This window comes from Pollicipes pollicipes, unplaced genomic scaffold, assembly GCF_011947565.3.
Source record: "Pollicipes pollicipes isolate AB1234 unplaced genomic scaffold, Ppol_2.1 Scaffold_5724;HRSCAF=6776_pilon_pilon_pilon, whole genome shotgun sequence".
Taxonomy (NCBI): Eukaryota; Metazoa; Arthropoda; class Thecostraca; order Pollicipedomorpha; family Pollicipedidae; genus Pollicipes; species Pollicipes pollicipes.
Window position 1 is genome coordinate 42,100,577 of NW_023596746.1, and position 72,089 is coordinate 42,172,665.

Genomic DNA, 72,089 nt, shown 5'->3' on the forward strand with positions numbered 1-72,089 from the left:
GCGACACCGTCCGATCCGCTAACGGGGTCGCCTGGCAGGCACGGCCCCGTTCCGCGTGACTGCGAAGACGAGGATCGATGAGCCAGACGGCTCGAGACGGGCCGCTGCCGCCGCGCCGTCTAGCGTGGGCGTCGACATTACCGGCGGCGTTAATTTTGGGTTGGGGAGCCGCAGACCCAAACCGTCACGCGGCAGTGGCGGCTGGTTACCTGTCTGTTCCGTGGGCGACAGACCGACATGTGAAGACCACAGGGCAAGGTCAAATTCCAAAAATGTTTCTTTGGAATACCTGACCGCTCCCACAACGTGCCGTGCAAATGATAGCTGAAATCTTGTTGCGTATGTCTCTTTCTGTTTATTGATTTCCATGCTATTTTAAACATCTAAAGGCGGAGTGGAAGGGCTTAGCCCCAATTATGGGCATCATACACATCAGCAAGATCGGTTGCTTGTTCATAATTCGTCTAAGGTCAAAGTTAAATGAATAACCCCGGTGGTGAACGAGCAGTTGGATCGATTTTAGTGCTGTTTTCGACGGTTCAGTCCCGCCGAAAGCGCAACCTGATACTCTTAAACTCTGCCGCCAGCCACGCGGTCATTGGGTTGCATGCGAAACTAGCAAGCGTCTTCCTTCGCCCCGTCACCGCGCCGCTGCGGCAGACCTGAACCCCGCCACCCGCCTGCTCGGGCCGAGCGCCTGGGCACGGGCAACATGTACTTAGGTCCATTTCAAACGATCAGTTGATGTTGCGGATATATCTTGAATCTTGGTGCAGGTATCCTTCATAGTCATATCCATGGCGTATTTTTATCTTTTCAAAATTTTGAGTATGAGACCAAAAAGTGTCGCAAAATTTTGCCAATATTTGTGTTATGTGACGCGTTGATATGGTAAAATGAACTATTGAAACAGCAGACCGACACGACACGTGATTGATAGACTAATTGGCTAATATTTCCCGTTTGCAGGTGTAAAATATGTTTTATTGTTCTACTAATGTGTCAGTTTGTCTTCGGCTATACACTTCTGTGAAAAATGAGCAGGAATGACGTCACTCCGACGTCACTTACCCTTGATTTATGATGTCATCATACTTTTTATTTTGGCGCAAGAGAAAGCACTCATCAACTGACAGGCGCTGAAAATTGCACAGCAATATCTTAAGGCGTTTTTTAATTATTATGAACATTGGACAGGGGGAGTAGCAGATTTGACTCCCGGTCAATACCGAATTAAAAGGAATGTTCCACATTTGAAAACATTAAAGCAAGCATCAGAAATGATGAAATAGGCTCACCGATAACCACAGGTATTCCATTTAGTGGAAAAGACTGCTCAAGTTTCTCTGTCCAGTAAACATGCTTTCGATACGCCATTGTTTGATTACGTCATCGTACCGTGCTAAACAATGATTGAGAACCAATTGACGGCCCCTGCACATGGAAATCGCGCTCATAAACGCCAGCTATGAGCGAATCGACAGTTATATTTTCATTGGCTTTGATCGCCGCATGGTTAATGAAGTGACAGGTTTTGAATGACATTATTATGGCGCCACAGATGCCTGGGCGGTCTTGAAATAGTTCCCCCGAAATGCCCTGTACATCTTGGCGGGCGTGAAGAAGGTCTCTGAACTCTACCGAATGATCTTCAAGATGGCTATTTCAGTTCAAAACCCAATACAAATGTGGAACACCATGTTTGACCGTCGCCCTGATAGATAGGTCGATGCGAGCCCTCCCTCATGCCTTTGAGGATTCCTCTCCGGTGTGTCGTGGAATCGCGCTCAAATTTTCAGCAGCTTATGGCTTCTAGCTTCGTAGAACGGCGTTTTTAAAAAAGTAAAACAGCACGGCGATCTGCGACCGACACGAGCGCCGGGCGCTAGCCAACGATGCCACGAAACGCACGCGGCGGGTCGACATTCTCACGTCAACGGAGCCATATTTCATAAACATATGCTCAAAACACATAAGAATATATACCATCGCACCCAGAATTGAACATGGAACACGACTATTTCGGTTTGTGACGCTAAAATGTATGGTCTCGTAGGTGTGACGTAAACTGAAAAATGGGATTTTGTTGAAATGTTCCCTTTTACTTGGCATAACGGGGCCAACCAATGACCCAGAAACGCAAACTAGCACCAATCGCGTAAGATCTCGTTGGAAGCAGTCCAGTGGTGTTTTTTTCTAAGCTCAGTCTTTATTAGTTTGGAAATACCAGTGGGACCGCATCGACCCCCTCCCCCCGCCAGTCCGCGTTATGAAAAAAGACGAATCAAGGCGAGAGTTAAAAGGAGCACTTCACATTTGTATGGGATTTTTAAATGAAAAAGACATCTTGAAGATCATTCGACGTATGTCAGACCCTGTCCTTCTTTGGACCTAAACCCTTTTAATAAATAAATAAACTCCTCGCGAAGATGTGCAGATTACTTCGGGGGACTATTTCAAGGTCACTCAGACTTTCATGATGCCATAATAACGTCATGTAAATTCCGCCACTTCATTAGCTACGCGGCGATCAAGTTAAATGGAAATATAACTGTCGAGTCGCTCATATCTGGCGTTTGTGAGCACGATTTTCAGATATAGCGACCCCCAATTGGCTCTCAATCAATGTTGTGCAAGATAAGATGACGTAATCAAACAATTACGCGTTGAGGAGCTTATCTTCTAAACAGTGAAAATGTGTTGTCTGTAGCAGTCATTCCCACTTAAAAGTATGTCCTTACTTATAACTGAGCTTATTTCATCATATCTGAAATTTGCTTCAATTTCTTCAACCGTGGAGCATTCCCTCCAGTAAATTGCGGACAAGTGGCTTAACTAACAATCACCACGGGCAACTGCAGACGAAACTCCAGAGACTGCTTACGGGCATGTTGGGCGTCTCGCATAGCCGCCACACATTGAAAACTGCAGATCAGCGCAGGCCATTTGTCTTTCGGCCATTTGCGGGGTCAGCAACTGACCTGTGAAAACGTCATACAAATCGGTGCGGGCGAGTAAACCGGGATTAAAACTATGACATATTGGCAACATTTTAAATTAGTTAAAAGCAGGCCAATGGTAATCCTCAGTTTAAAGAATACCCAGCACGCTCCAGAACCCTCCATATCCCCAAGTTTTGTCCGTCAGTGAACGTGTGCATTGGTTAGTTTGATCCATGTGCGAGGAGCTTTAAGCCTTTAAACGTGCCGTCAGCTGGGCATATTATTATATCCTGTTCTGTGCATCAATAGATTATAGGGGGTTTCAAATGAATCAAAGCAAAAATGAATTGCTCACGGCATTAGGCTTCAATTTTGGTAACTTTGCGTGGTTCCTTGCATGCTAAATAACATGGGTAACGTGATAACCCCCTGGCGCCAGTAACATCGCGTATGAAAGATAGCATCGGTACCGTTGTTGCGAGGTGTTAACGGATATCAATCCATGGCAGGCCCTGATCGGCCCGTCAAATGTGCTAGGTCCGATGGGTCCTGCTTGAGCACTGAGGCTGGTGACGCAGACTACAGCATGGCTCACTTATCACTGGCTGCTGCGGTGGCTTCGATGTGAGGTCTCCCGCTCCCACCGCTCAGCTATCCTTGGCTGCTGCGGTGGCTTCGATGTGAGATCTCCCGCTCCCACAGCTCAGCTATCATTGGCTGCTGCGGTGGCTTCTATGTGAGATCTCCCGCTCCCACAGCTCAGCTATCATTGGCTGCTGCGGTGGCTTCGATGTGAGATCTCCCGCTCCCACAGCTCAACTATCGTTGGCTGCTGCGGTGGCTTCGATGTGGGATCTCCCGCTCCCACCGCCCAGTTATCGTTGGCTGCTGCGGTGGCTTCGATGTGAGATCTCCCGCTCCCACCGCCCAGTTATCATTGGCCGCTGCGGTGACTTCGATGTGAGATCTCCCGCTCCCACCGCTCAGTTATCATTGGCTGCTGCGGTGGCTGCGATGTGAGATCTCCCGCTCCCATCGCTCAGTTATCATTGGCTGCTGCGCTGTCTCCGATGAGGCCGTTCGCTGCGCTGGGTTTTGCGGGGTCGGCCGCCGCACCAGCTCTTGTGGAATCGACCACCGAGGTCTTTCCGATGAAACCTGCCACTGTCGTGCTGCGCTGGACCGCGCTGGCAGGTCTGGTGCTGCGCTGGCTTTGATGTGACCTGGTCTGTCCTCACCGGAGAAGACGCGAGAGGGATGAAAGCGACAGTGACATCTCTCCTTGAGCAACTGGAGTCTCAAATGCCTGAAGGGAGACCAAATATAAACTTAAAGACATTTCTCTTCTAGCGTTATTTAGGTGTAACAGTGTTGATTGAGCTTTATACGAGCTTTCCAGGAGTGTTGGAAGCCCTAAAGCTTGCTATGAGGCGCTTCCTTGTAGGAAATGATGTCACTGTGTAAACATTAACACGCGCCCGGGTGGTCGGCTAGATACCCTTCGTTCGGGTGAGGGTGGGGGGAGGCAATTTGACCCCCTGAGATCTCGGAAACTAAGAAAGCTAAAGACACCAAATTTTAAAGGTGTGTTGACCTGTACGTGAACTCACTTAGGTCAAAGTTTCAGGTTCCAAGGACAAAACAGGTTGGTTCTGACCTTGGTGTGATCTTCATACCTGACCTTAGGTCAATGTAATTGCTCCTTCAGCAGTTGTGTTGCCTAAAAAGCATCTCAGAGATGTATGGTTTCGTCTAACACTCCTAACGTTGTTGGATCAGATTGAAGGATTCCCTAGAAATTGCCTTCGCTGAAACCATGGCCTGACTTTGACCTGCCATAGGTCAGCGACCTTACAAGGTATATCTAAATTTTTGATACCAAACGATCTACTATTTAATTTTCTACGACTACGCAAAATTTGACGCGGCTACGCCACGCCGTTCGGAAACCATTCTGGAAAACCTTCGGGGAGGGTCAATTTGACCCCCACCCGAGCGCATGTTGATGAGCCCAATGGGTCGAGAAAAACGAAACGTGAACTTAGGTATGGAACTTAGGAGCTTAGGTGAACCGGAATGTGCAGTGGTTGGAGGTGGCCCGACTCGTCTCTGAACGGAGATGCTCCCTGCTGAGGTCTGAGCCCTGGGGCGACCCACCCGTCTGAGGAAGTGCTGCTCATCGCTGACTGAGCCCTGGGGCGACCCACCCGTCTGAGAAAGTGCTGCTCATCGCTGACTGACCCTGGTACGGACGCGGCGGCGGGATGGTGCAGCTGTGCAGGCCCGGCGCACCTCAGGCTGATCGTTTGCAGCGGGGTAACACCAGGCGCCGGTGGGATGGTGCAGCTGTGCAGGTTCGGCGCACCTCAGGCTGATCGTTTGCAGCGGGGTAACACCAGGCGCCGGTGGGATGGTGCAGCTGTGCAGGCCCGGTGCACCTCAGGCTGATCGTTTGCAGCGGGGTAACACTCACCCGGCACCGGCGACTGTGCAGCATCACCCCCTCAGCTGTGGGGTGGCGGTGCGTGCGTCGCCGAGTTTGGCGTCGTCAGTTACTGTCGGCGAGATTATTAGTTGAGCCGCTGTCTAAATTATTGCATTTTAATGATCATGAAGCCAAACTTGCGGTTAACCATCCGCCAGTGATGCTAACGGTGTGATTCCGAACGTCATTTACGTTATGACCTGTCACAAGAAATAAATGTCCGGAAATAGGCGCTGTAGACCATTTGCTGTCGGCGCGCCGCAAAACACCAAACAACTGTCACCAACAGCTGCCATGAAATGGCATTGTAATGTTGATAGCTCGCTGCAAAGACACTTACAGATTCTTGGCGAACCTCGCGTTGCTGCCATGCATCGTCTGGTGTACTTGCAATATTTGCCCGCGTCACACACTCGTGAGGATATCAATTGGAATTAGTGGTCGGTTGTGGTTCATTGGCATGGTGTTGTGGAGTTAATCGTAATGTTAGATTAAATGTATCTGTATTATCCAGCTGTAGCAGAAAGCATCTGGAGGTGGCAAGCAGTTGGGTGGGCGGTTGACATTTGCAGTATGTTCTTAAACCTTGTGAAATAGATAAGACTATGGCATCTTTGTGAATCCTTTGATGCCTTACCGTGATAACACGTGGTTATAAAAAATGCGCAACTGCTGGCTGCGGGGCTGGCTCACCACCAGATGGACCCACAGCTGTGGCTAGAGCACACCGTCGCACGCCATAAACGGGACCAGGACCAGCGCTATTCGGAACAGGAGGATTAGCAGAGCGCCTGCCGTGGGGGCGGAGGGCCGGGCGCGCCGGTGGCGGCGGGGACGGTCCGGTCAGGTCACGTCGATCGTTGGGCGCGCCGGCGGCGGCGGGGACGGTCCTGTCAGGTCACGTCGATCGTTGGGCGCGCCGGTGGCGGCGGGGACGGTCCTGTCAGGTCACGTCGATCGTTGGGCGCGCCGGTGGCGGCGGGGACGGTCCTGTCAGGTCACGTCGATCGTTGGGCGCGCCGGTGGCGGCGGGGACGGTCCGGTCATGTCACGTCGATCGTTGGGCGCGCCGGTGGCGGCGGGGACGGTCCGGTCATGTCACGTCGATCGTTGGGCGCGCCGGTGGCGGCGGGGACGGTCCGGTCATGTCACGTCGATCGTTGGGCGCGCCGGTGGCGGCGGGGACGGTCCTGTCAGGTCACGTCGATCGTTGGGCGCGCCGGTGGCGGCGGGGACGGTCCGGTCAGGTCACGTCGATCATTGGTCGGTCATGGCGTCTGCAATACGAACAATGCGCGGGGACGGGGCGGTATGGGCAGACTCGGCCGGTGCTTCACTACCGCTGCTCGGGGGCGGTCGGCGGCTACGCTGGCAGCGAGAGGGGCGCGAGTCGGCTCGGTGTTCTCGAAGCGAGATGCCCGGACTCCGTAAAGGGTGCAACGCTCTGGTGACGGGGCGCAGGACGACGGTCGCGAGCGGGTGATTCACTTCATCGTCGGCTCCCTCCTTGTGTGGCGGGATATTACGCAGCTCGGTTCAATTCTCGAAACAGAGACAGTGCCAAGGGTGCAGTTGATATTTGCTGCCCACAGGCGAACATTGTTTCCTCTCGTGAGGCGTTGCACGAAGCGGCGCTGCCGCCTGGCAGCGGTGATGATTAAGTACTGTCCGGCGGTGTAAGCGCCACATGACGGCGTAGGCCGAGGATGGGCTCGAACAGGCGGTGGGGCTTTCTCTGGGGGGGGGGGGGGGGGGGCGACCTATGCCGGCGTGGCCACCGACGGCACTCGGCCACGCAATGGACCTCTGGTGGCGCTCGGCCGCGGTGTCGGAAACGGTGGCGTCCCCGTCCCCTAGGTGCGGCGCTGCTCAGGCGGCACATGGCTTGTATATGGCTGCGCCCATTGCACGGGTGACACGTGACAGTGCGTGCGCGGCAAGCCTGCTCGTAAGCATGTGGAGCGCGGTGGCGGGCGGAACTTCTGCCCGGCGCCTGATGCGAGGCTACGTGAAAGGGGTTTGGACGGCTGTAATATCTCTGAGCGTCTCCTGCGTCTGCGTCTTCACGGACGAGGGCGCAAGCGGCGCCAGTACCTCTGACGAGTATGCCGGTCAGTCAGTCGGTAGGTCTTCCAGAGGGTCTGTCGGTCAGCCGACCTATAAGTCGACAGCGGGTCGTTTGTTGGCAGTTTTTCTGGTTATGTTTTCTTTGGTCTGATGGACTGGGTGTAAAGAACATGCTAATAACTCGTCAAAAATTACCGTCCACGGTTTCCAAGCATGGAGAGCCTCGGCTGCTGAGCCCGGACAGCGTGGCCAAACTCATGACAGCTGCCCGGCTCCGCGTCGAGCTTGAGGACGCCACCAATGGAAGCGTGCCGCCTCCCGGCGGCATGCAGGGACGCGCGGTAAGCGGCCCACTCCTCTCGAACTGCGCACTTCTGGCACACCGGCAGCTGGCGCGCGGACGCCCACCAGGCTCGGGGCGGTTCAGTCGGTCAGGCAGCAGCAGGCGACGCCCCTGCCAATCACAAGACTCTGGTCGCAGTTCAAAAACATATCCGTCACCGCGAAATTCCCCGCTTTCGTCAGTGCAGTATGCTGCCTCATTTGCCGGTCTACTGTCGAATTCGCACTGTGAGGGAAGTCGCGGTTTGTATTAGAGGCCCGCCGCGCGGTCCAGAAGTCCCACAGAGCAATGGGCATTCGAGGGCCGAGGGTCGCAGCTAGGCGGGATGAAAACGACTCGGTTGAGACAACAGCAGCCAATTACACTAGCTCTCCTGTCGCCCCTCACGTGCTCAGTTCAATAGTTGGAACTGACTTCTTCTCTCATATTGCGTATATCGCACCATAGATTCAAGTAAAACACACGCACACACATACATACACACACACACACACACACACACACACACACACACACACACACACACACACACACACACACACACACACACACACACACACACACACACACACACACACACACACACACACACACACACACACACACACTACACAGCACACAGTATGTGTGCGTTTGAAAGGAACATATCACATTTTATTGGGAGTCCAGTAGACTTAAATAGTACCAAAACAATGCTCTCTCTCAGAAATACAAACGTCACACGCACACTCCCCATCACATCAATATTACTACAAGCCACTGGCACACACCACCAGTAATCGCATACATTCCAAGACCCCGATTCACACTCTTTTGTCAAATAAATGTGATTTCCCACTTTCACAGCTCGCGTGACTATCAAACTGCAGGTTTTCTCGCAATTTCCGTACAGATTTTCAGTCATAATACCTCATTTCACCGTGACCCTCCTTCGAAATAAAGTGCCAACGGGGGTTCATGGTAAATGCGGCTCAAGAGGTACTTCAAGGACACAATTTGTGTGCAATATTAAATTTGGGGTGCAATATGTGTGAAATCTTTCCGTGAAATATATATCTAAAATGACTGCAGATGTTTTCCTAATTTCATAATGCCTTGCTAACCCATAAACCCGCGCAAGGTTCTGTGCTCCGGTACACCAGCCGCTAACCGAGCTGTCTGTAAGAGATACGTCAGTAGAAGAGTGTGTGAAGAACGCCAGCAGGGGAAAAGGCAGATTTGCCGTCGCGTCTTCTTTTTATAACTTTCGGGAGAGTGCTCGTTTTTTTGGGTGCCGTACGTTTTTTGTAGATAGTGGCGTTCTTTTATACAGCATTAACCTGTGGCCTAGAAATAAGGAAAATGACCCGTTCACGACCAGTGCTGCACAACCCGACAGTGTGACATGCTTACGTTCGCGACACGCATTCAACAGCGAAATCTTGCCAACGGTCAATCATCTTCCGCGCATGGTATACGTGAAGCATAATCGCTTTTGCGAATGTACCAGCGATCACTGCTGTTTTGGCCATAAACAGAAAACAGCCTGTGGTATGACCGCGATCGCATGACGTTTCTATGACGTCATTAGTGCCAAGGTAACTTTAAAATGGGCCCTAAATAAACCTTTTCGCACTTTTGCGGGAGTATGACTCAGGAACCAGATCGCTTTGGGTCTTAAAAAAGATATCACCATGAACTGCACCAAGAGGTCATCAAGATGGCTATTACAGTTCCAAACGCCATACAAATGTGGAACATTCACTTTAAGAACGGCAAGGCTGTGAACTGCACCCAAACGTGTTCGGTATGGCTATTTCAGTTCAAAACCCCACACAAATGTGGAAGGCTCCCTTTAAGATATCATTATGACTTTCACACAGCGATTGAAAAATGGCAAACGGACAGGTAAATGGATGGGTAACGCAATGTTTCTACGGGTTGAGCAGGTACGTATGTGGCCATGCTGATGCAGGGCGGGTACGGGTATGGAAACTACCTGCCGGTCGCAAAGCCCTTTATACGACTCCCTGGGCATATTACCATGTCTTCGCACAACCAGCCCTTTTGCAGAGGGCACAATCGCGTGGTGTACTTAGAAAAGGTGGGCGGAATTCTTTAGAAAGCGCCGAATGCTAAGAGCACATTTGCACCACAGCAAAATTCTGTGTCAGCCGTACACTCCCCTGCAGAAGGCAATAAGTATTTCTCGGCCAAGATCGGTGAGGTACTCTGCTGTGCGTCCAATATAGAGCCTTAGGGCGTGTGACGAGCCAGGTCCACGCAGCGATTGGTGTCTGATCCCGAACCTTGGCGGCTCGGCTGGAAACTGGCAACAGTGCTTGTGCGATAGCTCTGCATTTGAACCGGTCTGAGGTGCGACCGCAAACGCATTCCAGGATGTCTGACGTCTAAAAACAGAGCGATAGATGAGTCCATTCCGAAGCTTTTCCATCCTCCAGAAGAATGCAGCAAGATTGAATCTCGGCCTTCAGTCCAGTTCGGCAGTCTTTACTTTGCACCACCGATCCCATCCAACGCGTTTCGGCCACCAATCCATCCACCAATCGACGCACGTTTCATTTTGGAAGAGTGAATGGTATCACAAATCACGTGCGCGTGCCGTGAACGTAATCTTGGTCAGTACATGGAACGGCTTCGGCCAAGAGAACCGCCATCTCTCTCGCTTCTCGTAGCACAAGAAACCGACGCTGCCACACCCGAGTGACTCGGCGCGCTCAAGCCGTCACGTCCGCTTGATACTGCTCAGACCACACAGCTAACCAGCTTGAGACTCCCACCAGACGCCGCATCCCGCGTCGCGATCGCGGCTGCGTCGTGTCCGGTTGCGGCCCTCTGCCGGTCCGGTGGCGCCCACCGACAGTCCGTGACGCCAGCTGGTCGCCGTTGCCAGGCGCTGCCAGGTGTCGCGCACGCGGGCGCGACACGCCTGGTGCGCAGGCGGGCCGCCGCAGGCGCTCACGCCCGCCGTCCTGGTCTGCCTCCGTCGTCCGTTCGTGACATGACAGAGGACGGGGCGCCGCGCCCCGACCAGGGCGAGGCCGGCCCTGCTCTGCGCTAACTGCGGTTGATCGAGGCGAAATATGCCCAAATTTGCGAGGATGAATAAGCTGTGAATTGCGTTGCGAACCTCCAGTTGGCAGGCGTAAGCTGTTGTCATCTGCAGTACGCCTCGGCACCTGCGCTCGCGTCTCAACAAAGCCACCGCCGTCGCACGCCCGAGCGTCCCTGGTGACGGTCATTTTATCGTCTCACACACGCAGGCACTGGTGGTTACATAAAGCTTAGGCAGTTTTCTCAGTCTAAACAATGATGTAGCATATGTTGTCATCGACTTTTCCAGCGGAGCTGTTGTTAACACCAGTCTGTTCTCGTTATTATTGGAATTTCGGGGCGATTTCTCACTAATTGCCGTAGTTTTCCGTGTTCTCCTTGTCGCAACCTGTTTGGGGCTACTTGAAAGGGAATGTTCACCATTTCAAGTTACTAAAGCAAAACATCGGATATGTCGAAATTAACTCACTCAGAACTATTGATATAGTTTGAAATGGAAAAGACAGGTCCAAACAATATATATATATATATATATATATATATATATATATATATATATATATATATATATATATATAGTAAATATGCCCCCCAGCACGTTATTGTTTGATTGCGCCATGAAGCATTTGTACGACGTTAGAGGTGCTATTCAACTGGCCGGGTGAACTTGCCACCCTAGCCCTCGCTTGTTGTCATTTAACCCGCCGAGAGCTGGCAGAGGCGTTGCTGGGTGTGTTTGCTGAACAAATGTGATCTGGCTGGCGTTCTGGCCCCTGCATACTTTTCCGTCAGCTTAAGTTGTTTTCCTGTGATTACACGCTCGGTTATGGGGCTTTTCTTACGTTGTTCGATCACTGTTTAAGTTTAAGTAAGTTTTAAGTCTGCTTTCCGTAATAACTAGAGGGCCGTAGGTCCCAAAAAGGGTAAGGCTGTGTACTGCACTGCGAATTGTTCCTATCCTCGGCTCGTCAACGCCAAACTGGTCCTCCAGCGTTGCGGCACACTGAGGCGGCGTGCAGTGCGCGCGCGCATAAACGAAGCATCGCCACAGAAATCTGACCTCTATTCTCGTTAGTTTGCATTGGACATCGTTGAGCTGCAATTTTTCGAATGCCTTTCGAGGTGGTGGTCGTTAAAGGCGCCGTCTTCACGGCCGGCCATACTCGTCGCACAGCCACCGTCATCGAGTAGTGCTGACTTGGAGAGGTCAGTCTTGTGTGTCCGTCACGTTGTTATGCCGTAACGGAGGCGTGGCGCATAGCTACCAGCTGCGTTTAGCGTAAGAAAGATGCTATCACGCAGTAGCATCTTTCCAACCAGCCACGCATGGGGCGTCGGACAGCCGCGCGGCGAAACAGGCGTCAGCATGGTCAGCATGCGCGATCACCGCTGCGGTGGGGCATGGGAAGTCTGCTGCGGTGTCGGAGGCCACCGCGACTGCTCGTTCCAAGCACGGGCCAGCTCACCTGCGAGCGCTATCGCCGCCCGTGCCGCACCCCCGCGGCAGCGATGAGGCCGCCTGTTGAAGCAGACGGACAAATGTCCCGTGGCATGTTCGCGCCACATCAGGCCTGTGCTAGCGTACGGCAGCAGTTGTGCACTTCTGCTCATAGATTAAGCATCCTAAGTGGCGCGATTTTTGTTGTCGATTTGCGCTGAGTGCGGGCTCTGCCCACATGTGGTGAAAAGTTGATCTCGATGGTAAGCGAAGCGGTGTTCGTCGCTGGCACTGTTGCTATGTTCGCACGATTTAAATCACTTTGCTATTGATGGAAAATAAAAGCCCGCAGCAAGAACTCGCCTGTGAACTTGCCGCCTGATAGAATGTCGGCCGCGCTGGTCCCCTCGGGTGAATGGTGAAGCAAAAGGGTCGACCCTCACTGAAAGGGCAAGTTCAGAGGTGTCTTTCGTCCCTAGAGGGTGATGAGAAGGATGAATATTTCCGAGGCGATTGTAAATGTGACCGGTTTTACCCTTCTGATAGCCGGTCAGCCTCCCTAGTTACCCTCTGGAAAATGGTAAACTAAGCTGGTCAGGTGCCCTGCAGACTAGCAAAAGGTAACAGTTCGTCTGCAGATATAATTTGCAGAGTTCATTCACAAGCTGGTGGTGAATGCAAAAAACCTTCCATTTGGCAGGTTGTGAGAAACTTCTATGTGCCTCTTAAACGCTTATCGTAGTTTTACGCGCTGGCAATTAGTCATTTTCAATGCAGGCTTAATGCCATTGGCATCAGTGGTGTAAGCTTCCGCTGCTTTTGGCAGTCCAGGTTACCTGTACGGCATCCAACGCATCAAAGCTGGTCCCTTGGAACAAAGGAAGAGAGGTTCCGAACTGAAAGAGGCCTTCGAAGAAAAAGTTGCCCGAGTAGCGAGGAAGTGGGTCCCTTGGCTGAAAGGGCACCATGGCTCGATTTGGCTTTCTCTTGGGCGAAAGTTTGGCTACGCCACTGATTGACATGACGCAAATGACTCGTCTTATTACTCCGCTTACAGCTCTCTGCTCTTATATGAGATGCGAAATGTTCTGCGACATCGATGCGCACCACCCGTGCACTTAAGGGCATGGCGTCTATTGTGGAGTTTATTGTAAAATATATCATTTTTGCTACCTTTAATCTTGTTTTTGGGCGTTTTTGAGATCATTGCCAGAGGTTTCAGCCTCGCACTGGATGACTAGGCAAGCTGAAGCGAATACGAAAGATGGTGAATTCCACAGGTTCATGCACCTAATGTCTCTCTTGTCCAAAAAGCAAGTCCTGGTAAGCGACGCAAGCCGGCGTTTGTTCGTGATGCCGCGTGATCATGAGCAGATTGGTGCTCTTGGTGCTCTGGATTGATCTGATCTCTGAATTGGTGCTCTGCGATCTCAAGATGTATTGAAATGCCAACCCATGACGTCAGACACCTCTGAGATAAAGTGCTTTTGATCCGCCAAAAATATGCATTGAAAATTAAGAACGAAACACGGGCATATAAAACAATATGCGGACAGTGTCAAGAACCTATTGTCAGCAAAAGATACCCCGATATCCAACGACAAACCGAATCAGACTGCACAGATCACATCCTGCCGCTGATCACACACAAACTCACGCACGCATGCGCACTAAAACACACCGGCGCATACATTTACACACCTCCTTTAGCCACGAATCCCATCTCCCCTGGTCAACGACCTGAACTCAGGCAGCCACCCTTAGCCATCCCGCCGGCTCCGAGGAGCAAGTAACCCGGAGCAAAACCCCCGCCAAGCGATTCAGAACCCTGAGTCCTATCACGCAAACCACCGGTAAAGGAGCTCTTGCCAAGGCACAACGCTGTTCAGTCGGCGCGCCTGAGACACCTTGCGACGTGAGAGGCATATCAGGCGCGTGGCACGATCTGATATCACATTCGGGCCCAACCTTATCTCCCAGGGTTAGTATCATCGGTCAACGACGAACCATGGGCACATACAGTTGGCAAGCACGCCGCATCCCTGTCCGTAACCAACCCAAGCGACCAGGCTTAATGTCACCGGTCAACGACGAACCATGAGCACATACAGTTGGTAAGCACGCCGCATCCCTGTCCGTAACCAACCCAAGCAACCAGGCGCCCCGTCCGGAGCACCACACCAAATCACAAACATGGCTGCTCTTGGTGCTCGCCAGGGAGGCGGGCATCACCGCTTCTCAGACCATCGCATAAGCAACAAGTAACAAAGTAAAGGGAGCGCCTTTTGTTTAGCATGGCGTGACAACGGGACCGACGAAATAAGCGTAAGGAAATAGACAGGCCAGCGACGCATTGCGACGTAAGCGCGCCTCACGCTGGGCGCAAAACAGGCACCACGGTCCCTTAACGGACTTATAGGGCGTCAGAGCCCTTGTTCCACTTGCCAATCACACCGACGACACACGGACGCGTGGCGATCGAGCACCCCTTCCCCGTTCTCCGGGAGGCGGCCTCTCAGTGTGTACCATTCGCGCCACATTGTTCCGCGCGGCTCGCCGCCTTCGGTACCGACGTCCGCGATTCGGCGCCCTTTGTGCCAGCGTGCGGGCGGAGTCTGCTACAGAGCCACGCGGACTCGGGGCTCTTCGTGGCAAGGGGCGTGGCACAGGACATTTTCAGCTCCATGAGAACCATTCCTTCTGGCGGTCCCAGTGCTTGACCTCCAGGTCGTAGCGGCTGGGGTCTTCCCCGATGTACTGAGACGGTGCCACCACCATACCGCCTGTGGACAGGCCAGCACAGGGGTCAGGATACCTGTCAGTATCGAGGCATGAGATAGCGCAATACTTGCACGTACACCATGCATCAATACAATGACGCACAAATTTCCCTTGCTTTTACCATGACGAGTGGGATGTGAAGAGCTCGAGGTGGTCATTATAGTTGTCCAAGCATCATGTCGCCGCGCGGTACCCCATGATCAATCTCGACTTAGAAACGACACATGGATCGCATTATCGGGTAGCCCGGGTGTAGCATGACTTCGTGGGAGCTGGCTGGAGAGATGTGAAGGGAGAAGCACGAAGACATCCCCCTTGCAACACCACTGTCGGCTTGTGCTTCAACAGGGTATGTGCGGCGTCACAGTGCATGCGCAGCAGCATGCTGGCAGTCAAGGTAAGCCACATGGTAAGCGAACGAGCAATCCGTATTCAAAATTCATCTGTCGATTTGAAGTCAACACTCAAGTCGAGTCTTAGTTGTTCGGATGATATATCTTGCGTGAATGCATGCACTTTCACGCGTTAATGATATATCAATCCCAACAGCTGCTGGATGCTTGAATTCATTAATGAAATACAGTACACACTGCCGTAAATTGCAAGCTTTCAACGTCACATTCAAACAAAACGTAAGGGCAAAAAACAGCTGGAGGAATTCACACGTCTTCTTCAGACCCATGATGATCGCTCCACCTAAACTGGCTTAGTTCCGCAGCTATGCAGGGACTCACCGCACAGATATGAGCCCCAAAATCCGAAGGATCCGACGGAGATGACCGTGTGGTTGCTTAAGGAGAGCATGGCCATGTCGAATGCCACCGGGTCCTTGACGTTCTGTTTATGACCTGTTGGGGATAAAAGCGCAGCGTTAGATTGTGAGGACATGATGAATTCGGCGCTTGACTGCATGTGCGGTGTGGTGTATGCACCCGTCCCAGCGCACATGTGTAGCATACAGTGCTCGATTACCGTTTTATTTGGGCAACCGACGTGCTGCATCGCTTGTGGCAACAGAACGTCACCGGTGCGCGGTTCAGCTGGGATGGCGTGCACGATTGCACGTAAACGCAGTGTTCTGGAACTGATTTTTCCACGTGTTGTCACCATGTGTTTATGAAATATCATGACAGCCGAAAACACCCGCGGTCTTGTGGATAAAACAAAGAAACATCCGGGTAAAAGCACATACTTACAAACGTTTACTGATGTTGGAAACAAAAGCCATTACAAAAGATTTAGCTTGTCAGCTTATGACTATATTTCCATGCTTCCACGTGATAACAAGTAGTGAGTTGTGAAGAGGACCAATGAGTCTCACACTAATACACACTCTAGTGAACAGTTTCTAACACACACTCCAATGAGCAGTTTCTATCAAATCAGCTATAGTATGAGAAGTTAAAGAAAACTTAGCCTCTAGGCCTTTAAAAATGCTGGATTGTGACTTTAATGAGCGGTTCCTTTTGGCTTCCTTCATGAATTTACGAAGCATCGTTGCTCAGTAAACAAAGACAACTGGAATCGCAAAATCAGAAAAATGCGGTAGTGATGAGAGCGCGAACCTGAGTGTGCTCCCCACCTGCAGAGACATGCAGTCTGCCTACTTATCTATTATAGCAGCCAGAGACCCCACGCGGGGCCCAAAAGTTCAAAAGTGAACACCTCACACTTCCAAAAATCTGATGGGAATGTTAACCTGATATGTTTTAATCGTTCCCACGCCCTTACAATAGTAATGGATGCAGCATGACGATTCACAGTCGACGCGCCCAAAAACTTCAAATCATCAGCACATCCCACCCTCTTACACAATGTGCTTTCCCCACACCAGATATTGAACACGATCGCTGCAGTTTCCAGTAGCTTCGGTCCAGTCGCCCCATCCGGTAAATTATCATAGCGAAATCTGAACGTCCCTAACATTGCCATCAACATTTTCCTAACCGTAAGCAAGGTTTGTAGGCAAGACAGTAGTAATAGCCTTATTCCTCGGAGAAAAATAGGGAGAGTTGGGATATAGATACGTTGATAATTTGGCAACAGATCCTTATCGAAACGTATGGGATTTTTTTCTCCGAGGAATAAAGCTATTACTATCGCCTCATCTTCGTGAATAATGTGCCTCGCAATTGCACTAACAGATTACGTAATTTTGAAAGCAAGGTTCCATAAACTGTCCGGTCAATGGTCTCTCACTGTCCATCAAAACCGCGAGGCTGGTTGCGCAGTACTCTTTCTGGAGTAGACAAAACACACCACGTTTTTGTATGCCATATATCTGGAGCATTCTTTATCAGCCGTAAGTCTTGTACTCTGCAGTAGCATATTTTTAATACATAGTAGTATATTCAATTTGGTGGAAGTTAAATATATGAACTTTTCAGAACACCAATGCAGAAAACGAATGAACTGCAGCATAAACATCAATGCAATATGCGAACCTGCCAAAAGCCATCAGGGAGTGTCTGGTTTAAAAACCTACGATATCATGTACATATTCTCAGAATTGTCGCCTGAATGGCACCTAACCATGAATGACATTTGTAGTTTATATGAACACGAATGATAGACTCGCTGTTAAGAGCGTATTTCGTGGGTGAAAACGCCCCGCTTATACCTCCGTATTTTCTGACCACTCATCGTCGTGACATGCCGTGTTTGTTGTAACTTTTATGCGGCGACAACAGGTGCATTTGACATAAATATTGCAAGTGATATGACGCAAAATATTTGTTGCCTTCATCGTCACTTCCTGCGTCAAAAATCCCAGTTATGTATTCGATAAAGTATGTGCGCCGTCTCAAAAATAGTTGCAGGCACGTTCTCTATATATATTGCATTTCCGACTCTTTCAATTGCATAAGCCAGTTGAGCAACTGTGTAATGTTCTTAAACACCGTGAGATGGCACGCCGAGAATGACGTTGTAATTTCCTTGGCGTGATGCTCTCCAGCAGTCATCGGTATAAAGTATTTTCCGACGGTTAGATCAGGACTCAGCAGCCAAAAGCTTTTGCAAGGCAAAGCAGGGGAACGCTGAATATAATCTTACCAGAAAAAACATCTTATTAGAACACAATATGATCAGAAAAGTAATTATCAAACATGGGAAAGCAGCAAATGAATCAACGGGTTGCAGACAACCATAAAATGGAGTCATTTACGGGCACAAAGGTCAGCCATTTGGTCTGGAAAAACTAAACATATTCAGTGATCAGTGATTTAACACATCACGAAGCGAATTCGCCAAAAGCAGCGCCACCATTATGCGCAGGGACGTAGACCAGGGACCAGGAATGGACGGAGAATGTAGACCGGAGGAGTCACTACCCTGAGCATCTGCATGCGGTCAAGCCTTCTCGGTCCTGTCTTCAGGCTCAACATGCGAACGGCCAATGACGTATGTAAGGAAGGTTGATGGCGCTATGCGACCAGGGTGGTCGACATGCCCTCGAGTCCAGATCATTATCATCATCAAGTAAGGAAGGTCACACACAGTGGTCCTCCTCACTGCTCCATGGACAGAATATGCGGCTCTTTAACTTCGGATACAATGGATAGGTGAACTATCGACTAGATGTACGCAGGATAACCCGGCAGGGAGGGGGCCTTAACACAAACGTTTTTAATGGCCGAAAACTTGAGTACAAGATTCGTTCCGTGTCCGTAAAGAACATCGCACGTCCTTGATATGCTCATTTCATTGTGCTGACTCTTATTTTCTGGCGTAATCATTCATTAGCACACAGATTAACGCACAGAATACATTTTATAAGATAAAGCACGTGTCCCGGGGCCACTATGTACGGATGTCCTTGCTATCATGAGCCATCCGGTAATGCTGCACAAAACTGCCTTGTCTCCTGCCCTGAGCTACCATTATGTTGCGGTTCACGACATAACAAAACGTGCCACCACTTCAAACACCCGGCGCCCTCGAAGGAAACGATGCATATTTTTGGAGTAGAAATTTTATGTTTGGTGCTCGAATCGCAACAGTACGTTGACTGTCAAAACAAGTCTGCGACTTTCGGGAAACAAACCTGTCACTGCAAACGACGCACCATTGAGATCACAAACGTGGATGACGCTAAGCTGGACCACGGCTAGAGTCTGCAGTGCGTGATTTTTTGTAAAGAATCGGATCGCTCGTGGGAAGCGGCAATCTTCCACATATCCCATCGGGCACTTCGTCCGTTTTGTTCAACCACAGCGACAATCGCTTGTTGAGACGACTGTTACTGACAGAGCCCAGCGGTGCTTCGCAGCGGCGTAGCGGTGGCTTTACACAACAATGCGCTCGCGGGTGACGCAGCAGACTGGGACCGAACCGTCCCGCGTGCGGGTGCTTTGTCAGCGGTCGGCCGGCCTGGTGGCGACGCCGAGAAGAGGGTCGGGCTCGGCTGGCCCTTTGACCGAGCCTTGACCCTTGACCTGCGGCCCTCGTGACCGGCGCCCGGGGGCAGGAGGTCCAATCCACAATGTTCAGCGCAGGCGAAAAGTGGGTCACATTTACGCGCGATTTGTGGCGCCGCGGACATAATGGCCGAGTGATTCGCACCTGGGAATTCCACTGGGGAAAGGGGGGGGGGGGGAGGGCGCTTCTAAGGACAGTGCAGTTGCTGGCGCTCCATGAAACGAGGCTGACGATGTGCGTCGTGTTTCCTTATTTAAAGCAGATTTATGACACCTACCGAGTTACGTGTGCAGCGGTCAGTCATGGCACAGACACTGGTGGGCCTTGCAATCGGCGGTAACAGCTTACCTTACGAAAGCAATGTCTTTTAACAGGCAATCTATGCGTCAAACAAGCGGCTTCCGACAAGACAAGCTTATTTTGGGCGATGTATTTTGAAGACTGCAGAGCAGAGTAGTTTTTTACATGTGGCGCCGCAGTCTTGGTAAACACATAAGTCATTCCAAAGCGAGGTGCCGCAACACAATTTCAGCAGCATGGCTTGCGCACCGATCTGCAGCAGCCTTCTTGCTGGGAATTGGCCACCGCACCTGGCACGGCGCTGGGACAGACCGGGCCGGCCACTCACTGGTGTAGTAGACGTCGCCGAACTTGTTGACCACACTTCGGACCGCGAAGCTCGGCTCGTCCGTGGCCACCACGAACACGGCGTTCTTGTACATGGCCCGGTAGTAGGCAAGCGCCGTGGCGAAGTACTGCGTAGACGGCAGGTTGCGGTGGTAGTTGTTCTGACGGTGGGGGGAGGACAGGGTCACGGAAGACAACGCTGGTGCTTGTGCCGCTCCACAGCTGACGCTCCTGCCTCCGTGCTAGTTCACGGCGTCATTGCCAACGGGAGCTGCCGAGGCTGAGACCGTGGCCGCGGGCGTGGGGTGGGGCAATGCCTGGATTCCGATCATTCATCCTCGCTAGAATAAAAAGCGCACGCTGCTCTATGAAAAGGGAGGAGAAAAAACAGGGGCAAGATAATCTAATTAAGTATTCACAAACTGGCAACTCTGAGAAATCAGCACAAGGGCACTGCGCTGATATTACTGGTTGCTCCACGGGTTGACTGTGGATTGGGGGCGAACGAGATAGCTGATTGACGCAAGATATCCCCCGGCCATTCAGCGTCGGCTCTCAACGATGGTGAAGCGGCCATTGACCAGGCCGGGTCACATCTCGTTGGCTCACCACAAAATCCACGTTTTGGTCGGTGCCTCGCACGTGTACGCCGATGATAACGGGATCTATCCGGCGCCCAGACACCTTGCGGAAATAAGCGTGCACCTGCCGACGAAACAGGCCGGCCGTCACGATCGCGGCGGCCGGACATAACACTCAGTGGGTCACGGGACGCTGCGCGTCACACTTTTATGCTCGCACTTCTTCAGCCGATGTAAGGCCAGCAGCGTGGCAAATCTGCAGTTTTGGGGTTCTAATGCGAAGAAGAATGCATGAAATGCACACGTCGCGCCACTCTCGTGTGCTTAATCTGCCGGCCTCCCGGACGGAAACTGAATACGAATCTGCATCCAGAATGGTGTCACCACCAACATGCTTGATGTTCAAAGCTGGTGCGCCCTGATCGGATCACCACAAGCGCCGACCACCGAAACGCTACCCTCATTCTGGGTGGGATCCTCCGCACGTCGCTCGGCACTAAAACAGCCAAGCACTGGACATCATGCTGGGGCACTTACTGAGTCCTGTATGGCCTGATCAAAGATGAATTCTTCAGCTGACAACCTGGGCAGATATGACGAGAATACGGGAAAGCCATTTTCCGGCGGCCAGTCTGAAAATGGTGAATTAACAGTCTCAAATATATCCGTGAGTATATGAGACTGCTGAACTGAAGCAATGTAAAAAGTATGCAGAGAAGCAAAGGCAGTCCATCCAGAGGCATAACCACATCAAGAGGACACATTACATGCCAAAGAAATGACTAATGAGATACGGGAAAAAGCAGCGAAGGAAAAGCCTGTTCATTACAGGATCGCGAATACGAATGTGCGCCGCAGATAAGCGCTTCAGTTAAGAGGGTCGGTCGAAGGAGTTTGAACATCAGTGGATTTTGCTTGCGATTGTTCTTATTTTAACTTGGTTCAACGCTATCCCCTTAGATTTTGTCCAGAGATGGTGACGCCAAATCAGACCCGCCTGGTCGACGCACCACTGCCCTCAGCTTACCAGCTACGACGATGCAGTGTTCGGACGGCTTGTTGGGGAAGCACGGATACCGCTTGCCGATGGTCTCCGGACAGGGCAGCAGTACCTCGAGGTTGCGGTACCAGGTGAAGTGCCACTTGGCCTGCTTGTATTCGCCTGGCGCACGAGACGGTTGGCGTGAACGAAGGAGCCGCCTCGAGACGGTGACGTCAGGTGAGTGACGACATGATTTATGAATGTATGCACGTGTGTGTGCGCACATTGTCTTGACAAAATATAGTACTGTGTTGTCGGGATGGCACTGTTTGTTTGGTTTGGTAACAATTACATGTGATTCCGTGACGGGAATCCTATTGATCGACATCGATTTTTCACGCATGATTAACGCATCACCTGTGGGGTACAATATCGCGACTTTGGATTTCTTAAAATAACGGCAAAAGTCTCATGAACAGAATCATAATGAACAACAAATACAGTCCAATCAATTGTCTTACTTGGAGGTGACTTGATGCTGAGTTTAGGGAAGTACTTGTTGAGATTGTTGGCCTGCTCGCTGGTCGTGTACACGCTTATCTTGTATTTCTCTCTTAAAGCGTACAGCATACTGTACTTGATCATAAGATTCCCCAGTCTAGAACTTCCAAACATGAGAAGGTGTACCTTACATTTTGAATTTTCCTCGAGATTCTGTGAAAAATATGATTTTCCATCAGCATCCATTAGCAAACACAACAGGTATTCTGGCTAGACTGTTCAAACGATATAGCAGCTTTGTCAACACAGTTGAAGATCAGTAGGCCATAATTGCTATGCTGTCAGGGTCAGCAGTTCACATGCTGCACAGTCGAGATGGGATTTCCAAAATAAAACGATGAGAAGCATGACTGTCACGTCTGACGCGCTTGAACTCCGTCTCAAGTGCTGACGAGGCCCTGGGGAACGCCTCGCAGAACGGGACGGCGAGTGGGCTTGCCCTGGAACCGGAAACGCCCTGACCCAGCTGAACGCTCATTGATGACTTTTGCCTGCCGGCTTGCTGTCCGGTGGCGTACATCTTGGAAGTCTGTGTATGCACCTTGGAAGTCGTTACGCGGAGGCTTGTTGTCTGGTTGTATACGCCTATTGGAAGGCGTGTCGGAAACCCGCCCTGTTTTAATTATTCTTTTGAATAGGGCAATGAACAATTTACGGCCACACCACCGGAAAGGCGTTAAAACAAGCAGACTGAACAAAAGCAAAAACAAAACGAAACAAAACAAACAAGACTTTTTTGGTGCTGCTAGTACACTATCAAGACATTTCAAAAACCCCCCAAAAACAACAAAAAAACGCCTATCCTGAAATCCTTTGTTCATAAAATGACGATCCTTGTCACGCACACAATTACCAAGTTTAAAGTAAATATAGTTAGTTGTTGCCGACTTAAAGCTATTAAAAGGTCAGCATTCCTATATAACTTTCAATGACCGACAGATCCTGATCTTATCTAGACATGGAATGACCGGGTACTAATTAATGAGCTCTTCCGCTGCAAGCCGGATAACAATACTTTGAACGCATGTGTCGCAATGCTAAGTTTAGTTGTTTCAACGGGTTGACCTTAAACATTTCAACCTTGGAACAGGTCAGGGGTTTCGAACGGAGCTTAAGTGTTTTCCGTTCTAATCATTGGTCCCAGGCAGGTCGGGTCCGACAGGCCATACGGTACTGACTTAGCACGCGCCCGGGCGGCCGGTTGGACACCCTTCGCTTGGGTGGGGCGTCAATTTGACCTCGCCGAGATATCGGGAACTAAGAGAGCTAGGCATACCAAATTTACAGGTTGTATTGACCTGTACGTTAACTCACTTAGGTCTAAGTTGCAAGTTCCTAGGCTATAATCTTTGGGTCAAATAAGGTCAAACAAGGTCAAATTTCAAGTTAGTCTCCAAAAAGCCCCCAGAACCTAGATAACTGCTTCTAAGCAAAAGGCCACATGCTCAGTTAAGGTCAGCGACCTACTTCGACCTTCTGAAGGTCATGGTGATCAAAATCATAGAAGACTGCTCTGAGTTTTGCATTTGAATGAGCGACAAATATAACGCTAGGCAGTATGTTTCTAAAAACAAAATGTTAACCTGCGTCATTTCAGGTCAATGACCTATTCTGACCTCTAAGAAGTCCATGGTTGAGGTATAGTGCAGTTCCTGCAATCAACAAATTCGAAATGAGCACCAGAAACTACCCCATACAGCAAGCCCTACAGCGATAAAACAGGTTGGTTTTGACCTTGGTCTGGCATTTATACCTGACCTTAGGTAGCCTTTATTCGCTCATTCAATATCTGTGTTGTGTAAGAAAGCGTCTCAGAGTTGTATGACTTCGTCTAACACTCCGTTGTTGCATCAAATTTAGCGATTCCCTAGATATTGACTTCGCTGAAACCATGGCTTCACTTTGACATGCCATAGGTCAGCGACCTTACAAGACGCATCCAAATTGTTGATGCCAAACAATTTGCTTTTCAATTACCTACAGCTATGCAACATTCGGCGCGGCTACGCCGCATTATTCGAAAACCATTCCGGAAAAACTCGGGTGGGGGGTCAAGTTGACCCCCGACCCCCATCCAAGGGAGTGTCAAGTACACCGATTACCGTCGAAAGACTCCGAACAACCTCTTTTTTAAATTTAGCACGTGTGACATGATATGGTTTAATCTTGTCAGGGTAGACACTTCAACGGTCTGCTACCAGTTGTTTCCCGGCACACAGAAAATATCCTTGAATATGTAATCGCGACTTTCGCTGGCAGTAATTCGGAAAACGTATGCCGTCAACATAATACGGTGGACACTGGTTCTTTTCACGACAGTCTTGCTGGACAGGAACATAATTTGGTACCAAATCTGGAGTGCACAGAACCTATGACAATCAGCAGCGAAAGTCCACGGAAGGTTACGTCTATTAAAACAACCGTTACACTTTACTCCAGAAGCGTTCTTAATACGGCGTCATGCACTTAATCATTATTAGTATTAATTTTGCGCTGCTTTGTGATTCCGTCGCCCTGGACCAAATCTGAAAAAAATGAATAAAAAATGGCTAAAAATTAGATGATGAAACAAAAATGCTTACGCACAAAACATATTGACTATTATGGCAGGTCTGATGACAAACGGTGATTTCTTTCCTATTACCCTAGCTGTCACGCATTTCTGATTTGGTGCTGAATTAGGCATTTGTCTAGCAGCGTTAGCGTTAAAAGGGCTTTTACCTACTGATGGATAGTTTCTCATCAATGCACAAGACCTGTCGACAACACAATATGTCCTGTGGGCTTCAGCGACTGACGGCACCCGCCAAGCAGTCGAGCCGGCATGATTCGTTCCGAACAAATCGATTCCGATGGACCGATGAAATTGAAGCTCCAACCCAGCGTCTGGGACCATTCGGAGCGTAACAAATCGATGTCGGCTTTTGTGTCGTCGCCGCAGACCACTCAGTGAACTATGGCGGCCCGTTAGACAATCCAAGTAACTGCGCCAGGATGCCATTATACTGAATAAAACACATCTGAGGTTGTTAACTTAACCTGTGGAGTTTTCACGCTCCTGGTCGCAGATCGCTGGCACTGTTCATTCACTCCCCTGCATTTATGACACGATTTGTTATAACAAAAGCGGTGGAGTGGATGATCAGCACAGCAATTAACTAATAGATTCTGAGACACCTAAACATCTAAACATGCAAAGCAGGACTAATTCTACTAATGCGGTTTTTTTGCTTTTGTCCAGTGTGGAGCAAAGTTGGTAAGTTAGACAAATGCTCTGAAATTAGGACTAATGACCGTGAAAACATACACTTGGTTCGGCAGGGAGAAAAACGTGTTGGTAAGGTAAGCGCACATCTGATGGAAAATGACCTTCTCAAACACCCCAGAAAGACAAGAGAGAAAGAGACTTAACTAGACTACACTGGACTACACTAGGCAAGACTGACAAGCAGAGGAAACCAAATGGCCCCTTGCGTTTTTAGATAGCCACAAAAAGAGCCTGCTTCCACAAGATGAAAAATCCAGTCGCAAATATTTTCTGAAAAGCTTAAAAGTGGTTCAAAAATATAGACCGGTCAGTTTGAGAATTTCACGGAATCTGGTCCAGGAGAGAAGACTTTTTTCATCGCGATGATTCAGTACGGTTGGTAGAAGGGGGGGGGGGGGGGGGCGCATAGGCTGTCGTATGCCTTTCATGTTGGTCTTGTCGGACCCGCGAAGAAATTGCTCAGAATTATAGCCTTATTCCCGTGAGCTGTCAATGGTGAGCTGTTAACGGTGAGCTGTCAATGGTGAGCTGTTCCGCGCGATGGCATGGCTTGGCATTGTTGAGATGGAATGATTGAGTGCTTTCCCGAAAAGTCCCTAATATCTGATAAAAGTATTTGTTGAAAATAATATTTGATTAATATTTTGTCAAGACCACACTTCTTTACATTACGTGAATGGGCGTGTTTGAGTCGTTGGCTTGCGTGCGTAGTTGGATTGCTCCGTCGCCTCCGACGGTCCTAGTCGGCGTCAGCGTCGCGCCCTTTGGCTGTGTGGACACGTCCCTAGTCGGCGTCAGCGTCGCGCCTTTTGGCTGTGTGGACACGTCCCTAGTCGGCGTCAGCGTCGCGCCCTTTGGCTGTGTGGACACGTCCCTAGTCGGCGTCAGTGTCGCGCCTTTTGGCTGTGTGGACACGTCCCTAGTCGGCGTCAGCAGCGCGACTTTTGGCTGTGTGGACACGTCCCTAGTCGGCGTCAGCGTCGCGCCTTTTGGCCGTGTGGACACGTCCCTAGTCGGCGTCAACGTCGCGCCTTTTGGCTGTGTGGACACGTCGGTCTCGGTTGCGAATGCGTGTCGATAGGTCTGTTGTCACTCGAGGCTTGTCAGCGTCTTTAACTATGAATAAGACGAAAGGGAATGGATGATCTGGCTCCTGATAGCAGGGCATCGGGGAACCTGTTAGTGGTTGCGTTCAGTTCGCGATCAAGTGTTCCCCCTCCCCCTACCCCACCCCCTATCAGAGGTGCAGTTAGCTTGTTAGCGTTCCGTTTACTGTATTTCCATAGGCCCAAACTTGCTTGTCATACGTATAACTTGAAAAGGGATTTTTTGCCTCGCGAAGATGGGTATATGGATTAACTTAGAAACAACGGGCTAGAAGATCAATGGCAAACGCATTTGAAAAACACTTTCGGTTATCAAGGGAATGGACATTACCATGAGGTATCTAAGGTTATTCCACTAAAATTCAGAATCCGTCCTGTGGGACGTTCGATTAGCTGTGACGTGTGAAGTAAAATTACGCCATCTTGTAGTCTAACTTTGAAGGGTAGAAAACAATGCGAGTAAAATCTGAGTATTTTACAGCTTCAGACTAAAGTAAGCACCACACGAAGTCAGCGAAAAACAGGTCTTCCTTTTCGTTCGTCATTTTTCAATCGCCAGATGTTTGCTCCATGAGCGGTTGGGACGACCTGTGAACAGGGTGTCTCAGTTGTCTGCAGCCCATCACCTCCGTCAGAACAGCTGTGGCTGTATGTGGAGCTAACACTAGCTATAGCTGATCCGTATTCCATCCCACAAAAGATGTCTTGGTCATCAGTCATTGAATGTCTCAGCAACAACCAGCTGGTTTACCCCCGGGCCCAAACCATCCTCAATTTTGGCTCTATACCGCGTTCGATTCTGTGCCCAACAAGGACGCACTCCCTTCTCTAGGCCGGGCTCGTTATCAGCCTCAGACTAGGTTCGCTTCGGGTCCCAAACTGTGCTTACTCCCGATCCCAGACAGGGCCCCTTCCCGATCTAAGACTGGACACACCGCCGGCCCTAGACTGGACTCACTCACGACCCGAGACTGAATTCCCTTCCCGGTAACAGACTGGAATCCCTCCCAACTTTAGCCTAGACTCACTCCCGGTCCTTGACTGAATCTACCGCCGGCTATAGACTGGAATCACCCCGACCCAGAGCGAACTCGCTCCCGGTTCCAATCTGGACTCAGTCTGGACCTCAGATCGCACCCATCCCCGGCCTCGGAAGCGGTTTGTTCCTGGCCCCAGGCTGGGCTCACCCCCGTCCCCGGACTGGACAACGCCGTGTCCAGACAGCGAAATTCGAGACCAGTGATGAAGTTCATGACCGTCGGGCCATGCCACCCAACCAAACTCACCTTCCCAACATCGTGTCTCGCACAGTATGGCGCAGTTGTGACCGGGAATGAGTCCGATCTGTGGCAAAGTCACAGATTGGCCACCAAACGTGCTCGGCTCGCCGTCTCCGTGACGCCTCCCCTCCTCCTTTCCTCCTCCCGCTTACCGCCGCCAACAGCGCCTCATCGTCGTCCTCGTCGTCTGTGCACTCCAGCAGCACGTCGTCGTCATCGTCGGTAAAGGGGGCGAGTGGCAGGTACTGGTCCCAGGCGTTTCCGGTTCCTGCGCTGCGAACTGCAACAGCAGCAAATGGTGCGTGTCATGACCGGACGCTGTTGGACAGGCAGCGTATCATGAGAACACCATGCTTGTGCGACTTTGCAAACGTGTTAGAAATCCAACATCGTAGGCCGTACCTCTGGCGGGATTGTTTACGGCAGTATACGGCAGTATACGTTTGAGTAGGATTGTTTACGGTACGGAAAATTAAAACTATCGAAATGCATACCTTCATGAGCGGGTGTTAAAAATCCCCTCGCCTGACAGAAGCGTTAACGGGGCAGCGAGATTCCACGTCACGAGACAGGTGTCGAGCAATAGCTAGGCGCCGTCAGCGCGGCAGCAGTGTTGGTAGGTCGGCCGCAGCGCGACTGGCGAACGGTGGCCCGGGTGGACACCAGTGTCGCCCACCGGGACACCGCCCAGCGACGGATGCCTGCTGCAGGGGACAGCGGCGGCTAATGACGGCGTGCTCTGCGCGGGACGGGGTGCCCCGTAGTCACTAGCCACTCGTGACTCGTGACGAACGTGACGTGTGATCCGATCACGTGACTACCGCTGAACGCTGACTGCGATGCTGCTGTAAGCTTCAGAGAGTGGGCCAAAAATCAGGAGCTGAATCGCTATGACTTGCAATAGAGCTGTGCAATCCTTTGGATAATGATCACTCCTGGTTCCGAAAATCAAGCCCAGTTTGTGGATGTCGTGGGGCAACGTCGAAAAAGGGCCAACGTTGACAGCACAAAAAACGGGACGTGTTCTGCACTTTGTCTTTACCTGACATCTTCTACTTGTAAATAATCCGGTTACGTACCTACATAACGGCAAGCAGGATCTATGGTAACTACTACCATGTGAAGTGATTTCACCCCAGTGGTTTTCGAATCGGACAAACATGCCGACCATTTCTGATCAGTAGGGCCAGTTATTTATCACGCGTCCGTTCAACGAACGCTTTTAGTAATATATTGCATGTACGAGCAGCATGTCACCGTAATTTCCAATTTAATGGAAAAAGCACGCAAACCAGAAGAATATCATTACTAGTATAACGAATTAATGTAAAACAACAGAGCTATAAGACTTTTCCGCAATACATCGGCCGTGCGTGTAGAGGCCATATATTTCGGTCATTCGAAAGACTCTGCCACACCCATCAAGCGTGCCCATATTTATAGGTCAGAGGCTGGTTATGCATCGACATTCACGGCAGCTTTCTGAACAGTCATGTCGGGTATTCAGGACGATGCACGATTTGCTTAACTGGGATTCTCTTCGATGACCTGCAGTACTAACCCTTTCAACTAGGCCAATTGCGTCGATAAGCAGCACCGAAGCTGCCTACTCACCACATAATCAATTAACTCCATAAATTGATTTCAATAGAGTTGATGCAAATGAAGTCAAAGGAGGTCATTGCATTTTACATCATTGTCTCATTATCCAACCATGATTAGGCTGGGCATGTCCGCGATAACTCAGGATGATTACAAATACAAAATATGCATGCATAGACGCGGCCATGTCTCGAATAACACCTTGATCTCCTCGCTGTCCTCCATATCCTGCCGCGTTTCCGTGCCGCTCGCTGGCACGGAAACGCCAGCGAGCGGCACGGAAGGCGTTGCATGTGCAGAACCTCTCAAGTGGATATTCTTGCTGACGCCTCGCCTGCTTTGGCCTCTGCTTGTCACGAGCTGCGTATCCTCCGAGTCATCGACCAATTGCCCATGGTGTATGACGCAGCAGTTTTGCGAGGCCTGTTCGTGGCTAAAGTCGGCGGTCAGCCAAGCTTGCGAGGATCAGGTGCGCTGCTTATCCACTACTTCGCCAGCTCACGCCACGATCGTGGCTCGCGGCCTGCACACGCGGACCGCTACCGGCAGCGGCGCCGTGACCAGCTCGGCGGGCGTCACGTTAGCAAGCGCGAGGATGGAAACAGAGCGTGGTGGGTCCCCCCGGCCTTTGGCCACGCCGGTAGTAAGATGGAGATATAATCCAGGATTTTAGATCCGCAGTCGTAACAGGGCTCTTAAACTCACGGGCAAAGTCAATCCAGCATGCGTCGTTGCTGCTGGCTCAGGTTTTGTTACATGCTGGCAACTGGAAACCTTTTGCAGAGCACCAGACTGCTTGTTTACGAGTCAACGCTATCCGTAGCAGGCTTAAGAGTAACGCACGTACGATGGTGCGTGTTCCATTCAGCGCTATCCGTAACAGGTTTGAGAGTAACGCACGTACGATGGCACGTACGTGCTCCATTCTATTTCCATATATCCCACTCTTATTTCTCCTTTTTGTCATTTAAGCTGTCACCAAAAGGCTGAAAAACTTGGGCCTACGAAAATCATATTTTGCTATTTTTCCTAGGATTGGCGAGAGATCTATCACCACAGGCTTTTCCGGATATCCAGATTTCTTAAACACAAAAACTCCAGGTCACTGAGCTGTCGTCGGTGTTACGTCTTGCCTTCGGCCGTAACACTGCGGACAAAGACGCGCCAATGATTTAAGGACAACTACGGCGTACTCGCTCCTCAGTACGCTCATGCAAAAGCCCACATTTGACAATGTAGTGAGACGCATAGTACTACGTTGTATTACGATTTTGTCCGTCCCGGTGGCTCCGTTGGTTAGAGCATACAACTTCCCACCCACCCACCGGTGGCGGGGCTGGTTCGAGTCGCTTCAGGCGCTCGCCAATTGCCCTTGACTAACATGGCCTGCGGCTGGTGGGAGCGGTCGTGCGGAGGGTCAGTTGACGTCTAAGGGCAGGACGGATCGTGCCGAGCACTGCGGCACGTTCGGCTTTCGCCACCAAAGTCTGCCGTTGACAAGGACTTGCGCAATCAGGCTGTTATGCTGTTCTGCTGAACAGCATAACAGCAGGCTGCTGCCAATTGACAATGAACTTGGAACTCGATTCGATGGAATATTCCGCATCAGTCATCCGGGGCTTCCTGCACGCGTGGCGGCGACTGCTGAAATTTCAAGGGGCAAAATCATAAGTTTGCCCCACTTTTCAGATCGCATGGGAGTGGCCGCCCTCCGATTGCCCCGCTAGTGTCGCTGCCCCTGTCAGGGACTCAAACCCGGTATGACGGGACACAAGTCCTCGATCTTATACCCAAGAGCACGAGATTGACAACCTGCTTTTGAAACGGCCTCTGATCCAAATGTAAGTCGCTAAGTGCATTTGCAAGGAACCTTACACACACACACACACACACACACACACACACACACACACACACACACACACACACACACACACACACACACACACACACACACACACATATATATATATATATATATATATATATATATATATATATATATATATATATATATTATATATTGCATGAAAGCCGGCTCACAGGCCAATATATATATATATATATATATATATATATATATGTATATTTATATTTGCATGAAAGCCGGCTCACAGGCCAATGATGTTTGACATTTTTAACGCATGCGATGTATGCTTGAACGCAGCAGACAACGCATGCGATGTATGTTTAGGTACAGCAGATAATCTTTCCGGAACACCGGGGGAGGAATGAAATTCGTCAGCTTGGTCAATTTAGTGATGGAACCGGAGTTTTTCTGCGCGAACTTGGTGACGTGGCTGTTCAGGGGCCTGTCCACCCCGATCTGAGGCCGGTGGTGTAACCTCTGTGCGGCGTTACTACTGATGTGCCGCGCTGCACGCCATGCGTGGGTATATAAGGACGAACACTTGCCCCGATGGAAGCAGTATGTATTCAGGCTTGTTGGATGGGCCAAGGGGTTGCGGATAGTGTAATGGTTAAGCCGCGTATCTGGGACTCCAGAGATGCGTGACTGGATTCCCCGCGGCGCCCGCCCTGTCTAGCAGGGTGACAGGCACGCTACGCCATACAGCCTCAGCAGCTGAGTGCGTCGTCAAGCCCCAGTGGCGACGGCCACGATGGGTAAGGGAAGAATGACGCCTCATTTTCCTGGACCGAGGGTGCTCAAGTCAGGCTATGCGATTGCGCCATGATTTCACCCAGAGAAAGTCATGTCATTTTGTACTCGAGCCTCTGGGACCATGAGAAGTAATTTTCAGCATGATGGGGAAATTGAGATATTGTTACTTGTAAGGTCATTTTGACAGTTAATGTAATCTTGAAAAAGTCAGGGACTTGCTGGTATCGCATCGCATTATAAGCCAAAATGGTGATTCAACCCAAACCTCAGATGGCCTTAAGTGTCCCAACCACAATAAGAGCTAGAATGCATTCATTTTGGTAACAAATAACAAAATGTCCCGACACGACACGACACTTGGTAGACTTCATAGGAAATGAGTGTACACTTATACAAAACATTAAAAATTGTATTCATTGTCGGCTCCGTGCCTCGTTCCACCGCTGACTTCAAACGCATGACTTTGTGCCATGCCTTCCAAGCGGCGAGCGACTGGGCCAGGCGACACACCAGCACCGGCCAGATGGCGTTTTGTGAAACCAGTCCTCAGATCCATCATCGGCTGACGGCGGGTGACAAAGAGAGCCCGCCCTGGAAATTACGCTTGGCTACAGCCGTCACGTGAAATTGATGCGCTGCTCGTGGACCAGACGGCTGCCAACACTCCCGTTAAGCCGAGCCCGGCAGGCATCGCCAGCGCTATGCTGAGGCCCTGATGATGCTATTGTGGCTGTGGGTCCCCGGGGTCAGAAGTACGGGCCCCTGATTCCCAGCAACGCCACGTCCGAGGTGTGCTGTGAACGTTTTAAACGTCGAAAAATATTAATCACCGTGCCCTGAAGGTGGAACTTTCAGCGCTATTAACTTTAGGGACATCAAAAAACGACTCAGTTAAGCGGCGTTGAAAATCACGTCTCCACTTATTCTCTATCTCTTGCTCTGAACGGCATTTTTATCCCCTGAAACATTGAAACCAGCTGGTCGACGCTACTCTTCCAGTTTCATGTTCTAACCCAGCGTCATGTGACTTAACACTGACTTTAAAATTGGAAACGATTTCGTTTTTAAAGCCCGGAGAATGCCGATGCACAAACAACCCCAGGTGAACCAACTTCGTACAAAACCTGTTTGAAGGAAAACACACGGCTGGAGAAGTTCGGCTTGGTGCGACGCCTCGGCGCGTTTCCCGGCGCCGTCGTGTCGGAAAGCGTCTCTGTCCGTCTCAGCGAGCGCGGTCCTCTAGCGGTCCTTATGGAGTACCGGTCGAGCCTCCGGCTGCCGCACTGTGCCGGCGCACCCGGAGCCGCCGCCGGTCGGGCGTCGACCGAACCACGCGGCGGTGCCGGCGCACCCGGAGCCGCCACCGGTCGGGCGTCGACCGAACCACGCGGCGGTGCCGGCGCACCCGGAGCCGCCACCGGTCGGGCGTCGACCGAACCACGCGGCGGTGCCGGCGCACCCGGAGCCGCCACCGGTCAGGTACCGACCGAACCACGCGGTGGCCTGACCTGTTCCGCAATGGCGGCCGTAGCCTGGGTCGCAGAACACGCGCGCCGTGTCAGCGGCTAGGAAAACTGGAATCCGTGGCGATGCAGCCGGGGCGATTGCAAGTGTTTGATGTAGTCGCACTTGACTCGCCACGATTTACATGTCAATCGATTCGCATGTCACCGAGACGATTGCGTGTGTGCTGGCGACAGCACGAGGCAATATGGACTGCTGCGACCGGCGCTCATATGGCCGTCACACCACGCTGGGGTCATCGTCAGTCCTCATCCAGAAATGTACGAATCCGACGCAATCTAAAACACTCAATTTCTAGCGTCCTTCGGAATTGATTGGATTGTCCACGCAAGTCCACCCCGGTGCAGCATTTTACGCTGTAATCTATCGCCTGGCAACTGCAAGCCAGCTCCACGCTTCACACCATTTCAAGATCCCTTTTCCGTCTCGGAAACAACCAGTCTCACCTAGCTCTTACCTAAAGGCGACCAACAGGTTGTGCTTTTGTGCTATCGTATATCGGCTGCAACATACACGGTTTGACGGTTGTCTCCAAAGTCTACATGCCGTGGTATTTTTTATGTCATTGGGACATCAGATTTTCCCGACTACATCAATGCTTGCGAGCGGCTGAGGCACGGCGAAGCCATGATAAACCTGTGAAACTCCGAGGTGCTTCACGGGCTAGGCCGTCATTGCCATTTCTGTGACGTAAATTAATTGTAAGCTTCTGATGTTCCATCTTTTCGAGCCTTTCGTGCTTGGCAACATTATCCGATCCGGTCTGTATCGCTTCTCACTTGCACCAGACTTATGCAGAAAATAAAATGTACCAAATGGCAATTTAACTTACAAGGCTCGGCGGTTGCGGTTCAGGGAACCACAATACGAGGGCGCTGCTGCAAATTAAGTACACGCGTTTTGATGTCCCAGAGCATTGTGGATGGCAGCAGGCGGCGGCTGCTTGCCATGGTCGCCGAGGACGCCGCTTGTCTCCTGCAGGTCTGGTGTAAGGTGTAAGGTGTAAGGTCAAGGTGTAAACGGGGCAGCGGGAAGACAATCTGAAGGCACTCTTCAGCAGCCGCTGCGGGGCGGCCCGAGTGAGCACGGAGTGCTCGGTTGGGCGGCTCAAGCACTGCTGGTGCCGCGCTCTGAAGCGGTCAGAGTGTCGCCACAGCTGTGTTCCACCACTGCATTCGTAGTGGTCCTGCTCCATAACAGCGGGGAGGGAAGCACAGGTCACAAGCACCCGAAAAAGCACGCGAAAAAGCACTCTAAGCACTCGAGAACCACCGCTGCTCCGAAACCAGACAGGCTAGATACGCCTTGTTAGCGTCAAAAACACGCCCAATGGATGCCTCATAAGCCACTGAAAATTTAGACGCAATTGTGAGACATGCCGGAGAGGTATCCTCAAAAACCTTGGGGGGAGGGCCGCATCAACTATCTCCCCCCCCCCCCCCGTATCAGGGCGAGGGTTAACCACAAGCACACGCTTGAAGCCTCGCTACATAAGTTGTACCCAGTAGGTTCTGATATATCCGACGGGCGCGTCAGTCATGCATTCATTTAGGGCGAAATCCAACTTTCTACTTGTTCCGTAAATGATTTTAATTCACGCACGATGTGCTTCATATCTTTTTTTAATCGGAACCGTCGCAACTCACTAGGACACAATCAAGCATCAGCTTGACAAGGCTTGGATTATTTTATGGTGTATGCAACCTCTGTGGTTGCCCGCGTCACCATTGCTGACGGCAGCTGAAATAACTTCAGCCTATGCCGTCGACACAAATATTCGCAAACTGCCCTTTTTAAGTAGCTTTAACGCACTGATGATGGGAATGGGTGGAGGTGGTGAGTTAAGTGACCTTTTGGCGTACGATTGCGCGACGCAGTTTCAAAAGAATATACGTTCAGCTTTTGCTTCACGAAACTGCTACTGGCGTGTCAGAAACCTTAAATTTTGCGGTCGTAAGTGTGCATGCACTCACAAATTCGTGACGACGTAAAACACACAATCATTGCGCAAAATTGGACCGTATCCGCACCATCAAAGGTATGCACTGCCGACAGTAAAACTGCCGGCAGTGTGCAGTAAAAGAGATTAGCATGTAAACTGACGTTTGCGAATATGAAGTACAAAAAGGTTTGCAGCCAGCTGAATGTGTCCTTTCTGACACGCCCGTCCGACAACATAGTCACCGGGCCGGTCGGCTGCAGCGTGCTGCAAGCGCCGAAGGTTCGACACACACAAACGCGCGGATGCGTTCCCATCCGATTCCGGTGTCTGCATCAGGAGGCATTCGGAGCCTCTCGTGGTGCCCTCGGCATACTAAATCTCAAGCCAGAGCACGGTAACGTCACACCCGAGCATGATGTCAGCGGCGCGAACAATCTGCATGTCAGGCTCGAAACGATTCAACAGGTTGACACTACAACCTGGAGACGCGGCGTCCTAAAGCCTGAGTCGCGGTGAGAATGCATCGCGACGACCGAGTTTTCCGCGCGATATCGCCTCGAAACTGCCACTCCATCCACTCTCCTTCGCTCTCCCATGGGTTTTCTCCACGGCCTCCTGCGAACGGTGTCATGTTACCACGCCCGGCGCCGTGCATAGCTTGCGTGCGCCGTGGCCCCGTGCTCGTCGCTGATTGGCAGTGCAGCGCGGAGTGGGCGGAGCGATTGCAGCAGGCAGACGGCTAGAGCCGCTCTCGACCGGTCGGGGGCATACGCGACGTCCCGTGCCGATTGGGGCGCAGTGCGGACCGTCCGCCGCCGCCCACGTCCGGAGCGGACGCGCGACACCCGCGCGCGCGGGCCGCGCGGCGTCTCTGTGCCAGGGCCGGCACGACGCCGCGCGGCGCGCCGGCGGTCCCAGGCCTATTTTCGGCAGCCGGGGCGGAGCGCAGCCCTCGTGCCGGCCGTGGGACGCGGGCCGCGTTCGGCGCGATCGGACGGCCTCCGCCGGGTCAGGGACCGCCGAGCTCTAACGGTCGAACGCAGCACTCCAGCGCCGCCGGCCACCGGCTGTCCTTCACGGAACGTGACCGTGTGGCGCGTGAGACCCGACCCCAGACAAGTTTTTGGCCGGGACGCGCCGTCCACGGCAGCGGTGAACGAACGCCGCGGCTGCTGCTCGTGAGGTCCGCGCACAAAAAGATGCGGCCCGGTCGACCCACGCTGACGGACGCCTGGAGAGCGCGCGTGCGGGCATCGCGTGCCAGCGAGGTGGCGTATTCTTCAAGCGAAAGCACCTGCGTGTTCCAAACGCACAGCCACAAACAGACGTGCCGTGACGAAGGCCGGCTGTAGCGCGCCTTTGGCTACGAAGCTTTTTTCCCAAGTGTACTGGAGGGTATTTGCAGGCCAAAAAACTGTTTCCCAGTTAAATGCGGAAATGATGTTTGAGCTCAACGTAACAGATGCCACACGTTCTTTTGATTCCTGGATCAGCAGTCGCCAAGCGGCGTCTTTCTCCTCGGCAATGAAGAAGCTACAAAGCGTCGAGTCAGCATTGATTAACTGGTGGAAGGAATGTAATGGTATTGTTCCGCAAAACCAGATGGCGTTTTACCCTGGGTCGATGAGAATATCATACCCCGAATGCTGGTTTCTCCTTGAGTTCAGGCCAAGTGTTCGCTGTTCGGAGAAAAGCGAAATACGTGGCATTTTCCCCCGTGTTGACAGGACGCCTCATGCACGCGGGGTATATGGGTGGGGTGAGCCTCCTTGCTCGGCTGGGAGAGCTGGTCTGCAAGTTAGAGGGGAGGAATGCTTCAGTGACTCTAGCTGATTACGATTATTCAACCTTAAAGGCTACTGGTAATTGCAAATGTGGCGCCATGGGCCTCCCGGGCGTGGCGGGGGAAGTTTAGAGGGAGTGGTCCACATTTGTATGGAGGTTTGAACTGAAATAACCATCTTGAAAATCATTTGGCGTAGCTTACAGCCCAGCCCTTCTTAAAGTTTAAACCACTCTAGTTTCTGGCCTATACGCCCGTGAAGATGCGCAGACTTCTTTGAGGAGACTTTTAATGTCACCAGGTATCTCTAACGCTATAATATTGTCTTCAAATCCGGCCATTCCACTCGCCACGCGGTTCAAGGCCAAGAAAAACAGAATTGTCGAATCGTCCATCCCTGGCGTTCGTGAGGACCATTTCCAAATATAATGACCGTCAAACGGCTCCCAATCAATGTCGTGCAAGATTCAACGACGTAGTCAAACAATGACGCAATGAAGAGCATGTTTGCTAAACAGAGAAGTTAGGTTGTCTAGAGCAGTATTTTCCATTTAAATTTATAGGAATAGCTACAGCTGAGCTTATTTCATCATATCTGGCGCTTGCTTCACTATCTTCAAATGTGGAACGTTCCCTGTAAGAGCAGTGCATATGTGGAACGTTCCCTGTAAGAGCAGTGTAAATGTGGCGCTCGTTGGGACTGAAACGGAACTTTCCGTCCCAGCCTCATTTATTATCGGCTCCTGGCAGGAAAGTAAACGTCGTGCCACCAGCAAGCGAAATAAAAAATCCAACACGAACATGATGACATAATACCGATAATTAATACAAAAATAAAGTAGCTGAGTTTTCACAACACGGCCGAAAATGGCACAGACGACCATCTTAAAGCGATTCACCCCGGTAATGCGGCGAACATTAACGACTGGTTGCTTCTCCTTCGGGCAGATGGGCGTCGGATAGCTACACGCAAGCCGGCTTTTTGCGCGGCCGCTGACGCAGCCAGCGAAGGCACGACCCACCTGGCCGCGTTTGGTCACTTAGTCAGCGCAGGCTCAGCACAGGATCCGCAGCCGGGATATGAGGCGTGCCTGCAGCCCTCGGGCCCGACTCAGCCATGTCGACGATGCGAACGTGGAGGTGCAATGCGCTGCTGTGGCCTTAATAGCATCGCCAGGATGTTTTATGAGTCCGAAACTGTCCCGCTGAATGAATGATTTTCAGCATACCAGGAGGTAGTGGTTACACGGCATCATTGTATTCAACAACGATTACATTGGCAACATGCAAACTTTCGGGCTGCGCGCATCCTCAGGAGGAAGAGCTCTCTTGGGGGCTTTCAAGGATGATCGCTCTCGAGGGTGAGCGCGGCTCAAAATATCGGGTACCGCCAATACAATGGCCGTTCAACACTGTAGCGTTATTCAACCACTATCTCCTGGTATATTAAGGTCGTTAACTCAGCAAAAGAACTTTGAGTTCATAATACCAAAAAGCCGGGAGCTGACGGTCTTTCTTTCGCATACCGTCAGTTTGTACCTGCTCGTAAATCGTGATCGACGCGCGTATCGCCGCCAGGGAGCATGTAACGCATTCGGTATGAACGCGAAGGACAGGGCGGAGGGCCAGGGACACGTTTTCAAGCACTGGGGAGATTGGACGACATGGCCAAATGATACTACATTCTCACCGCTCGCACGGCTTCTCCGGATGCACCTAGAACATGCACTGTGGCGACAGCGCGCCGCACCATTGTTAAGCCGTTCAGCTGATTCCTGAATGTCACAGGGCTGGTACACAGCCTCATACTTAAATAGAGTGGTGTTTTAAAGCAACTTTACGAAGGCGCAATCCGTAAACAGACGCATCCAAGACAGCGAGCATTTCCGGTTTCAGCTCTCAAACCACCGCGTCTGTCCTGAAGACAGGTCCGCCTGCATGAACGCCGGAAGTCTCGTGGTAGATACGCATCGTTAACAAGTGACGCTGTCAGGCTTTGGGCGCGCCGCGCCGGAGCCTGAGCCGTCCTGTCTCGGTCTCGCGCCGTCGCTGAGTCGCGCGCGTCCGAACGGTCGGCGCTGAGCTCCCGCACCGTCACGCGACGCGCCCAGCGCCCGCCTCTCCAACCGCCTTTTGTTCATACTGCGACGAGCGCGGAAGGCGTGCTTTGTCAGCGGCTGGGCCCGTCACATCCGCTGCCCACGACCGTGGTCTGCCGGCCCGGCGTCCGGCGCCCGGCCCGGCGCGGCGCGGCCACCGCAGCACGACAGCGCGCCGGCGGATCGCCGCGCCGACCTGCCTCAACGGCAGGCCGGTTGAGGCCCCGACGGCAAGCGTATCTCAAATGGTCGAATCGAATATTTAAACGTCGGCGAAAACGGTCAGCCTGGGAAAACCGCACCGAGACATTTTCAGCCAAATCTCCAGCATATTGGCAGTCACCGCGGCGACTTTCACCCGGGTTTCGAAATCGTAAGCGCGATATTTAGAACTGCGAGCGTGATCACAGCTGTTGTAGAACGCTATCCATGGGCACCGGTGCTGTCTAGCCCCGGGAAATAATTCAGGAGTTCTGGAATCCTGAGCGTGCGATCAGGGCAATCAAGGGTTGTGCCTAGCCAACGTTGAATTAACAAACGCAAATTGAACATACGCAGTGATAATATGAATTGTGTTCTCGAACAAACGTGAAGGTACACACGCACTTGTGTTCTCGGTGACCCGTACCTTTCTCGGCGCCACCTGGGTTGTCACGGACTTCAGGCAATATCGCCATAGCTGGTCACTGCCTTGCAGTGTTCCGAGCATTTCCCAGAGGGCTGGATGAAGGCAAGGGCGGATCCAAGATTTCGTCAAAGGGGGGGGGGGGGGCGGGACACACAACATTGTGGCCCCCTCCCCCAAAATGCCCGTATTTATCGGCCATTGTATTTTGATCTGATATATGCCATTCTTTGTACGTGAGCCCATCTTACTGCGCACAGCTGTATAACACTTGGGGTGCTACGCATGCAAATACATAGAGCTCGTATTTTTCGCCAGATCATGTGAATTTGATTAATTTAAAACTAGGCATTTCTGAGAAAACATGGCAAAATGCACTCAAGTTGGACGTTAATTGTGATAAAAACCAAACACGAACATGATTCCTAGCTTACTCACGGTCAGTCAGCTAGTCGATGTGGTCAGCTGGTGGTTGATGACCAATGCAGAGCCTTTGCTTTGGGTGTTATAAAGGAGTATATCATATCTTATCATTCAAAATGTATTACCGCGCGCCCGGGTGGCTGGTTGGATACCCTTCGCTCGGGTGGGGGGCAATTTAACTCGCTGAGATCTCAGGAACTAAGCAAACTAGAGACACCAAACTCACGGAGTGTATTGGCATGTACATGAACTCACTTTAAAACGAAGTTTGACATTCTTAGGTCTTCATCTTTGGGCCAAATAAGGTCAAACGAGGTCAAATTCCAGGTTGGTCTTCAAAGCATCCCCAGAACCTAGATACCTGTTCTAAGCAAAAGGGTCATGCACTCATTTAGGATCAGTAGCCTTGTTTGACCTTTTGAATGTTACGGTGACCAAAACTATAAAGACTGTCTTGAGTTATACATTTGAATAAGCAGCAAAGATTACGCAAGGCAGTATGCTCCTAAAATCACAGTTCGACCTGGCTAATTTTAGGACAGTAACCTATTCTGGTCTCTAAAAAGTCCATGGAATGTATATTAAGCGGTTCCTGTTATCATTAAATCGGAAATGGGGATCAGAACCTACCCCACATAGCAAGCCTTAAAGAAAAAAAAACAGGCGGGCTTTCAGCTTGGTCTGACTTTATACCTGACCGCGGATCAATGGAACCTCTTCATTCAACTGCTGTGTTGCCTAAGAAAATATTACAGAGATGTATGGCTTCGTCGAACACTCCGTTGTTGCATCAGGTTGAGCGATTTTGTTATTCAATTGTCTAAAGCTATGCAAAATTTGGCGCGGCTACGCCACGTCGTTCAGAAATTATTCCGAAAGCCTTCGGGAGGGAGATCAATCTGACCCCTCACCCGAGCCCTCACAGTGTTAAGAACGTTATACAAAAGCAAAAAAAGTGTCACAAAATTCAAAAACCAACGGAAATGGCATACGCGATGTTGGCGACACCTAAAATGATGTTCCACAATTGCGCGTAAAAATTTATCGGCGCATATCCGACTGCTGTTCTAAGGTTGAGGCATCAAGGGTAATCGTCATCCTGTGCTCTCGGACTCGTACACGTGAAGTGATTGGCACCCGACCAGGCGAAGCGAAACACACGAGCTGGTGAGACCCCCTGGCAAGCACACTTGAGGCTTTCGGCACCAGAACAGGAACCTTCCGACTTCATTCGAAGAGCTGGCGACCAATACGGAGGGCCCCAAGCGAACAAGAGTGCCCGGTCGATCAGGCGGTAGGTCCGCAGCGGTGGTGGTATAATGGCTAGTGCTCAACTCGGGGCCTGTCGATCTGGGCCTCCAGGGGGCCTGTCGATCTGGGCCTCCAGCTCCGACCGCGCTAGCACCGCATCCCACGTGTCGTCTAGTGAAGACGTCCGTCTTGAAGCGTCTGTGGCGGTCAGCGAGACGTAAAGCCACAATCATCGTTACCAAGATTTAGACCCCGTCACGGGCTAGGCCCTCCTGTGTTTTGGGAACCCAAGACCGATAGCAACGGCACTGAGTTATCGACGGTGCCGTGGTAGGCCAACAAAGAGGCTCCCGTCAGCAGTGTACGGTCCTCAGAGCAAGCGAGAAGAACCTTGGACCACTGTGGTGGGTCCCTAAACGATCGGGAGTACACCGGCAGGCTAACACAAAGGGACCGTCCAGAGCACAGGACCCGCTGAGCAAAGGGAATAACCAAAGACATGTGTACATGAATTAATGCCCCTGTGCGATCAAGAGTGTCCCTTGTGAGTTCAAGGCTCAGAGTTCTCTTACGGGTTTCCCTTGAATTGGGAGCTGTCAACATTTAGTCCAGTACATAATAAAAGAAACCATTAATTTGGTAAGCAGGGGGCACGTGTGCTCGAGGGCTACTGTATGCGCACGCCCCTGCTTTCTTCTCCCAGTTGGGGGCTGGGGCGCTATCCGCGACCGAGGAGGAAACTACACCTCTTCAGTTTGGGATAGCGATGTTTGCGACCATTTTTCTTAGATGTAATGGAGGGTGTATTTCGCCCGAGGGCGAATGCTAAACGCCATCTGAGGGGACCAACGCCGGTTGGGGGCAAAAGGTCAAATGGCATCCCAATAAGAGTGATTTTGTCGAAGTGCTCCAGAATCGTTGGCAACCGTTGGTACTACCGTTGGTACTACCGTTGGTAAACACTATTCTGCTTTCTTCGAAATCAAGGCTCCATAGAACTCTTATTCTTGCGATCCTTTGACCACGTTGGGGTCAGGGCCAGGTTGTCCCCTTTCTCCAGACTCCGACCTTAATTTCATCTCGCAGATTGCCAGCTACGAAACACCACGCCAAACACGAGAATCTCGCTCCAGAGTCAAACGGCTGGGATTACAGCGATATCGATAATCATTTTTAGACACATTTCTGTTCACAAATCTCTCCTAAGTACTGGCCATTTTCGGCGCCCCGTGACGACGCAGTTTTACCATTTGAGCTACGCCTTAGGCGTAGCTCAAATGCTGTGGCACGAACGTCCAGAGCGCGGAGCGAGGACGGTCAGAAACTAAAGCAGTGTTGGTGGGGGGGGGGGAACGGGATGCCGGTTGCGGGGTGCGGCGAGCGGGCAGCGGAGGGAAGAGCGGAGGCCCCAGGCCGAACCCACCTCTCCTGACGAGCGAGCGGTGGCGGTCGCCGGACGGCTCCAGCGGCAGCACGAGCAGCAGGATGAGGAAGGCACCGACCAGGCACAGGGCCGGACTGCGCAGCGCCAGATGCAGTCGCCGTCGCATGTAGCGGCACACGTCGTTGACGCGCAGGTCGCCGAAGGCCAGCAGGACGGCGCGTAGCTGGATGGCGGCCATGGCAGACGCGGTCGGCACCAGACTGGCGGCCCGCGCCGCGCCGCGCCGCGCCGCCGCTAGGGAAGGCCGTGACCGGCGACGCGTCGGCGCCCGCCATTGGCTGGTGCCGACGCGCTGCCGGCGGGAGAGGACAGCCGGACAGGATATCGACACCGGCAGGGCAGGGCAGCCGGACAGGACAGGACATCCAAACCGGACAGGACATGGCGGCATGACTCTTTAATTGAACGAATAGAACCACATTGGCTGCGAGTGACAAGTGACACGGCTGCTGGGGCCTTTGTGTGCTGTTGTATGGGGAACTTACAGAGAGTGTTCCACATTTTTGTGGGGTTTTGAACTGAAAGAGCCATCTCGAGGATAATTTGGCGCAGTTTACAGTGTGTCCTTCTTAACACTCCAACCCATCTAGTTTCTGAACTACACGCCGGCCAAGATGCGTATATTATTTTGTCCAGACTATTTCAAGGTCACCAAGGCATCAATGACAGCTTAATAACTTCATTTGAATCCTGTCATTGCCTTAACTGTGCGGCAATGAAGGCCAAGACAAATATGATTGTCGAGTCGTTCATATGCCAGAGCTCAGGAGTCGCCCCGTCGCGCCCACTGGTAGGCAGTCGGCGATCGGGTGCTGGCCCTGGCTGTGCCGCAACGAGATAGCGGGATGGGCCTCATGAACTACCCGCGGGCTGTGGCCCATAAGTTCATCCTTTGACAGGAAGAGTGCTGTGAGCCGGTCCGGACAGCTGCTTGCTCTCGACGTGGCCTGAACCAAGTGCCGTTCCTTCGACGTGGCCTGAACCAGTGCTGTTCTTGCTCCAGCTTGTCTGCAGTTGGACAGCTCACCATGATAAATGAATGCACGATGTGTCTCTCAGCGAGCTGAGTTTCATTTCGTTCCGTTTTTCGAGGCTTTGAACCAGATTTCAGTATCTTAAAGAAAAAGAAGGAGACTTCGTCAGTAACTTTATGGCCTGGCCTAGCTAGAAGGATCTCGGAATCATCAAATGCGATAAACTGATCCTCGACTTTAAGGGTCTTTGCGCTGCAACAAATATAGTGTTTGTAGGCTGGAAAACGTGTCGTATAGTTCAAGATACTGAAAAAAGTAGGAAGGAATGTTTTTCAAGAAATAAATTTGTGGTTTTAATTTTGACTAAGTTTTGGTATAGGCGGCAAGAATGCACTTTTTTGAAACACTCTGTAGAGTATTGCGCAATAAGCTACGCAAAACTTTTGAACAGTAGTTTCTGATAATTTTTACTGCTGGCAGATGCCTCCCCAGTGACCCAGAATGTCTACCCGCTGGTGAAATTGCGTCTCTCCAGTGGAAACAAGGCTGAAACGTATTACTCATTTTAGGACGCTAGGTAGACTTACTTCGCAAATGTTACAAACTAGTCGAGCGCGAAAGATTTTGCACGAGTAGAAAGCTGTTTTAGATGTAGCCTGCCATTACGGCAAGGACATTCACATCTCTCAAACATGTACAATGTGAATTAAGAGCGTGCAAGGTCCCCCATTCCTACCCCCTGTCCCCCCGGTGGCTGAGCTTGCCTGCCAAGAAAAGCTTCTTAAATACCCTGACCCTGCCCTTCCCCTCACTTCTTGAAACGTACATACGCCCATCACTGGGGAACAGCGAAAGAGAGAGATAAAAAGTGGGGTGGTGACCAGCAAGTTCAGCTAATGGCACACGAAAACAACACGCCGTGGGCATAACAATGACTTTTGCTGTCACTTACAAGCATGTTTAGTCCCAGGTTACCTTGTGCGGGAATCAGATTCAGCAGAGGCAGCCAAAGTCACTGTGGCAATTCCGTTGAGCAGGACAACTTTTCTTTTATTGCGCTGTGATTTTTTGCATTCGTGACTTCCCAGCGGGGTTTTGTCGCACGCCCAGCTGGCGATTTTGATCTCTAAAGCCCAGTTTACACAGGCGTTGGCGCGGGCAGGGGGCAAAGGAACACGTGCCGACTCTAACGCTCCGAAGGGCCCCCGGGGCCAATCGAAGCCTACGATTAAGGGCCTCATTTGATAGCGTGAAGGGCTCGAGAGTCCGGCCGGAACTTATATTCAGGAACACCAGCCCACAGGGTCAGTTACTCCCGTACCCAACAGAGGGCCCTGCGCACTGCTCAGGGTCCCCTAATTCGATAAGGGTCTATATGTCGGTCAGGCACCACCAGTAACGCACAGCCAGTTCCGCGGCGGCATGGGCCCGATGCTTGAGTTGCTGTCCCCATGCTTCCTATACGAAACCCTGCAATGTCAATTACATCGAAGATTTTACGGAATTACGTTCCATGTAGTAAGGAGATCCAAACTAGCTTGGCTGCTTCATGTGTAACTTTGGGCATTTCCTACGATTGAAGGTGACGGCCGTCGCCATCTTGAATCTTCGTCCGGTTGCAAAGCTTTTCCAGATGCGTTAGAGGGTCTTGCGACACGGCCATCGAGAAATTTCCTATTGCAGGGAGTCCATTTCGGTAGTTATCTTACATGCATAGGGCGGAATTTGAGGTCGAATCGATGGTCAAAGGTCGAAGAAGGTCACGAATAGCGAAAACATGTCCATGTATCGATGCAGGTCATTCGCTGTCTTCTCACTCATTGTAGAGACCTATCACAGCAGCTGCGCGTTTTATGTACCATAACTATAAGGATGTGCTACATGCACGACACATGTTCTATAGAAGACGCTTTCCCTCGATTGTGCACGTTTAGCCGAGTTTCCATCGTCATACTTCCTGTATGAGACTCTGCAATGCCAACTACCGCTGACGTTTGACGGAAATCTTCCATGCAACAAGTTTTAGGTAGCCAGGAGAGCCAAATTAACTTGTTTACCAATTGTGCATCTTTGCGCAATTCTTAGAATTTAAGATGGCGGCAGCTGCCATCTTGAATGCTGGTCCAGTTCCAAAATTTCCTCTCGACGACTGAGAGGGTCGGTTGATACCGTTTTTGAGGAATTTTCTATAGCAAGGAGTCCATTTCTGCAGTTATCTTCCAATGCGTGGAATCAATATCAAGGTTAAAGTCAATATCAAGGTCAAATCGTAAGATACTGATCAAACTTGATTATGTATTCCAAATATGTTCTCAATTGGTCGATATGTGCCGTTTTTGTCTTCTCGTACTTATTGTAAGGGCACAACCCGCAGCATTTGGGTGTGTTATGGATGATACTAATATGAATAACACAATATATACGCGACACATGCTTATAGCAAACCTTAATTTGTGCACAGGCATGTTCATTGAAGTGCTACAGCGTCTGTTCAGACACTAATCGTTGCAAAGCGACACGAGGTAAGTGGTACACAACTTTCCCAGGGAGTGATACCCTCGCTTACAAATTATGATATTGTAGCTACATGTTGAGGGGCAGAAACAATCCAAACAAGAAAATCTTTGCGGTTGCGTAGTGCGATTTCCAGACAGTTGCTGAAGTCTCGTTATAGTGATTTTGATTTCAAGTGAGACTGCTGTCTGGAAGAAGTGTAAGCCGAAGAGCAGCCAGACCGGCGCAGTTGGGCACAGGTCTAACGATGTAAAACCGTAAATAACCATAGCCCAATAACATTCGAGCAGCAGTTGGAGAGCCTGTGGGACTGCCTGGAGACAAATTGCAGAGCCTGCATGCAAATTTTGTTAACACAGTTTTACGTGAATCCATGATAATACAGCACTATGTTTTCATATTTATTAAATGAAAGACAATGTTGTAAAGCTGTAACATGGCACCTTATACCAAGCATGCGCATTAATGAGCTGCGCCAATCTGTTCCTGCTATCTAAATAAATTGCCAATATAATACATGCAATTCATTAATTACATGCTGTAATACCTCAATAGATTCAAAATGTTGGCGAGATCATAATGAAGTAGTAAATTGCCTTTGAACACCCCTGCAGCATGGGTGCTAATGTTTCTTTCAGTTTGCCGACATCACTACTTTGCATGAGCGTAGAAACAGGGGGGGGGGGGGTAGGGGGCCATGGCCCCTGTACTTTCAAAGTGGGGGGCCAGCGATGTTAACTGCCCCCTCCCACTTTTCAGATTAAGGTTGCATTTGGCTTACTTTTGCACTACATTAAACATGCATGCCGATTTACCTAGTTCGCTAGCCATTTCCCTCAAGATACGTCACCTTTTTCGTTTGCACATTGGCCATCGCTTAATGTTATAGCCTCAAGGTCGCCGCCACACGGGCTGGAGACTGCAACGCCGGGCGTCAAGGCTGTTGTTGCTATGACTTGGGAGCGCGCATGTTCAAGACCATATTACGTAGTTTTCTTATCAGTAATCAGTTCTGACAGGGTCTTGAGTATGTTAAGATGAGCATGGGCTAGCGATGGTAACACAAATTAGGAACCCAATTTCATTTGCAATCTACGGTCAGGGAGAACTCAATATCTCTGAAGAACACAGACAAACACGAAGCTGGAATCTATGTGACAGTTATTGGACTACCTGCGGTGATCAGGGATGTTGTTGCATCAATGAGGATTTATGTGCTGATCCGGGGCTAACTGTGTGAGTCAGAAGGTCTCCTGTGCCAGGGATGGGAATAATGTGATATGATATATCCTTCTAATGGCCTCCAGATCGACCAGGAGATCCCGCCCCGTGTCACCAGAATGATATCCAGAAGACACTCGTGATGGGACGGATGACCCTTTAGCCCTTGACCGGAAACTCTAATGTACCGCCGGCGTTCTACTCAAGAGGCCCCTTGTCCAAAAGGAAATAAGGGGTTTTATTATTGTTGAGTAGAGTGGGGGTCTCATTATTGTTGAATAGGGTGGGTCGAAATGAGCCCAAAGAAAACGAGCAGCGTCATGCTATGCTTGCCTGAGGACGCTCATTTTTTCCAGAATGTGTTACTGAAACAAATTACATCAAAAGACTTGAACATGCCCGCCCGAAACCTCGAGAGCAAGGACAAGGATGGTCTGGGTTGCTACTTCCGTAAAACCGAAAGTTTCCGCCACTGCAAGTACTGCCAGACGGCGGGCGTCGTGTAAATCTGTCTCCTGGATAGATAAGTAGCTGCAAAAACGCAAAAATAGAGATTCTACCTCCAATCTTCCAATTCAACCATCAGATTCCAGCCCCACCTCGCGGTGCTTTAAGGCCAATCCGTTCTTTTCATCAGTCTAAAAATTGCACACGTGAAATATGCTCTCAGACTGCCCTCTAAATGCAGGATCTGAAGTTTTGAAGCGTTCAAGGATACTTTTTCAGAATCGTCGTCATTATCGTCCACCCGTTGGCCACAACGCAGTATTAGCTACTAGGCCGATGTCGCGCGGCCTACGGAGACTGCAACGCCCGGAGTCGAGGCTTGTGTTTCTGAAATTTTCGGGTGCGCATGATCAAAACTGCCCCACATAACTTGTGTTACTAGTCGATTTAAGTTGTAAAGATAATAATTTCAGAAGCGTCATCATTTTCGTCCACCGGTGGGCCACGGCTAAGAGTTAGCTACTGGGTTAACGCTTCGCAGATAATGGAGACTGCAACGCCTGGTGTCGGGTTTTTGTTGCTAAGATTTGCGGGTGCGCATGTTAAAAAACACTTTTAATAAATTGCATCACTAATCGATTCTGACCGAATGGTGAATATTTTCACACAAACATGGCTTGGGCACGTTCATACATATTGTTGACTACTCGATCTGCAGTCAAATTTTCATCTTCAAATTTGGATCAAACATATCGATCTACAATCTACCTTCGCGATGTCGTCAATGTCTGTAGAACCCTGATAAAACTTCTTACAAAGGTTCTGAATTATATCGGTTTAGAAAAAGTCAAATAACCATTGTAAATTAAGAGCGCCGGAGATTTATTCCATGCGGTAGTTCAACGCCTGATTTCTGCAGTTTTTTTTTTACTTCAAAGTACAAACAAAATTGAGCTCACGGTAGCCGTTCGTTTCTGTTCTAGTTACGAGGTAAAAGGGCAATAAAACGCAAAAAACCGTCTCACCTGTTGACGATAAACTGTACTCGGGGATCTTGGGGGGGGGGGGGGGGGGGATCACCATAAGATGGGCTTTTGTCCACCTTGTGTCCACCCCTGGCAAGGCCCTGGCTACGCCTCTGCCTACACACAATAGCAGATCAAGTCGTATGTATTGCATGGTGGGCAATGAAGTGTCCGTTGGGCCAATGCATGCCTGAGGCAGACAGCTTCCCGGAGGCTCAGTGGTGTGGCGTAAGGGAAGGTAATTCGGAAAAAGACACTGTTACAGGTGTCCAACACATGTTTCATACACCATGCAGTAGTAACGCTGGTCCAAAAGCATGCAACAAAGCACCCATACGATCAGTTCGCAGTCATTCATGCGGGACACATCCGGGCCGGGCAGAAGCCACCGACGGCGGATAAGAAGCAGCAGCAGCAGCAGCAGAAGCAGCAGGGCCCAGATACGGAACATATGGCAGATGGGTCTTATTATGTGGCTTGGTTCTTAACAGAGAATATCCAGCCTTATACCCATTTCACACTGTTTCTGGCAGTTTCAAGCTCCCGAATTTGTTTGTGCCTTAAATGCTGCTACAAGTCCTATCTCTTCAAAAGCAGTCCGTGAAAGGAAGCCGCATGAAAAATCCGTCGCACTGTGAGCCATCGATCCACTTTCAAAATTCTCACGAGCCTATACCCAGGTCGTATTTTGGCATCTACACTGCGGAGGCAGTTGCTTCCTTAATGACCCAAAATTCTTACCCGCTTGTGGAATTTCGCCTCCCCAGGAAACACGATGTTAAAATGGACGAATAATCATGGGAAGCTGGATAGCCTTATTCGCCAACTGGCATATGAGTCGAATAGACAAGATTGTGCACTTGTGAGAAACAGCTCTAGAAGCATATTTAGCATGGCAGCCACGACATGTGAATACAGAGCGATAACAACCTCCATCCCTAACCCGCCGGTCATCGGGCTCACTTTCCAGAAAAAGTTTCTGAAGTACACCCTGAGCTTGACCCCTCCCCCACTTTTTGAAACGTTCCTACGCCTATGACCGCGACACAAGCTGAATAGAATTATGACATTCGGTGGCCAGCTAAATATTCCGGTTTTGATCTTAAGCATTACCATGATGAGCAGCGACATGTAGATATCCTCAGCCTTAACTAAGTAACAAGACTAGTGGATAGCCGGTGAACATGTGTATCACGCGGCCAAAACAACTGTTTAGTGGGAGTGTTTCACATTTTTGAGATATTGTATAAGTGGAAAAACGGCTTCAGACAGCACAATTCCCTATTTAGTAATGTATTTAGTGATTGGTAGCGCGCTCCTCAATGCATCTCGGTTTGATTACGTCATCGTAGCCTGCACCACACTGATTGAGAGCCAATTGACGGCCGTTATATCCGGCAATCGCGCTCACAAACACCAGACGTCAGCGCATCGGCAAAATATTGTTGGGCTTTGATGGCCGCATGACTTATGAAATGGCAGAATTTGAATAACTTTACAATGACGCTATGAATACCAAGGTGACTTTGAAATGGTGCCCCCGGTGGACCTTCCCCATTTTTGCGGGCGTGTAGCTCAGAAACTAGAGGGGCTTAGGTCTTAGGAAGGGTAAGATTATGAACAGTACTAAAAGATCTTCAAGATGGCGATTTTAGTTCAAACTCTATCTAATTGTAAAACATTCCCCGTAGCACACACTCAGAGGAGAGTCAATTTGATTCCCTTTCTGGAATGATTTGCCAGCGGCGCGGCGCAACTTGGCATTTCTAAACAACTGCACAGGGGTTTTTTTAAATAACAAAAATTAGATGCACCTTCTAGGGTCGGTGAGCTAGAGTAGGTCAAAGTCAAGCCATGTATTCAGCGAGGGCAATTTCTAGGGAATCGTTCAATCTGATGAAGTAACGGAGTGCTAGACGAAATCGCACATCTCTGAGATAGTTTCTCAGCTAACGCAACAAATGAATTCACAAATTACCTTGGCCTATAAAGAGGTACAAACGCCAGACACAGGTTAAGGCTAACTTTTTTCTTTTTTGAGACGTCCTTAGGCTAGTTTCTGGTTCTCCTCTCGAATTTATTAAAAAAAGAAACCGCATGGTGAATTTTTCAAAGGTTAGTGAAGGTAATCTCGTAGCTTTTTGGTCGCCTTGATCTTTTACAGGTAAAACAAGGTCGCTGGTCTTAAATGAATACCATCGGCCCCTGTTTGGAACAGGCATTAAGGTTTACGGAGGTTGTATGAAGACGTCTAGGAACAAGTTGGACATCAAACTGGAGTTTGACGTTGTTTGACCTTATTTGACCTCGGGGTCAAGCCCAAGGAACTTAAAATTCTGACTCCAGTGAGTTCACCTACAGGCCATTCAAGCCTGTGATTCTAATGTCTTCAACTATCTTCATCTCCGAGATCTTAGGGGGTCAAATTGAGCCCCACCCGAGTGAAGAGTATTCAATCGGCCACCCGGACGCGTGTTTAAGGGAGCGTTCCAATTTTATGTGAGGTTTTAAACCGAAATGGTCATCTTGAGGACCTTTTCATGCAGTTCACGGCCATGCTCTTTTTAAGACCCAAAACTCTCGGATTTCTGAGTTACACGCTGCAAGACTGGAAAGACGTTGATTGGGAGGCCATTTCTCTTGTCTCCTTGGCATTGATGTAGCCATAGAAACGTCTTACGATAGCCATCATGAATGGGTGGGGTGTGGTGGGTGTGATAGGTGTGATCACTGGTGGTGCATACCAGTGGCTTGTATTAATCTTGATATGATGGGGAGTGGCATGCGAGGTTCGTACTTCTGAGATAACTTTTTTTGGTATTCTCTAAGTCCAGTGACTCCAAATAAAATGTGATATTCAGTGCCTCCCTCTAGTTTTGTTTGCGCTTGAACATGGCTAGGTAGTGACGCCAGCAAACCGATGGAAACAATAACATTTCCTATGTTGCTCGGGTATACAAAAGGCAATTTGCACTTCATTATGATCTTGCCAACATTTTGAGCCTATTGGGATATTACAGCATGTAATTAAACCATGGCATGTAATTACATTAGCAATGCATTTCGGCAGCAAGGGCAGGTCCGTGCGGCTCATTAATGCACATGCTTGGTATAAGCTCGCGTGACACAGCTGTGCAAAATTGTCTTTCCCTAAAGAGCTTTGAAAATGTAGTGTTGTATTTTTATGGATGCGCACACTGCTGTCTTAACAATGTGGTATGCAGACACGCATTGCTTGCGAGTCATCAATGTGATAGTCACTGCAACTTGTGAGGCCCCGGGTGCTGGGAAAGGTGGAAAAGTATTGCTGTTGCATTCTTGGATAGCACTTACCAATATTTTCATCATGAGCCTTGTATGCACTGGCAGCTTCGTCACTTCCTTGCATTTCGCCCATTTTACCATAACTACATGAGCTTGCCATGTCTCCAGGCTTGTGCAAGGTCAGCAGGTTTGCAGTGCTATTGCAATATATGCAATAATTTCTTGTTGTAGTTGTGCTACTACTTATGTAAACAGTACTATTGAGTGAAGCGGCCTGAAGGCTGCAGCATGTTGCTTGGCTGTGAAAGCAAAATACATGTCTGGATCTTTGTCACCTACGTTTTGTGGATTCCCAAAACAGGCTGAGCACGTGATGTCACTTTTTGGTTGTGTGCTTTGCTGAAAGTGATTTGTATATTGTATCATGTGTTTTTGGCCAGTCATATGTCAGCTGCGGAGTTAATACAAGAATGCACGCTTGACGAATCTTCTCATGATGGAATTTAATATAAAAGCAGCAGGGATTGCAGTGCAAAAGCTGCATCACTGATCATTATGCCACGCCACAGCACAGCACTGAGGAAGTGCCACAATGATCCCTGTTGACCAATGCCATTACAGAATGTACCGCAATGGTTGACCGCTCTATATCAAACCTATGAGATAGCAGTTATAATTTATGAATGATTGGTGCTAATCGACTTAACGTTGCCAGAAGGCTATCACCAGCGAGAATGTCACTGCACCACAATGGTTATATCAGGATTACCTAGCGATTGCATAAATAATCCTGAGTAAGAAAAACGTTCTTGATAGCTCAAGCTTACCATCTTTACCATAGAAATAGGAATGTTATCAATTCTTATATTAAATATTTATTTAATAACTATTAAATACATAATTCTTGTTAATTTTTGCAGGTGATGGCATTTCCAGTTACAGAAAAAAGGAAGTAACTACCATGCATGTCACAAGATGTCAATGCCATGACGACACCATGCTGTCAGGACTAGAGCAGAACGTCAAGACTACAGCAAAGACAGGACTGCGTTAGATAGCCTTGATGGCACTGCAGGCAAAGATAAGTCGACAATACAGTATTGACATCCTCTATAGTCCTTGGCGAATTTTCATAAGAGATTCATGACACTGGATGACAGTTTTCATAGCACATAGTGCTTTGATATTAAAAGAGAATGAGGACCCTGAAATCTTGAGGACCTTTTGATGAGTTCATGGCCATGCCCTTTTTAAGATTGAAAGCTCTCTGGTTCCTGAATTATACGTCCGCAAAAGTGGCAAAAGGCTTATTTAGGGACTATTTCAAAGCCACCTCCGCAATGATGATGTTATAGAAACGTCATACGATCACGATAATCACGCACCTTGTGCGCATCAGCAGCTTCACCACTTGCTTGTATTTCGCTGATCTAACCATAACTGCAGACACTTGGCACGTTTCCAGAGTTGTGCAAGGTCAGCAGGTTTGCAGTGTCATTTTACATGTAACATTTTATTGTTATACCTGAATGAAGCAGCCTGATGGCTATAGCACGTTGCATGGCTGCAGAAGCAGAAGGCGTCTTTGCACCTTTGTCACCCAAGTTTTGTGGATTTCCAAAACGGACTGAGGAAGTGTATCACTTATTGATTGTGTGCTTGCTGAAAGTGATTTATATATTGTATCATGTGTTTTTGGTCAGTCATATGTCAGATGCCGAGTTAATACAAGAATGCATGCTTGACTAATCTTTTCAGGATGGAACTTATTGTGAAAGCATCAGAAAGTGTTGTACAAAACCATACCATTGCTCATTATGTCATGCCACGGCACAGCACTGAGGTAGTGCCACGATGACACTGTTGATCCGTGTCATTACACAATGTGTCACATTTGTTGACTACTCTATGTGACGCCTATGAGATAACAGCTCATAATTTATGAATGGCTGGTAACAACTGATTTAACAACGCCAAGGGCTACCAACAGTGAGAATGCTGTTGCACCACAACGGTTATATCAGGGTTTACTAGTAATTGCCTAAATAATCCGAGGCAAAAAAAAAAACACATTTTTGGTACCTCAGCCTTACCATCTTTACCATAGAAATAATAATGTTTTGGCAGTCAGTTCATAGCAATGGTACGGATTTATTTATTTTTGCATGCAACTGCATTTCAAGTTAAAAATAATAAGGAATGTAACTACTGAACGCATCACATCGTATCAACGTCAGCATTACAGCACTGCAGGCAAGCATAAGTCGGCAGCACAGTATTGACATCCCCAATAGTCCTTGGCAGTTTTAGGTACGGGATTCACGACAGTCTTCACAGCATATCGTGCTTTGATGTTAATCATCTTCCTTAAAAGCTGGCGATCCCTACGAATGTCAAGCCTTGCGTATGTCAAAAAGCTTGCGTATGTCAACCAGCCCGCCAAACGTTCTCTTACGGCCAGTACCAAGACAAAGAATCCACAAACAAGCTATTCGCTAATCCACCGCCCACCACAGCGCCCACGACGGGAATGGCTTGTTGGCGTCAGCTTTCCTGCGTTTCAAGGTATTCTTTAGGTCTGGGCGCCAGATGCTGCCAGGTATTGCTGTCGTCACAAAGCCATTCCATGACGCCATCAAACAATGACGTAGTGAGGCGCTTTTTTGCAAACTTTGAAATTTTGCTACGTAGGGTTGTTTCTGAAGCATGAAAACTTACCAATAGTTACAAGTAAGTTTTTCCCGTGATATATGATGTATACCTTAATATTTTCAAATGTGGAACATTCACTTTAATAGTCTGTCATAAAACCTGGCGATCGCTACGTTGCGTATGTCAGAAAGTTCACCAAACCGTTTCACCCGACCAGTACCAAGGCAAACAATCTGCAAACAAACCACTCACTAATTCGCCACCCGTCATAGCACACGCGACGAGAATGGCTTGTTGGTGTCAACGCTTTTGCGCGTTTCGAGGCATTCTTTAGGTTTTCGAGGTGTTCGAGGTGTTCGAGGTGTTCTTTTGGCTGCCAGATGCTGCCAGGCAATGCCGTTGTTACAAAACGATTTCATGACGCCATTGAACGATGACGTAATGAGGCGCATTTTCACAAACTTTGAGTTTGCTACTTGGCTTCGTCTTTAAGCCTTGAAAGCTTACCAATAGTTACAAGTAAGCCTTTCCCATAATATCTGATGCTTATCTCAATATCTTCAAACATGAAATATTCCCTTAAAAGCACCACAAACTGGCATCGATAGTTCAATGATGCGTTAGACACTGTACCTATTAACGTCTTCGGTGTCTGCCAGCCTGATTGCGGTGTGTAGATCGTGCTAATGGGACTCAGTCCAGTCTTCCCTGTTGTAAGCATGGACATAACATGAATTCGAGATTAACAATAATATAAGAAATAAATAAAGCTATGGTTCCCTGCTTCCACAGATAACGTCCTCATTCCGACCAGAGGTCACGAGACCGTCGAGGTCATAGCAACTGATGATTTTAGGCAACCTTAAAGCATGAAGTTGGACAACATGTAAAACGCCACGCAAAAATTTAGCCGTCGAGCTGCTTAAGCCCGACCGGTATCTCAGACTGTTACTTCAATAAACCCAATCGCAATTTCAATTGTCAGTTCCGAGCACCGAGCCACAGCCGTCCCGCACGCACACGCAACCCGGTCCACATCCCGACAGATAATGTATTTTCAAACCCGGCGCGCATCCAACGTTGCCTCGGGCGTCAGTGCTACCAAAGAAAGTGGCGGCATTCACCACGGAGACTACGAAAATCCCCTGCGCGGTGAGCAACTGCTCAAAACAGCGCAGCTTTTATTACATACTCCCCACTCGAAATTACTCTAATTTCGAAAACCTTACAACATTATACAAAGGAAACAAAACAGTGGCAATACAACGGAATAGTTATGCTTGTCTAGTTACATCGTGCAGAGCCAGGAACCTCGACAACAAAGCATCACACACTAGAGGAACCATAAGACCCTTCATATCCTCCGCGCTTCACTCCGGTGATGCCTCCAAGCGGTACAGCTTACTAAGTGGGCGTCGAGTGCGCCTGCCATGCAAGAACATCACAGCTGCCCGAGAGTGTCAGTCGGGACCTCGCAGCAGTGAAACGACACGCGCCAACGGCCACCGACCTCGTGGCCCCCCGCCACGTACCAGCACCACCTCATTCGGGCTGGGCAGACGGCAGGGCCGCCCGTCGGGGAGCTGCTCCAGCTCCGTAGCGCCTGTAGATACTCAGACCTCCAGCGCCTGATCAAGTGGTCACACACCCTCTTCCGATGCCTCCAGGCTCTATTGACAGGCGTTTCACTTAGCTTCGGACACAGAACGCCATCTATGGTGGTAACACCAAAGAGCAGATGTGCAGGAGTAAGCAAATTTTCACCATCTCCCTGGGTGAGAGGCCTGAGGTTGAGGTAAAAGCCGAGCTCATACAAAATAGCAGACAGCTCATCATAGCTCAGATGAGACTGATGCAGGGTTACTCGCAAAGCTGTCTTGGTAACACCAACTAATCGTTCCCAAAATCCTCCCCAACATGGGGCAGCCTCGGTGATGAAACGCCAGAACACAGACGGCGGAAGATCGCCCAGCAAGGCGTGAAATGTGGGAGCATTTCAAGATGATGGTAGGAGTGCCACGCAGAGCGAAGAACCGTCTCAGAGCAATGATTAGATCATTGACAGCCTGACAATGGACCAGTTCAAGGTGGATGGCGCGTGATGTTGCACACGTGATGAGCAAAGCCCACACTTTCTTCGAAGCACCGTCCACGTACAGCGGTCCGAAGTAGTCCACGCCTACTTTGGTAAATGGACGGCACGGCTCAGTCCTGAAACTTGGCAGGGTACCCTCTGGGGACCGATACGGTAGTCCTCTATACCGACGACATCGGCGACAGGTTTCGACGACCCGTCGGACAGTCCGTCTACGTACCAGGTACTCGGCTGAGAGAAGAGACAGCGTGACACGCGTGCTTTGATGGAAGCATCGTCTATGCGCGTCGTCCACAACCAGAGTGGTGATGTGTGCCAGGTCTGGTAGGATTGTCAACGGACGCTCGCCTGTGCGCAGCGTTGTTACCAGGATGCCCTCGTTGTTAAGCTGGGGTCGGAGTCGGGCGAGTTGCGAACCCGCGGGCAGCAGCTCCCGAGAACGCACCGCATCGATCTCATCTGGGTACGCTCGGTTCTGTGCATCACTGATCCAGAAGTGCAGACCTTTCCTCTTCTGTTCTTGCGTCAGTGGTCCTGATAGTCGCTCAGACTTCGGTCTGCGGCTGTTGGCAATGAATTGGTGCACACACGCTACTTCGTTTGCCGCCTGGGCAAGGTTAGAGCATGCCGTCACATCGAACAGGTGACACTCCCCACGATGTGTGGACTGCATTACAGTGCGGACAGGCCTCTTCAGCTCCAACTCTACCTCCGGAGTGGGACTGAGACGATCAGGGGTAAGTGACCGGGGTAAAGGAACGCCAGATGTCGAGTCACGTTGAAGGAATGCTGGGCCTCCCCGCCACAGGTCACATTTCTCCAGCGTGCAGAGTGACATACCCCTAGTGCCCAGGTCAGCTGGGTTGTCTGCTCCTCTGACATGTCGCCATTGTTCAAGACAGGACAGTTGCTGATTAGAGGTCACCCTGTTCTGCACAAACACCTCCAACGTTTTCTTGCTCTGTAGCCAGTACAGCACGTCCATGGAATCTGTCCAATAGATGATGTATGTCTCCTTCAGGTGGAGAGCCTGCTTGACAAAATCCATGAGTCGACAGCCGAGCACAGCTGCCATCAGCTCGAGCCTAGGTATGGCAAGGGCGGGGTCGATAGGAGCCAGTCGGACCTTTGCCATCAGAAGACGTGATTTCTTCCCTCTACAACGTATACGACACAGCAGCACGCTCTCCTCGACGCATCGCAGAACACGTGGAATGTTAGATCACCCGTGGAGCTCAGAGCAGCGCGAGGAAATCTCACGAATCGGTTCGCCGTGTCGCGACGCCATATTCTCACTTCCTCCTGAAGTGCCTGTGGAAGACTGGCGTCCCACTCGGCTGTCTTTGTCTCCTTCCAGGTTCTCTGAAACAAAACTTCGTCGACGACGAGCCATGGTGATAACAAGTCTAAAGGGTTGAACGGCTTCGACACCGCCGCTAACAGCTGTCGTTTGGTGGCTGGGCAGTCCGTGATGGGCACGCAGACTGCGAGGCTGTCTGTGCTGGTACGCCACAGCAATCCTAGCACTTGTGCATTGGGTGAACTGTCACCAGAGGTTCGCAGCTCGCGGAGGTTCATGCCTGCTTCTGAGAAGATGTCTGCCGTCTTCTTCACGTTCTGATCAGCCTCTGCTCTGGTGGCGAAGGTGGTACAGACATCATCCATGTACAGGCCAGCTTCCAACTTTTCACAAAGCTCTGGTTCTGAGGCGCGGTATTTCGCCAGGTGAGTGGAGGTCGTCTGTAACAGCATGTATGGGGAGCACGACAACCCGAATGGCACACGTTTAAACCTGAAACATTGGTTAGCCCAGATGAACTGTATATACTTTCGATCCTCTTCGATGACAGACACCTGGTGGAAAGCGGACTTTATGTCGGCTTGTGTGGCTACATCGTGTCAACGAAAGTTCAGCACCGCAGCAGGTAGGCGTCGCAGCAGATTAACACCAGGGTCTAGGTACTCATTCAGACTCTTGACTGAAGCATCCTTGGCAGATCCATCATACACGACTCTCAACTTGCCGTTTCGCCATATTCCTCTGTGGGGTAGATAAAAGCCGGCCGTACCTTCTTTTGAAGAGGTCTCGATGACAGAGCTCTGCAGCAGACTGTCGATGTGAGAGCCATATTCCGAATGTTGAGCTGGATCTAGTCTGCTTTCCATGCGCCTGGTGCGGATAGACGTAGCATGGTGGTTATTGACAAGGCGCTCATCGGAGGCCCACAACAGGCCCATCTCGTACCGGTGGTCCTCCTCGTTCCATGTCGGCCTAGAGCTTGAGGTCTCCTTCAACACAGGGTCAGTGAGCCCGACTGAGTTCAAAGTCCACATCTGTTAGACATTTTCCATCTGGCGACATTATCAGTAGGCATAGCGGACAGGCTGCGGGTTGACGGTGTCGCCCTCTTGTCCGTGAATGACATGGCCAAACACGGTCTCTATGGCCCGGAGATTCGCCGCCAGCGAGATCTGGTTCCACAGCAAGACACTGTAGAGTTGGTTCGCTCCAATCAGCACATCCACAAGACCAACTGCGAAGTTGTCCGCCAGCAGCAGGCGCGGTTCAAAGAGCACTGAAGGTGGCCGAGCGGGGGTGGGTTGAGAGCACAGACGATCAGTCTTCCAAAATTCGAACTCATGAGGGTCTCCGCCATGACGACTCTTGAGTAGCATTTGCACTTTCTGGTACTCACGTAGCTCCTCACCTCTTTCTTGAAATCCCATGCAGGCAAACGTCTCCGTCCCAACCACGGGTAGCCCGAGCAGTTTCGCCACTGATGATCTGACGTAAGACGCATCAGACCCACCATCCAGCGGGACCCTCAGCATACAGGATCCTCTTGTTCCAGACGCCTCCACCAGAGCCGTTTGCACAAAGCAAGGGTTATCACATGCGGTCACGTTATTGCATTGTCTAAAGCCAGAGGCGAAGTTTGGCTGACTGCCAGGTGGGCTGACTAGCTGTTCTGGCCGAGCTGGGTCTAAGCATAAAGCAGGCGAAGCATGCTGTAGAGGCTCAGCACGGGCATCAGCAGAGGCAGCAAAAGCAGCATAGGGGGGGGGGGGGGGCTCAACTCCAGCAGGTACACATAAGCAAGTGCTGCCTGGTGAGATGCAGCTGCAGAGCGACCACCAATGTCTGGTAATGGTTGCTGCCATGATGCCGCAGAGCTGTGATGCAGGCTGGAATGATGGGGTCCTCCGCATGCGGGACAATTCATGCTGTTGCATGCCCGGACGTGGTGGGGGCCAAGACATTTAAAGCACGCTCCAGCTCTCTTCACAGTCTCCCATCTCTCCCGCACAGCTTGCCTCTTATACACGCTGCACGCTAAGAGTCCATGTTTCCTGGCATGGCAGGCAGCGCAAGTCTAGTTTTCACGCAATCTGACACTACGTTCTAGCTGGATGCTCTGGCTAGCAGACAGGCATCTTTCTTGGTGCGACAGAAGGCCACTTACTGTTGTCGGACCAACTGGTCTGGTTTGGTAACATGCTGTCCCAGATGACTTCTGCCCAGCCCTGGATGCTTGCTCATGAACAGCCATCTCCTTTTGCAGGAAGTCGAGAAAGTCATCCATGCTGCTTCCCGTCTCCAGTCTTAGCCACTGACATCTCCAGGTCTCTGGAATCTTATCTAGGATCATGGGAACTAGCAGCTGTTCGAACATGTCCGAGGTTACACTCACACATTATAGTCCTCGGACATCAGCAGTGAGACCATCAACTAGCGCACGTAGTGACATAAGGTCCCTATCATTTGGCACTGGTGAGATATCCATCAGCCTCTTCATCAGGGCCTCTCTCCTCCGTTCCTCCTGGCAATATCTCTCAATGAGTATCTTGATGGCGAGGTTGTAACCTGACTTGCTCACTGGTATACCTTCAATTGCTTTCAGTGTACCACCACAAAGCACACCTCTCAAATAAACGGACTTTTCTACACTTGAGTAACTCTTGTCTGTGTGAACAGACACCTCATAAAGCCCCCAAAACTCTGGCCACTTCATGAAGTCCCCATCATACTTGGGCAGCATAATGTCAAGCTTCACTATCCCACCCTGAGCTTCCTTTGACTGTTCCAGGCGAGCCAATGCCAGCTTGCTCTTAAATATTGCGGCAAACAAATCACCGAGGTGACTAGAATCCTCTTTTCCCACATCCTCATCATGTGCACTCAACTGCTGCTGCATATCCTTCAACTCAGCCTCATGTCGCTCCGCCTGGGCTACTGCTAGAGCAAAATCATCAACATCACAATCATCTTCCAGGTGGATAAACTCTTTCAGCTTATTGATGAGTTTCGTAGCCTTACCTCTGGCTGAAGTTCTCAGTTTCTTCAAAGCTTCGATGTGTTTTGTATCCTCTTCATGCATCTTCAGTCTTGAATTGGTAGGAAATCCACAACGAAACACCACAACTTATCGTTAGGTTCGACTTCAACGGCAGCAATGAGAGCAATTATGGGCAGCTCTCAATCCGGCCAGGAGGACTATGGTACTTCAATCAACCCAATCGCAATTTCAATCGTGTCAGTTCCGAGGACCGAACCACAGCCGTCCCGCACGCACACGCAACCCGGTCCACATCCCGACAGGTAATGCATTTTCAAACCTGGCGCGCATCCAACGTTGCCTCGGGTGTCAATGCCACCAAAGAAAAGTGGCGGCATTCATCACGGAGACTACGAAAATCCCCTGCGCGGTGAACAACGGCTCAAAACAGCGCAGCTTTGACCATACAGACAGCATGTTTACGTGGGGGCATCGCGCGAGAATTTCGTCGCTACAAGTCATGGCTCTGCTATCGTACGGTTAACTAGGTCATGGTCAGAGTTACAGAGGTGGTGGTGGTCCTTTGATATGAAATGAAAACGAGCGCCGAAATGCTTATTTTCATGTTGCTATGCCGCATGAGATGCTTAAACAAAATCGAAAGAGCGAGTTGATACGGGAAATAAAGGCATTTGCTCCACTTTTTTTGCACTGAGTTCAAAGTTGGGTTGCGAAAAAAGCAATGGTTCTCCACTGAATGTAGAAACGTCACCAGTCCTTTGATTCACACTGTCATCCCATCTCTTCCTGACGACAGTGAACTCAGGTTTTCTGAAATGTCCGAGATAGCCGAAACGTCGTTGGTTATGGTTCGGCTTCGTGAGCGTGTTCTACTCTGCAGCAACTTTTGCGGCTACGGAAGCGTCTTGTCTTGAACCATCAAAATCTTATTGACCCGGATTTGACAATGTGGAAATTCCACATACACGTGTGGAACATGAGGAAGTTGTTTCACCGCCAACTGAGACGTAACGACGTAACGTAGCGACGTACTTGAGACGTAAATATTTTTGAAGGTGTATTCACATTGCCCTTTCATGAGACTGTCCTTAGTGAACGGGGAAACACGCTGAAGCTAATTTTCGATAACAAATCCGATCGACTTAACCTACAATGGCCTTTTGGCTTGGCCGATTCTGAACCACTATCTGGCGCGAAATCTGATGATGACTTAACCGCATGTCGTGACTGAGCGGCCAGAAGGGTCCACGAGTTTACCAGAGTTTCTTGGACTGCTAGACGCTGTTACGGTATGGTCAGAATCATATATGTTTTCGTGATTGCCGGTGACAAGTTATTTAGATGGCTCATTCGGTGAAAATGACAGCATATCGTGCGATTTTCTGTTGCTTGTGAAGATTGTCTAACCTCCGGAATATCTGGTCGAATTATGACCAGAGTGACATAACGAGAGGGCTTTGGCACCCACAGATCGGAGTCAAAAGTGCGGATTCATGTAATGTTACGCTCATGCAATATGTGGCTGGTAGTAATATCCCTTCTGCATGTGCGTTGTGCGTGTGTTTAAGTATCTGTGCTCGCTGTATGTCTTAGCCATCGCCCTGATTCGCCGTTTTGCATAACTCGGACTGATAGGGGGAGAGAGGGTTGATGTGACCCTCCCCCGGCGTTCCAAAGCTTATAATGTTTAAAGCTTGCCGAGAACAGCAATATATTGTTCTGAGCTCGATTTCACGATTGGTACTAATTTTTATGTTGTTGGCAGGTCAAAGGTCGAATTTTACAGAAAACCGCGCTTTGTAGCTTTATTTTATGTTTACGAGAACAAGCCTTGCATTGACACGAACCTTAAACTGGCATGTGTCTTGTTCAATTCTGAGCACGTTCTGTTGTGCGATTCTCTTGCCGCCCGCCGCCTGAGCCAGCCATAGATCGCCGTGGAGTGCTCATCACAAACAGCCGCTGCTCCGAAACCGGAAAGTCTAGAAACACGTTTTGGTATCAAAACACATGCCATAGTCAACGCCTATCATGGCGAGGGCTAAGCGTTTTGCTAATAATGTTTTGCAAAATGTTTCGCTCATTTTGCTAATAACTGAAGCCATAGCGTGCAAAACAAGAAAAAAACAATGCTTGTTTCCTTCATTCATTGCTTGCTCCTACCTTGACCTTACGCTGACCCCGTTCCAAAAGAAAGTCTCCCGCAACGAGTTGAGATCTGTCCACGGGCTGACGCGGAAAGGTTCAGATGCTCGCGAAACTTTCCCCGTCCGAACAACGAGAACATTTTCATTGACGCGCCAGACTGTTCGTACGCGCTTGGAGAGGTTGGCGCGGCTGAAAATGGCGCGAACGGTAGGATGTTCGACCAAGGCAACCGATCGCTGTTATCGCGTATGACAAACTGCAGTGAACACATAAGACCGAAGAAAGTATGACAAATATACGGGCAGGTAGTTTGAATATGATCATCATAGTTTTTAATATGTTCAGCTCCTTTCACTTTTTCCCTAAGTCTTTGAGGATGGATGTAGCAGCACACAGTGCGCTCACGGCAAGCCCAGTGTGTGGGGAATGTTACAAATGTCCTTGAAACGGGAGATGCAAGAGTGTAGGCGTTAGGCGACAAGCAGCCGATCGCATATAGCGACACCGAGACAAATGTCAGAGCATGATGTTATTGTTGGCATTTAGCAGATACGTGTTCGGTAGGCAGTAGGGTGGCGGCAGGTTCAGCCATTTAATTTGATTTCTCCGCCATTTTAGGCGGAGGCAGGTTTTATCTCATGCATGTCTCGGTTGAGATGACAGCATACCGTGCATTTGTGTTTCTTCTCACATTTTTTTTCTTCTTGTCTCCGTAGTATCATGCCAAGTTGTGAACGGAGTTATATAACGGGAGATATGTGACACCAGAATAAGAGTGCGAATGTGGGAATTCACATCATGTAATGCTATGTAATGCTAATTCATGCATGTCATGTTATGCTAATTCTGCGTGTGCGATGTCGTACGCATATGTAAGTACCTACTCTCGCGGTCTTACACATTGCCCTATTACTGCATCGCATATCGGCAATGATGTTTCGTGAAAAGATGATCCTTATTTTGTCGACAGTTGCAACCATGAGAGGCAAAAATGTTTGCTTACTTCCATCTTTACTTGCTCCTTGTTTCATTTTTCATTTCACACTGAGCACGCCTCCGAAAACCAACTTCTCCGCGACAAGCCGCGATCTGTCTGAGGTCCGGTGCTGGACGAGTACGGTGCTTGAGAAACTCAAAGCGGGAAACGTCCCGGCCGACCAATTATGAATGCCATTAGAACATCTTCATCCACACGTCGAGCTTCACGCGGTTGACAACAGGCAGGCTGGCGCGAATGAAAATGGCGCGAGCGATCAGCTGATCGACCAAGGCAGCTGATGGTCGTAACCGCGTAAGTCAAAAGCCAGTGAACCAGACTTCACATCAGGCCAAGGGAAATACAACCACGATACAGGTATATATACATACATACATATATATATATATATATATATATATATATATATATATATATGTACACATATTATGGATATGGTAACTATAGTTTTTAATATGCACAGTTCGTTTCATTGTTTTGCTACGTCCTTGGTAATGGAGGGAGAAACACCGTGTGCTCGGGGCAAAGCAAGCAGAGAGCACTTTCAACGGTGCTTATCGCAAATGCTCTTGAAACGGGATGAGCGATGCAGTATGCAATAGGCGTTTGGCAGCGGGCCGTTTGAAGCAACACAGCGTGCCTACCTGTTCGAGTGCGTACATGAACCGCTGATGGGTACTTGTTGACTTGAAGGCAACAGCGCTTGGAGCCTGCGTGGGGAGAGTTTAGAGGCAGCATGGCTCAGTACACATGTCTCGCGCAAAGGGAGCGCCAGCTACAAAGCATGTACAGACAACACTTTCCGGAAGATAGAATTGGGTTTCGCAGTCATAAACACAGCACGGTATATATTCATATGCACACCAAAATGACATAAATGGGACCTACGCGAGAAGCCGATTTACAAATTATGAAGAAAGAACGGGCTTCGATTTGAGGCGATGAGGCTGTCAGGTGTGTCTTGCAACCGACCTTGACCAATGGAGGATCCAATGTGGTGGGGGGTGGGGGTTTGATGGGGCTGTACCCCGTGTCTCTTAAGGTGAGGGGGCAACAAAATATAATGGTGAAGGGGCAGCAAAATCTTCATTTCGTATCCACATAACCTTTTTTCAAAATGCCCCTAAATTTTACGGGCACCATAAGTGACCACAAATATTTCTTTTCAATAGGCACTGAAATCCGGGTACACCATAACCGGCCCAAGCCTTCATTTTCTGATGGCACCAAATTTGAGGGATACAGCAGTGTTGCGCCCTTCTGCCCTGATTAAATCCTGGATTAGATCCTTGGGCTAGGGGGCGCCGAAATAGTCAGTTTGGAGCACGATAACTTTCATTTCACGTCACCGTAGCCTTTATTTTAAAGAGCCCTCTATCTAAAAAGGCAATTCAAATTTCCCAATGTTTTGTTTTGAACAACGTTTAAAATCCCTGAACATCACAATATCTGTGGCTTTCATCCTTGAAAAATTCTCGATCTGCCTGTTCCACGAGGTAGCACCAAAAAAACTTCAGTACCGGGTATCTTAGCTTTTATTTTCCAGAGGCACACACTTCCCAAGGCACCACAGAGCAGGGGCGGGTCCAGAGGGGGAGGGGCCATGGGGTCATTCCTCTCCCCCTTGGGCCCAAGGAGGTTTGGCCGACCTGAAGAGGCATCAAATCTCATCGCAAAGGGACAACGTATCTTAATTTCGGAACCACATAACCTATATTTTTATGATACACCAAATTGCAGGGGCACCACGACGTTCGTGCCGCGGTCTCGACAAAACCCTGCGTCGGTCCATGCAGCGAGCTAACACCACATCCTTCATTTCGGGGCAACATAACCTTTATTTTCAAGAAGCACCCAATTCCAGAGAGTACCAGAAAGGGCCTTAACCCTTTATTCTGAAAGAACAATTAATTCCAGGGGCATAACTATGTTGAGCTTTCCGCCGTGATAGAATCCTGCATGGAACCCTTGGGCAAGGAGGCACAAAAACCATACTTGCAGGGCGACATCAAGCAGTTCATTTCTTCGATTAAGAACGTTTTCAACGGGAGTGGCTTACCAAAATGACCTGGTTGGGTGAGCGAGGAAAATGCAACGAAGAGTACCGTGATAATATGCCAACGAATTGGTTTCTCTCCGAATTTGGCTCACTTTTTCACAAATCCGCAGGCTGCGACCCAAGTTACGGAGGGGGATGAAACCCCTGCAACTGAATATCGAACCGCACTCCAGGTTGCAAGTCAATAGAAAGTAAAAAGCAAACATTGACTGTGAATGTGTTCGACTGCCTGCCAAACGTCACTCAAAACACTACGCACGTGTCGCGCTTAAAGGCGCTGTTGATTCACCATCTGAACAGCGGAGCAGAGTGTATGTCACTGAGCTGATTTGCGATAGATAACCTGAATTGATTGGAAAAATGGTAAGTTTGTATTCGCCATCCACTTCATCATTCTTGACACACTTTCTTCCGTTTACGCTTCAGAACCTCCTAAGTATAGAATTTGGGGTCCAGCAACACCAGTCTGGAGTTTATCGCGACGGGTGCAGTTCGCGCCGCAGAGGGGCGATGGTGGCGTGGTGGCTAGTGGTTAGGGTGCTCATCTCTGAACTTTTCTATCCTGGGATGGAGTCCTGGCTACACCACTACCGCATCCCGCGTACCTAATGCCTGATAAATACGTAATAGAGGCGTTCCGCCCCGAAAAAGCAATAGCAGCCGGTGAGACGTAAGGCCCCATGGGTGTCACAGCCCGTCCCGACAAACAAACCGCTGCCTGCCAAATTTGCAGACAATGCTTCAGTCCAATCACCGTACATATGTGGGAATAATAATGTGCAATTGGTTGGACGCGGAGCTCGGACACACAGGCCAGCCCAGAGGCTGCGCAGCTCGACAGTCCGGCGGGCATCTACACCAGCGGCGGGCCGGCGGACGAGGCAGCTCGGCCGCCAAATGAAGAACGCATTCACGCACACGCCGTTCCTCGACCGAGAGCGGAACCCCACCGCACGTGCGTGAGGCCTGTCCGTGGGGCAGCCCGTCCGCGGTCGAAGCACTGCCAGCTCAGTCGGGCACGCCGCCATCTTAGCGTCAGAGCCCGAGGCCCCTGACTCGGTTTCACCCGGCTCGCCGCGGTACACATCCCGGCGGACCGGACATCAGGACATGTCGGACATCCTGGGATCTCGCTCGTTCTGTACCGAAGCCCTGCTCCTCCTCCTCCTCCTCCTCCTCCTTCTTGACGGGCACCTAAATGGACGAGCCTCGTGTCAGTCAGGAACCAGCACCGGACAGTGTCCCTCTGCCCGTTTTCTCTACTGCCCAAATGCACCGAACTGACATCCTTGTGCTATTTATTAAACCCACTACGCTTGGGAACTTCTTGGGTCGGTGAGTGGCCCCGCGTACATCCAGGGTCAACCATCCCGTTCAGAGGGCCTTAGGCGTGAGAGTGGGGACCAATAGATCATGTGTATTAATAGTAACCGATTGGAAATCTGAAAGGGAACGGAAATATCCTTCAGCCCCAAGGGGAAATGCATGGGATCTCAAGTCTTGCCTGGAAACTCTATTGAAGTCTGGCTGCTGAAGGGGGGAGGGGGAACTGGGAGAAGGGCGAGGGGTTTAGAAACCCCCGCGAGGAGCTGTTTTTGGACTGTGAAGTCCAAAAACTGACCATACTGAATGAGAAAGGCAAAAAATATTGCCAGTTACAAACTCTGACAATGCCGTAGCAGCGTCTAGCAGTCCAAGAAGCTCCCTCTGGTAACCTCGTGGACCCCCTCTGGCCGCTCAGTCGGGACTTCCTGGTCGCCAGGAATACATTTAAAGGTCCTTACAGCTACTTAAACCCCTGTTGCCCTTCAAACCATGGACACTAAGTGAACTGGAAAACTACTAGGATACCCCGGTCGCTCAGGAGTCGCATTCACCGCTCAGGTACCTTCAGTAGCGCACACAGGAGATGTACGGGGGCCCGCGCCTCGCCCCTTCTCGCCCAAGGGCTCTGGGGACATACAATTTGAGACCCGGTTCGTTGCTTCGAATGGCCCGAAGGGCTCGGTGGAGATCGCATTAGAAATCCCGGCCCTTCGGCCCGGGTCCGCATTACCGGTACTATTTGCGCATAACCGGTATTACAAAAGCTGACATATGTAGGTATGTATGTGGCTCCGAAGGGGCCGAAGGGCGACGACTAAAGAGCACATCCATCTACAGAGCACAGGACCACCGAGACAGGAAAACGTGTGAATCCATTCTTATTAAAAGTGGGCAACCAGATCTCGACATACAGGGCTCATCATGGCCGATTATGCGAACGTGATATGTGCCTTTACGTGTGATATGTGCTAACTTAAAATCGTTTACATGTGTAAGCGATGCCTGACACGTGACATGCGATGCCTGTTCAATTGAAATCGCCTGCATGTATAATTTATGGGCGATATGTGATGCCTGTTTACTTCAACTTGTTTGCATATCTAAATGAAGTGTGATGCGTGATGCTCATTTGTTTGAATTTGTTGGTATGCACATGTATGTTCGCGCTTTAATTCTTAGACAGGCACTGCAGCGTGGTAATTGCTGGCAGTCACTCTTTGATTAATCCCCTGAATGTTGGCGTCCTGCAAAAACTACAGTTTGCTGGTTAAAAAAAGGCCTGAAAAATCAAGTAGGATCATCGGCAGGGAATCCACAATCCTGCCATTGTTTTGATAAAGATGTGGTGCCAAAATATCAACACAAATAAATCTCCATTCTCCAGATTTTTCTCCCAGGGATAGGGCTAATACCAATGTATTATCTAAGCACGAGATAATTTCAAGTTTACAAACCGAGGCTACTAGAGGAGTCTACGCAGACATGACGTTACCATGGGACTAAAGTTTGGTAGCCCGCAATGTGGTTTTTGGTTGATGCTACAAAAAGGTTGGTGCATACTAGTCAAGTGATATTGTAATTTGCAGTTCAAAACTTCTGAAGACAACTCAATACTAGCATCTGATTTCCCCCCAAAAAACACTAAACCACGTGTTCTAGCTCCAGCACCCACGCCATAATCGTCGAAGCCAACGCGCGTGAATATCTATATGTAATGCGCTTTTTATAAGATAAGTATTTGTACATCAATAAATCACCATCACATGTAATATTAACGTTACATTAATAGGCAATGATTGCGCATATCTTCGTCCTGCAGTACCGATATGAAGTGAACTGTGAAAATAAGGTTTTGTGAGGAGGACTGGTGCCAAAAATTTCGCTGTTGCTATCCTATGATCTTCCTGGATTTTGGTTGAAATACTAATCTGTAATGTTGGATAGGTTAGATAAAAATGGTGCACAGAGAATAGCATCCCCAGCGCCCTAAAATATATTTATTAAACTATTTCCTAGCTAAGATATGCGCTGCGGCCTCTTGACTGGCAGAGATGATAAAACTTGCCAGAAACCGGCCCATTTTACAGGAAAAATCCTCTATCTTGAACTGAAATGGCACGCACAGCATTTAAGCCCCCGGGGCTCACCACTCACTACCCCCAATAAGGGCAGACCAACCCTGCATCCCCCCTGTCCACGCTCTCTCTAAGGCTACAGGATGCGTATTCCAACTTCTCAATAGGCGTCCCAGGGTGCTGCGAGCCCGCCGTATTTCATTTCCACCCAACATTGTTGCTGTTGTTGCATGTTGTACTCTTTTCCACAGGCTGTTTCAAAGGACTTCCGGCTATAGCTTTTCTGTGATAAATCACTGGTGAATGGGTGACCCCATCTGTCTGTCGGGGGCAGGCTGGAAGTGCATTTCAGCAATAATTTTGTGGATCTGGTGCAAACCGACGCCATTTCTCGGCCTAAAATGTTACATTGAATGAGCTAGGTCGAACAAACTCGGCTCATGGAAATATTTATGTTTAAACCAGCTCGCAAAGAACAGCGTTTTCACAACGCCATAGTGTTGGCGCCATGTGACTTAGCCCCATGATGACGTCACAGTATCGCTGTCCAGAATGAAGTAATGCGGGGCTTGTTTACAAACGTACTACGAATTCAACTTTGTCCAAAATTGTCATTCCAGAAAATGTCCAATGAAAAATAGAACGTTGAGGACTATAAGTAATACCAGGCCATGCAATATGACAATCTATATCATCTTTGTAGCATGAACTGTGGTGACATCTTCAACGACCAGCGAGAAGAACCAAAACCTGTCATCAGATTTGTCCAGAAAGCATCCGAAAATTTCATCACTGCTAAGACTGATGTGATGCTTAACAAAACATATATGAAGAACAATCTGCTTTGCGTATGTATATTGAAATATATATATATATATATATATATATATATATATATATATATATATGAGTACATTTTGCTAATCAATAGGCATGCGGTTAGGTCATGCATCAGACTTCGCGCCAGGAAGTGGTCCAGAACCGACCAATACAAAAGGACATTGTGGGTTAAGTCCATCTTATTTGTTATAGCAAATTAGCTTCAGTGTGTGTGTCCCCGTTCACTAAAGACAGACTCATGGCAGGGCAATGCGAATACAACTTCAAGAATAAGCATGTTTCAAAAACACCGCCACGCCAAATGCCTCATGCATCATATATGCTTTCGTGATTGACGGAGATAAGTTGTTTAGATGCCTCTTTCGCTGAAAATGACAGCGTATCATGCAATTTTTTGTGTCGCGTGAAGATTGTCTAGCCTCCGCAATATCTGGGCACATTACGACCGGAGTGACATAACGGAAGAGCTCTGGCACCCGCAGATCGGAGTGCAAATGTGAATTCATGTAATGTTACGTTCAGGAAATATGTGGTCGATAGTAATATCCCTTTTGTATGTGTGTTGTACGTATGTTTAAGTACCTATGCTCGCCGTACCATCTGCAATGCTGTACCATGTACTAACCATGGTCCTGATTTGCCGTTTTGCATAACTCGGACTGATAAGGGAAAAGGGGGTTGATGCGAACCTCCCCGGCGTTTCCAAGCTTATCAAGATAGAGCTTGCCGAGAGCACCAGTATATCGTTCTGAACACGATCGCTCGATTGACATTAGTTTTATGTTGTTGACAGGTGAAAGGTTGAATTTTTTTCAGAAAACCGCACTTTGCAGCTTTACTTTATGTTTACGAAAACAAGCTTTGCGGTGACACGAAACTTAAACTAGGGTGTGTCTTCTTCAAT

At 49.8% G+C, this 72,089-nt stretch overlaps 2 protein-coding genes across 2 annotated transcripts in view; both read right to left on the minus strand.

The window, feature by feature from the left end:
• Positions 1–13,784: 13,784 nt before the first annotated feature.
• LOC119103070 (uncharacterized) lies at positions 13,785–60,169 on the minus strand. The gene is made up of 14 exons (XM_037226518.1): positions 60,151–60,169; positions 59,825–60,018; positions 58,993–59,182; positions 58,368–58,510; positions 57,791–57,830; positions 43,230–43,484; positions 28,087–28,214; positions 22,241–22,433; positions 21,765–21,899; positions 21,275–21,369; positions 20,766–20,861; positions 20,158–20,317; positions 15,845–15,958; positions 13,785–15,112 (listed from the first exon to the last, which is right to left on the minus strand). The coding sequence occupies exons 1-14, from the start codon at positions 60,167–60,169 to the stop codon at positions 15,006–15,008; spliced, it is 1,869 nt and encodes a 622-aa protein (XP_037082413.1). The 3' UTR covers positions 13,785–15,005.
• Positions 60,170–67,032: 6,863 nt separating this feature from the next.
• The window catches only part of LOC119103071 (uncharacterized), a 64,378-nt gene continuing 59,321 nt past the window's right edge, over positions 67,033–72,089 (minus strand). Inside the window, exons 4-5 of the mRNA XM_037226519.1 lie at positions 68,090–68,138; positions 67,033–67,055 (exon numbers count right to left, since the gene is read on the minus strand). Coding sequence (XP_037082414.1) covers positions 67,033–67,055; positions 68,090–68,138 — 72 coding nt within the window. The remainder of the gene's footprint in view (positions 67,056–68,089; positions 68,139–72,089) is intronic.

Excerpts from the sequence above, each read along its gene's own strand:
- LOC119103070 (XM_037226518.1), bottom strand. Across the intron at positions 57,831-58,367 it reads AGGTGTTTGTGCAGAACAGG|CTTAACAACGAGGGCATCCT; the intron begins GTGACCTCTAAT and ends CTCCGACCCCAG. Across the intron at positions 21,370-21,764 it reads ACACTGCATCGTCGTAGCTG|ACTGGCCGCCGGAAAATGGC; the intron begins GTAAGCTGAGGG and ends CACCATTTTCAG.